This window comes from Coturnix japonica, chromosome 5 (assembly GCF_001577835.2).
Source record: "Coturnix japonica isolate 7356 chromosome 5, Coturnix japonica 2.1, whole genome shotgun sequence".
NCBI lineage: Eukaryota > Metazoa > Chordata > Aves > Galliformes > Phasianidae > Coturnix > Coturnix japonica.
The window spans coordinates 46,867,591-46,918,974 of NC_029520.1; the positions used below are offsets into that span (position 1 = coordinate 46,867,591).

The 51,384-nt window shown below is 40.8% G+C and overlaps 3 protein-coding genes across 4 annotated transcripts; all 3 read left to right on the forward strand.

The window, feature by feature from the left end:
- The first annotated feature begins 2,510 nt into the window (after nt 1-2,510).
- Nucleotides 2,511-17,527, forward strand: LOC107315292 (inverted formin-2-like). 2 transcript variants are annotated; one of them, XM_015865472.2, is made up of 13 exons: nt 2,511-4,068; nt 4,354-4,861; nt 5,830-5,966; nt 6,427-6,488; nt 7,494-7,596; nt 7,750-7,835; nt 8,850-8,950; nt 10,346-10,416; nt 10,516-10,623; nt 11,211-11,281; nt 12,765-12,885; nt 13,560-13,727; nt 16,231-17,527. In XM_015865472.2, exons 1-13 carry the CDS (start codon nt 4,036-4,038, stop codon nt 16,351-16,353), a joined length of 1,692 nt encoding a protein of 563 aa, XP_015720958.1. In that variant the 5' UTR covers nt 2,511-4,035; the 3' UTR covers nt 16,354-17,527. The 2 variants fall into 2 exon arrangements, with proteins under 2 accessions (XP_015720958.1, XP_015720960.1); XM_015865474.2 differs by having other exon boundaries at nt 2,516-4,068; nt 13,560-13,724.
- A 4,022-nt stretch (nt 17,528-21,549) lies between these two features.
- ADSS1 (adenylosuccinate synthase 1) lies at nt 21,550-43,413 on the forward strand. The gene is made up of 13 exons (XM_015865476.2): nt 21,550-21,811; nt 31,003-31,105; nt 32,211-32,273; nt 32,624-32,674; nt 32,999-33,065; nt 34,153-34,260; nt 34,641-34,722; nt 35,236-35,362; nt 36,444-36,598; nt 37,253-37,377; nt 38,885-38,982; nt 39,451-39,600; nt 40,386-43,413. Exons 1-13 carry the CDS (start codon nt 21,623-21,625, stop codon nt 40,436-40,438), a joined length of 1,371 nt encoding a protein of 456 aa, XP_015720962.1. The 5' UTR covers nt 21,550-21,622; the 3' UTR covers nt 40,439-43,413.
- Nucleotides 43,414-45,272: 1,859 nt separating this feature from the next.
- On the forward strand, nt 45,273-47,075 carry SIVA1 (SIVA1 apoptosis inducing factor). Its single transcript, XM_015865478.2, has 4 exons — nt 45,273-45,778; nt 45,855-46,046; nt 46,132-46,288; nt 46,838-47,075. The coding sequence occupies exons 1-4, from the start codon at nt 45,661-45,663 to the stop codon at nt 46,893-46,895; spliced, it is 525 nt and encodes a 174-aa protein (XP_015720964.1). The 5' UTR covers nt 45,273-45,660; the 3' UTR covers nt 46,896-47,075.
- Nucleotides 47,076-51,384: the final 4,309 nt, after the last annotated feature.

Below are 51,384 nucleotides of genomic sequence, written 5' to 3' on the forward strand. Positions count from 1 at the left end.
GTCAAAATAGATGGAGAGTAGAGGGGGAAAAAAGGCAGCACAGGCAAAAGGATGAAAAATCTGCATATGCTGCTGTAATCCTTCGAAATCCAGAAGTCTATTTTGTAATTAAAACCCAGTAAAGCACTCAATATTCAAGAGCCATCCTTTGTGGCCTTTCCTATATATACTACCACATCTCAATCTCCATTCTTCAAGGTTTATATGGCTCAGCCAGACAAAACTAGAGCTGAGCTGATCTCTAGTGGTGGTGGTGACAGTTGCTCTCTGAATGAGAGCTTGGACAAATGATGTCCAACGTACTTCCCAACAAATATTTGTAATTTTCCTGATTTATGAGTAGTTCAGAGGAAAAAAAGAAGAGACAGGATTCTAGAAACTCAGGTTTATACTTAATTCTCTTTGGTGAAACAGTATGATGATGTTCAAAAAGATATGCCCCTAAAATAACAGTATACTCATTGCATTGGCAGTGCTCAAATCCATCTGAATCTCAGATTCTATAGGTATAAATGCTTTGTTTCTCTAAAATATCACCTTAATAAGGACCCTAGGAAGAAAAGAATTGAAGAACTTTTTTGCCTCCAGGTACTTTCAGCTGCTCAATTTGCTTCCAGAGGTCTAGAGGATAGAAAAGATGTCCTGAGCTCCACAAGACAAATTCTACCTGAAATCTGCATAACCTCACCTAGATCAAATGACAGCTAATACAGTAACCTCTTCCAAACCATGACCTATCCCAAATCCAGCAAACTACTAAAGCTATTATTTCCTGCCAATAATCCCTTCACACGTATAAGCCCCAACTAAAGCAACTGTTGAAATTCCCTTTCATTTTGAGAAGTTCATCCCTACTTACCACCAAGTCCTCAGTTAGTCCTACAATACATCTTCTCCTACCTTCACAACTTTCACACCTTATTGCGTGGTTCCTTGGTTGAAATGCCTCACTGCTCTGTCCCAATGACCCATCTCACTCAGTGTTAGCCATCCACAGCTGCTGCTAGCCCAGGCTCCACCTACAGCAGAGCAGATCCCAAGGTTCCTATCTTTCTGCCAGCTGCCAAGAAGCACAGCCAGTTCTCATAAAGAAGTTTTTGTTAACTCCATCACTAGGATTGAGCCTACAAACATCAAGCACAGAGACTTGGCAGCCATGGCCACAGACAAGTCATCTCTCTACTACAGTTTCCCCATTTGTAAAACAGAAGCAATAATTGATTAACAATATAACAAAAGAAATAATTGTAATAATACATTAAAAAAAAAAATCAGTAACATCAGAACATGTTTGTAGTTACAACAAATTCAAAAGGAACAATATAATTGTAAGACCTGAAATGAAGTTGGAGAAGACAGAGGCAATGAACATCACTGTACTAGTGAAGGACCTCAGTCTTGCATTACTGAGTGATTAGTGCTATTCCTGGCTGAGATATAGCTCACTTTTAACTATTCAGCAAACAGCATTTCACACTACAATTATTTCACACTACACAAATTGACTCTGTGTGTATACTTTTGGTAGTTACCTTGAAAGCCCGTAGACATAGTCTTTTTAATCAACTTCAAATTACATTCAAATTGGGAATAAGTTACAAAGGGAAATACCGTGTTTTGTGAAGTGCTTCTTGGAATCTCCACTTCTACCATAACAGTGACTAATAAGAGAACTTCTAGCTAGAAAGAAAATTGACCCTTAGCTGATAACATAGCCCCATATCAGCTCATCAGCAACACTGAAAATGAAAAAAAATGAGAGCACTCACGTGGCCCAAGACAGAGGTTAAGTAAAGAGGTTAAGTTTGGATCAAACTTAAGAGCTTATATCCTAGACTATCAAAGCATAACTCATCTTTCCAGCCTAAATAAGAAGCATGCACGTTTTCAGTGCACCAGTAAGCAAACAGAAATGGGAGTCTATATTGTGGTAGTCCTCATACAAAGTACTGAAAACAACTTCAAAGTTAATTGTAAATTAATTGATTTCAACTGGATCATCAGAATTGAAACGGTGAATCAAATTTGTCTCCACTCCCTGCCTTGCCTAAATGGTATCTGGCAATCACCTTGCTTTCATAGCTTTCAGGAGAAAGCCAGTCCATAGCTGGTCACATTGATGTGTGTGCATATATTTGTGTGAGATGGTAAAATTTCTTTATACCTATGAGCTCATTTGAACAGTATTGGCAACATAAGATATAGCTGCCTTGAAGCTATACTAAAGCTCTGATCTTCCAAACAGTAGGAATTTCTCTAGCCTCAAAAACATAATCTTTTATTACACTATTATAAGCCTATTCATCATTCAAAGCATACTTCTTGTTTCTTGTGTAATATTTCTATTTTATAAAGCAAAACCTTCCTTTAAACAATGCCTGCCATGACTTAGAGGGGTCTAGTTATAAGGAAAAAAACCTTCCTAATTGGTGGTGTTTTACTGATTCTTCTAATGACTTAATATAAATAGGCAGCAGAATTTTAACTGCATTATTTCTAATCAGATTTTCTGTCAGCTCATTTTATTCTCAATATTTCTGGCAGAAAGCAGGTAGTTCCTCACTGGGTTCTTTCATAGCGCCAAATCTCTCCCTCATCCCACTAATGTTATAACGAACATCTGCACAAGTTCAGCAGAAAGATAGTGAGGCCATAAGGGGAATATATTAAGTCGTTTACATAAATTAAAAGTAATCCTGCTTTGCTTTTGGGAAAGTGTTAGTGCTTATTGGGGCAAAAAAAAAATAATAATTATGGATAGCAACTACAAATTATTTCAAGTTAATTCTCATTTTCTATTATACCTCTTTGGCTTAGCTATTTTATCAACCTCCCATTTCACACGTAAATCAAGGGTTATTTTCCAGTTAATATTTAATGCTTCTTAGTGTAAATAGTTTATCACCAAATTATGATTAAAAATTAAAAATGAAAGATTTGTATCTTCCTTATGAACTGGATTCAGTGGTTCACAGTTTTACCAAAGCTGTCATTAGGACCGGACACTATCACCAGTACAAATTGCTAGGTTTTCAAGACAAACTATTTCAAATCATGGGAGATGCTTCAGAGTAGCACTCTAGAATAGAGATGCTTCAATCGTAGGTTTTAATGCAGCTCCCTTAAAGAGTTTTGTCTGTAAAAGTCATTACTTAGAATTGCTGGGCCAGGAAGAAAAATGTTCATTCATAATTGTTAATCTAGTCCTTTGGGATTATAAACATGGTGTTTTCCCAATTGATCCTGTGCTAAACATAAAATTGGAAGTGTTTATCCAGCTGACTCTATCAGAATCATGGACACTGTTTTGTTAAAGACTTGCACAAGGACTGGGGTAACAGAGGACTCAGCTTCCTTCTATACACTGTCTCTCACTGTGTTGCTTCTGTAACACTGATGGTTTGCTTGTCACTCCCTTATCAACATGAGGTGTTTCTACCAACACTGATAGATATTACCACAGAAATTAAGAGAGAAATCACAAGGCAACTACAGCTACTTAAGTGTAAGTATCCTAGGACGCTATTTAGGCATAAAGGACACAACTGTTAGCAAAAGAAAGAATAATTCAGTCAAGAAAATAAGACCACGAACCAGGAAGTGTTCCTAGCAGGTCCAGTTCCATGTTTAAAAGCAGGCATTCACATAAGTAAAGACTTCTGTATAGACTTTTACAAGAAGCCTTGAGAGAAACTCTGTAACTTCAGGGTAAACATAAAAGTTATCCTAGGTTAAAATGTGGTTAAAGGGTAAAACAAGACAGTAGTATTTATTTCTACACTTACCAGTCATTTCCCTGAGAGGTCACAAGCCTCAAAGCAGCTCAGCCTGAGTTCTCCCCAGCTGCAGCTTGTTTAATTTATTAGGCTAATGTTTCTCTCAAAATCCCCACCCTTCTACAGTCTTTCTAAGCTGTGGTAATGTGGTTTCTTAGGAGTAAGTGACTGTGTCTCTGCTGTCTGAGAAGTCCCCTGTGTACAGCACAGCACCTGCAGGAGGAATTCATTTCCCTCTTTGAAAGAGAAACTCCATTGAATGGCCAAGCAACAGGGGCAAAAAAGCAATCAGGTAGGGATTTATACTGCTGATAGCACTTGCTCTTCCTATCTTTCTATGTCAGAACAAGAAAGCAGAAGGATCAAAAGATCCCAAAGAACCTTATGTTTGAATGTACTGTCTTGCTACTGACTAACAGAGCTGAAACAACTGTGAAATGCTGCTTGTGTTTAAAAAAATTGCTGTTTATCTTGATGGGAAGGTGACTGCTAATTCTCTGTCTTTCTGTAGGAATTTGCAATAACCAAGAGCTGTGGGGAACCTTGTTAATTATTGTATTTCCTCCTTGTCTCATAGGGCAGCAGTATGGAACCAAAGGACAGCGCGAAGAACCTGCTAACAAGCACACAGTGCCTGAATAACCACAAGTCACAACTCAGAAGATCTGTTGAGAAGGTGAACAAATGCATTCAGGTTGATGTGGACTTGGAAATGGAGAATCCCAGTGTAGACTTGATTCTTTCTCCAAAAATCAGCCTTTCCAAGAAGCCTCGACAATGTTCAGGGAACACATCGTCACCCAAGCAAGGTGTCTCCTCGCCCTCCCAAGGGCAGCCAGCTATGCCAGCTCTGCTACCATTGCTTCCACCACCTCCATCCCTTCCTCCTAGGTGTAAAATTCCTCCTGCACCCCTCCTCGTGCCTGGCATAAATGCACCATCACTTCCACCTCACCAGCTGTGCAGTAACCCCGAGTGCAGCCATTTCACTTGTGGATACATTGAGCAACCCTGCCCTAAGAAGACACCGAAGCTAAGGATGAAGGTGTTTCACTGGCAGAAGCTCCCCTCTGACGTGGTGAGACGTACGTGCCTATCTGTAACCACCAGGCTGATGTTAATGTTGGGCCTTGGCTCAGTAAGTCAGGTTGTACAAGTGGTCCTACTGGTCAACCTCAGTCCTTCCCCCCCTCGGTTTCCTATTATGCTGCAGCTTTTAGAACTTATAATACATCTTGTGAGAGTTCTCCATTGTGCCTATTGCAAAGAAAGGGGGAAATCAGAGCAGCAAGTTTTTACCTCTATGATAAAATACAGAAATGCACACGCTAAAAACAGTTTGGGCTCGAGGCTTCTTCCCTAGTTCATGATCCAAATTCAGGCTCAACTCTAATGTCTTCAGTTGCATTATTGCAATCTCTCCTGAAGAAAATGGAGGTGAGACCCTTTGTTCAAGATTCCAGCGCTGCAGATAAGTTTGTACTTTGAAGTGCTATGTGTTATTCAGGTGGCTTCTAATGATCCTGGTAATAACACAAGGTTTCAGAGTTTTTTTATTTTCTGTCCAGAGATATTTAATTTTATTTGTCTGGATGCAACATCCCCTGTTTGGCTCTCACGGTTCTGCATTGTGTAGTCCATCAGTAGTAGTAAGGAGAATTTAGAGCAGGCCATTGAGTTGAGCTGCTGCCTTCACTTTGGTGAATCACATGTGGAGATAGTCTTCCAGATTTAATTATCCTTCAAACATTTGGGAGGCTGTCTTTTGGTGTGTGCCACTCTTCAATAATTAACAGTAGATCAGGACTGACGAGTGTCATAGAATGATCTAGGTTGGAAAAGACCTTCAAGATCACCAAATCCATCCATCCATGACCTCCAAAGTCCCATCACAGAACTACATCCCTCAGTGCCATGTCCACTCATTGCTTAAATACCTTCAGGGTCACGTTTAGTTCACCTTTGGAAGTGTTTTATTTCTATGCTTATCACAGTGCCTTGGAAGCACTCCTTCCTCTCTGTTAGTCCATCTTGAATCCTTGATCTCTTTTAGAAAGCCGCTCCATGTGGGCTGTGGCACCAAGTGACAACAAGGAGCTTGTAGAACCTGACTATGCAAGCCTGGAGCTACTTTTCTGTGCCTCACCAACAAAACCAAAGCAGACAAGACCAACAAAGAAGTCAAAAGAGGTACCTGGACTGCTCATTTATTTGTACAGCTTGGCAAAAGTGAAAAGCTTATTCACCCTTTATTGTTGGCACTCTTCTATAACGAGATATACCAGAACATCCCAGCCTTTCTACTTTGCCTACAACTGCCTTGAAACAGAAACAGGAGAGGTCCAGATCACATATGTTGCAGTAACTCTGAGTACATTGCTTACCTTTAGAATGGAAGAACTTGGGAATTACAGTACTAATTCTTAACAAATGCATTATTCTAGACAGATCCGTTCCCTTCTCTATGCCTTTGCCTCTCTCAAATGTTACTGCATATACTTTTGTGATTTGTTAAATTGTTCAATTAATGATGAGTGATGATAATGTTATTGCTAGAGAATAGTTAACTCAGCCCAACAGACGAGAGAAGCTCTAAAGTTACTGTTAAAATTAAGGCAGATGACTGCATGTTTCTTTTATCTCTTGTCAGGTCACATTCATTAATCCAAGGAAGAGCCTCCTCCTGAATATATTTCTGAAGCAATTTAAGTGGTAAGGTTGGAGATAAGTGTATTTGTTTGACGTGTGTATGTATGTTTCTGATACTCCTGTTAAATTTATTTCAGTTAATATTTTATAAACACCATCTTTTCTTAGCAAGAAGTCAGGATCCCTGACTGGACATTAAAAATTAAGTAACTTGGAAAGAGACATCTTGAGAAGTTCAGGTCCAAAAATCATTCGCAATTTTTATTTAGTTTTTCTATTAATAGAAAAGAGTTTCTATAATAAAGCAAACGGAAATCTGGTGAGTCACAGGCTTCACACTGGAATGAAAAGAAGCAGAAGAAAGGAATCTGTGTTAGTTTCTAGCAAAATAGAATTACTTTCAGATGGCCTGAGATACTGCAGGATGAAGGCAATGGATGCTTGCCTTTTTGTGCAACAGCCCATGTTAGAAGTCCTTCTAAAATAAATTCAGCCTTTATGTTAAGAATAAACCACAGCTGGTCTGAGGGATTTTTTTTCAAATTCTTTTTCCATTACAAATCCTTCTTCCCAGTGGGGAAGAACTGTGAATAACCTAACCCAGTTGCTATTTCTTTTTTCTGCATGATTCCCTGGATAGTTGTGAAGCTCTCCTGAGGGCAGTTAGTGGCTGTGGGTTCAGCAAGCTGAGCCCTATCGTGACAGATGGGGCTGCCCTACAGCCAAAAGCTGAGCTCTCCTGAGCCCTGAGCAAAGTAGTCTGGACTCATTTGAAATACATGTTGTCTGCCAAAGTTACAGGCAAAGATTTGGAGTAAGGATCTCTGAGATATTCATAACTATCTTTCAGCAGGAGGAGAGATATCAGTTTTTAGCCTGGGCTTTGCTGGAAGCAGTGAAGGATTCAAGAGTAAATCTCTTCTCAGTGATATTGGATGCAGTAAGAGGAGAGCCCTCTGGGTTTGCTGCTTGAAGAAGAAGAAAGTTCAGAGAGCACATCTAAATGGTTAGAAAATTTCCTTCAGGCTTCGATGTCTCTTCTGCTCACAGCATCTCTCTTTTCCACAGCTCCAATGAAGAGATTGTTAGCATGATTCAGAAAGGGGACAGATCCAGGTTTGATGCTGGGATACTGAAACAGCTACTTAAACTGCTGCCTGAAAGCCATGAGGTATCTACTAAGTCTGCTATCATGACAGAGCTGGGTGTGCTTGATACTTAGCTTGAAATATTTTCACTGGTAGAGCAAGAAGTTGTGACTTTTGTTTTTGCATTAGGCACCAGAAATAACTCTGTGGTTTTTTGCTGTTTCATTCGTTGTTAGATAAACAAACTGAAATCTTGCAAAGAAGAAAGGTCAGAACTCGCAAACGCAGACCAGTTTTATCTCCATCTCTTGGAAGTTCCTAGGTAAGCAAAATTGTCTTTGTTTTCAGTACTTGAGTTTGACTTTTAAGAATCAACACCTCTCTTTCCTGTACTAGAGGGATGTTTCTAACAGTCAGTCCTCACAATAAATCACCTGACTGCCAACTCAACAGCTAGCTGTAGAAACTTTTCCTTCCCAAAGGCCAAACATTAGGCAAACTAGTGTTAAATTAACCTTGGTATTAATAAGCTACTGAGAAAACTCCTGACTGTTGTGCTATTAATGCCTGCAAACAAAGCTGCAAACGGAACACAGCCACCAGGCTCTTACTCACTCCATCTCTGTTCCAGAAACTCCAGTATACAAAAGGGATCCCACAAACCCAGGGGTGAATCACAGCATTGCTTGTGCTTTAACCACCTCCCAGAATTCCCTGATTTTAACGAAGACAGATGAGATGCATACAGAGAAATCTTTGTGCTCCTCTTAAAAACAGTGTGATTTGTTGTAAATCATAGGAATAGCCTCCATAAATATGAGAAGCTGCCTGTCCCATAGCCTGAGTTGTGTTTTTTGAAAACGTAGTGGTTAAAATGTGGCTTTTATTTTTTTCCAAAGTTACAGCTAGCTTTAAAATTACTTTAGAGAATGTCTTTATGGCTCTTCCACAACATTAATCCATGGCTAGGCATAAATATCATTAAAGGGCATCACTGAAATAGCATCGGAATTTCTATTTTGGAATTAAAAAGGATGAACAAAAATCCTAGCTAGTGTTGCCCAGGAATCATCAGAACTTATTGCCTTGTTATGCAAGGAAATGACTGCCAGATTCAGCACGACGCTGCTTTCTGAAAGAGGCATGTTTTGGAAATGCCTCAGTGTTTGGTTTATTTATAATGCAGTTCAGTGAGAAGTATGTTGTGTCAGAGCATTAAAGTGAACATAACAATGATGGTACTGCACTTTGCCTAAAATGGGTTTATTCTCTGCTGAATTTGATTCATTAGGTGCATAGCTTTTAACTTTTTTCTCCCCCTGCTGATCTCTTTTAGCTACCAGTTGCGAATTGAATGTATGCTGATTTGTGAGGAAACACAAATTCTTCTGCAGTGTCTGTGGCCAAAAGCACAAGCCATCAGGACAGCTTGTGAAAGTAAGTGTATCAGAGATGTGTATACGGTAGTTCTCAGTCATGGGAAGCTTATCTTCTATTTCTAATATTAATGCTATTAGAAATGGCTCCAATGATTCTATAGGCTATGATCTAATCAAATTTAACCTTTTAATTGCAGAAAACGTTGTGAACAATCAAAACAATTCAACAGATTCTTCCCCTTAGAATTCACTCAGTAGAATGGCAATTTGTGCTGCTCTACTTTAAGTGGAGCTTCTGTTAACATGAATAAAACACATTGCCTCTTCTCCATCAGTGACGCCAGTAAAGAAGAAGGAAATTTCCTATGCTTTAGTGCCAGATTTTGTTTGAACAGAGGTTGAATTTTTGTGCACAGCAATGATTTTTGTCCCACTTTTCTTTCCATACATTCTGGTTGCACGCTGGTTGATGCACCACAGCCAGTACTGGCTTCCAAAACAGTTGTCCCTGGTGATGTTCATCAGCATTTCAGAAACTCCCTTCATGCAAAATTAGCCTTGGTTTTTGTTTTAACACAGTTATGCCTTAAAGTAACTCTTAGATCTTGCCTGAAGCCAAGGGCATTGGACTTGGATGATCCCAAGTGGTCCCTTCCAACCTCAACCAATCTGTGATCCAGTTAACTGACCTCCAGTTCAACCACAACTCTCTAGTTAATGTTTGTATAGAAAAGTTGACTGTACTTGCCTGTTTAAAGCCAATGTTATGAGTGCTCTTTACTGCATAGCAACCTGCAGCTCCCTGTAGTCTCGCTCTGTCCCTGTGTGCTGTGAGAGATCAACATTTCTGTTCCAGTTCTGCCAAGAACTTAATTCTAACCCCAATTTCTGCTGCTTAGATGCACAGCTTCTAGTTATTGCTCTCACCAAGGATGGCATTGAGGCAAAAAAAAAAAAAAAAAAAAAAATGGTATTTATTAAAATGGCTTAGATCCAGAACTAGGTGCAAAATACACTTCAACCTCATCATGTTCTGAAATCAATCATCTTTCACTGAAAAGTGTACTTGTTTAAAAAATAAAAAAAAAAAAAAAAAAGTGCTATGCTTTTCTTAACCTAGAATAAATGTACTGAAAATGCAGGCTGTCAACCTTAGCCAATTTAAGCACTGTCTCATTTAGTGAATCTCCCTTACAAGCAGCCGCAGTGATCACGCATCCACACTTGATGGAAAAACTGGTTTCCCTTATACTTGTAGAGAAGAGACCAAACAGAAACTTTATTCATTCCACTTCCATTAAGTCCAGTTATTTCTGTACTGGTTGATTTCCAAATTCATAATAGTGGCTTTACACAATCTTGGATGAGACTTTTGTTAACCCACTGTCAGATTTAAGGAAAACTTCAGACAGCTCCATTTAATTTACTGAGAATGTGCTTTTTTATTCCTCAGCACTTCTTACCAGTCACCGACTGCCAGTTTTCTGTCAATTGATTCTTAAAGTTGGAAACTTTCTAAACTATGTAAGTAGGTTGATTTTATTTTATTTTAATTAATTGCTCTATTTCCAGATATAGCCTAAAATACAAACACAAGGAACTTTTTTTTTCTGTATCTTGTAGGGGCATCACACTGGAGATGCTGGAGGTTTTAAAATCAGCACCTTGCTCAAGCTAACAGAAACAAAAGCAAACCAAAGCCGCATTACTCTGCTTCACCACATTTTGGAGGTACCGCAAAACTGTGAAATGATTTCTGTATTTGTTACTCTCTACTGTTAATTCCCCAGAAACTAAGGGGCTGTAATTTCAGCAGTACTCTGAAGGGTGAGCCTCTGTATCTGAAATACAATGAAAACTTTGCCACCGCTACCTGGGCAAATAAAAAAGATAAAACCCATTAACATTTAGAAAACCTAGGGTTAGCTATCTTCCTCCGGTTTGCTTAACATGTCTGCTTTGTGTTTTCTCTCTCTTCTGCAACTGCTCTCTCATGGGGACATGCCTTCCAAATGCATCTGTCAGATGAGGTTAATTTTAGTGTTATGAAGACAAAATCTCAGGTCAGCTCGCATGCTGTAGCAGCACATGGTTGCAGCAGCAGCACTGAGCAGTTAAGAGCCCTTTTTTCCCATCTTCTTTCCTCCCTACGGCTGCCAACTGTGACAGAAAGAAATGAACAAGGCTAAACTTACCCCAGCACTTATAAGGAGGAAAACTGAAGCATTCATTATTCAATCCAGATACTGTCCAGCTTGAAAGACTTTCCTGCTCTTTGACAAACCGTGGAAGGTAATGATTTTTTACTTCAATTTTAGGAGGTTGAAAAAAACCACAAAGACCTGCTGCAGCTTCCCAGAGATCTTGACTTTGTTTCCAAGGCAGCAGGGTAGGACATTATTTGTTTTTGTCATGTATGAATTGCCTCTTTTAAGCTAACAACAAGCTGAGTCATTTTATGGTGGTGTAATAAGGTCACAGGACTTCTCTGGTGTGTGAGAGCGTTTCCCTTCTAAAATCAAACAGTTCTGAGATTTGTAAATCCATCTGGTTACAACTTTTTATGTAGTGCTTAGTGTGATTCTTCTTTTGGATGCTCCACCACTGCCTTAGGAATAAAACTAAGAAAATAGTGAACTTGATTTCAAGGATAATATCTTGTAGCCATAAGAACTACACTTGCAGAGCTGGAGTGAAAACAGAATGGGGCAGTTTACTAGCAAGCAGGGACTTCAGGAACCCCTGAGTTTAATATCAGCACTTATCTCCAGTAAAAGTGGGTGAAAAGAAAAAAGCCTGGATTTTTTGCACCTAGTACCAGCTCAATTTGTTAGCTCAAAAGAATCACATGAGGAACATGCTGAATTGCACTAATCAAAACACAGATTTATAGCAGCAGGATTAACAGTTCTAATCGCGTTATGAATTCATAGGAACCTCAAAGTGTTTTAATCTTCCTTGTAATTAGATGTAAAGTATAACTTGTAAATCTGGGGTGAACTGACATTAAGTCACTGCTAAATAATAAGTTAAAAGTATTTTGATTTGATAATGCAGGAAGTGCTAATACAGGAAGTATCAGGGGTTTTGCTTGTTATCTGTGCAGAATTTGTGTTGGATGTTGTTTTGAAGCACAAATTTCTTTTTTCTTTGTGCAATAATAGAGATACTTTTATTATCAGAATCCAAACCTTAGTGATACAATAAATGTGCTCTTTTTTGTAAAGTAATTGCTCTTAAATTTAGCCAAACCCACGAACTTATAAATTGTTTTATTAATCAACCTTGGGAGAAGGTGTTTACAGTGCAAATCCTGCACAGGGCTCTTCTATTGCTGTTCATATCTGGATGCACCTTGTTACATAATATCAGGTTTTGGTGAATCAGTGATATTCTTTTGGCAAATTTGGATATCTGAAGTATAGAACATGTTTGCACTGAAATATGTTTGGTCCTTCTCGTGAGGTAAATGAACTTTGAGGGGAGATACCACTTCAGACTATAAATAGATGATGGAGAAAAACAGCAAGGAAGGAAAAGAACCATTTAAGTATTGACAGTACTGGCACAAAAAATGAGTGTGTTGCCTATGAATAAAAATAGACTGGAAATTTTGGAGGCTTTTGAACACCATAACAGAGAGGTTCTTCCATGTGCTGCCCCAGGAGATGGTGTGGGTAGAAGCACAGCTGCCTTCTCAGATTTGAGCAGCAGAGAAAAGGATTTACATGGAGGAAAATTACCTGGTTAAGCAGGGTTTGACTAGACAGCTAATCCTACATTCTTCTGCAGAGGTGTTTTTATAATCATTTTTTAATGAAAACAAAAGACTCACCCCTTTATTTTCATTGTCCCTTTTGTGAGCCTTTCAGGTTCCACTTTGATACTATGCGGGCTGAGGCAGGTGATAATCTGAAGAAACTGCTGGAAATAGAGAAGCGTTTATTTTTGTCAACAGAGGATTTAAAAATACAGCACGCAAAATTTGTTCAAGTAGGTAAAGGGGGCACAGTGTTCTTTGCATCCTGCTTCCCAATTGCTTTAAATCTCTTCTCAAAGGCTCCAAAATTCAGCTTGCATTGGACACAGGGGTCAGTGGGCAGGGGTCCTAACAACCTCCCTCTGCACTGAGGTGGAGGAAGAGTCCTGTTTATTCTCCCATTCTGCAATGTGATACTGTGATAGGGGAACAGCTGGGGAGCAGTTAGCTATGCGTGTGGGCAAAAGAAAGGAAGATGCTAAAAATGAAATGTGTGATCCAACTATAAATATATATAGGACAGTAACATGTTTTGTCTCACTGCTCTTAGCGAAAAAAAAAGTGAGTGAACAGATTTACAGTGTGTTTTTATGTGTTTATTTCCGGACGTCCTAGCTTTGAAACTTCTCAAAACAGGCCTATGTAACTAAAACTAAAAGGTGGTAAATCCTGGTTCTTTGTATCCCTAGATAAGTCCCAGTTTGTGCCAAATTTCTGCCTGGTTACATGATAAAAGGGGCAGCATACAATGAGCTGCTCTGGTCCAAATGAAACTGGGGGAAATGCACATGCTCTGCATTAACTGGGTAGGGACTAGATGGTCTTTTCCAATGATTCTACAAATCTGGGCAACTCAGAATGTATTTCTTCATAATATGCATAACTTGTGTTGCAAACTGTGTCTCAGAGCAGTGTCAGCGCTTCAAAGGACCTGCAAGAGGAGTTGGCCAACATCGAAAAGAAGAAAGAAGAACTAGCTGACTATCTTTGTGAAGACCGAAAACAAATGTCCTTGGAAGATGTATTTAACACAATGAAAACCTTCAGGGAGCTCTTCCTCAAGGCCTTGCAGGTGGTTTGCATTTGTGACTGTTTAGAAATAGATGGAGAACTTTTCTTAGGTAGTATCTAACTGGATAATACGTTTACATGTTGGTATTTTACTGCATTAGCTTAAACCTACAAGCTATATATCCACTACAAAGCTGCAAATTCCTTAGGGGATTGTTTTGCACTTCATTGGCTCATAGGGTCTTGTTTCTTGCATTATGGGGTAAGAAAACAGCAGATTTACCATAAAGGTTTGCGTACCATACTCATTATGCAATATCTGAATTAATGCACTTCCTCTAAGGATTTATTAATGCCAGGTGACAGTGGCTTCATATATGTGTTTTACTGACTTCAGCAGAGCCCAGAGATGGATTTACCTTCAACAAGTCTGTTCTGGGCAAAGGAAGGGCAAGAGAGAGTGAGAGGTGCTTCAGGGCAAATCAGAGCTTCTGGTTAAAGTGAAAGAGCTTCTGAGTAGTGTCTGCAGGTAAAGGATGGAGAACGTATCCTTCGTGTTTCTACAACCTGCTCCTCCTATGAGACACTGGGCTTCAGTTTTGAAAGCAGTGCTGCCACCAGGCTCAGGAGTAATGTGATAGTGTCCCAGACAGTCTGGAAATTTTTTATTATTATTTTCAAACAATGTGCTACTTCTTTCCCTGAGAGCTCTTTGTTATCAGTCAGATAACAAAAACAGAGCAACATAAAGGAAATTGATAATATGAATCTATTTGCTTCATCTCCATGTACTTAAACGGGGGAGGAGGTAGGAGAAGTCTTTCAAACACCACAGTTGGCACAATGGAAAGGAGCAGGTCTTAAGGCAGGGCTGAATGTTCCCCTGCTACTCAAAAGATAAAAGGAGCAGATGGCAGGAAGAAGGAGATAGAATTAAAATAGTCTCCCTGCTCAAAGATAAAACCCAGAATTGAAGGTACACTGAGAAGCGAGTTGTAAAATTGTGGGGAGAATGAATCAGTCTGATTATGGAGGCCTGGGAAAAACATATTATTTCTCTTAGCACTTGCAGCTGTTCAAAGAAAGAAGCTGTTTAATTTCAGGAAAAGGTGAAGAAAATTTAAACTAAGCCTGCTCTAGGAAGTCCTCAAGTCATTACAAAGATCATACTGACAGCTCTGTGCAGGGATAGGTTCTGAGTGCTCCCAGATAACCGAGCCAAAACAGCTGCTCCTCAGTAGGGTGTTGGAACAGGATGTGCTTTAGATAGTGTGAGGATATAGAGTTGTCAATGGAGCATCTTCAAATTCAAAGATCAAATATGTATCTGACATCTCGTAAAGTGTAAATCCAAAGGGACGCCCTTTTTATTTAATCTCATCCACACAGCTGTCTTCAGTAATCCAGGAGATGGAGAAAGAATTGTGGATGTTCATTCCTCTGCCTTAGTGGACTTCCTTGTGTTGAAGTAACACTGGCAACAGATTGCTTGTCAGATTTCTATGGCTTTCTTTTTAATTTCTCTGTACGACTCAGTTTAGGCTTCCTCAATCCATAATTTTTATTTCCTAAAGTGTTTTGGTTTGTGTTCAGTACAGTGTGTGCTGTTCAAGTACTTAGACAATGTATCTATCCCTGAACTGGTCTCCTTTATTTCTTGTGGCATATTACATGCAGACCTTCTCCCAGGGCCCGTAGATCTCCAAGTGTCTCAGCTGCCATATCTCTAAGACATTATGCTAAGGCACAGCAGGAATTTATCAGGCAGGCACAGAGGAGGCGGCATACAAGAATGAAAGGCTTTTACCCTCACCCTAAAGCTTCATCAACTTCATCATTCTTTCAGAAGCACTTTCTTCTCAGGACAAATGTATCTGTCTATTTCTTTGCCAAGGAAACGCTGCTTTTTTTCCCCCTCCTTTTCTAGGCATCCAGAGAAGGTCCCCATAACCTTGTTTTTCCTATATTAATTATAACATGTTGGATCCAAAAGTTCTATGAAAACCATAGTCCAAACTGTCTGCAAAATCCCCAAAGATTTATACCATCCTGACAGTTGGATGTCTCTCAGTACCAGCCATACGGTTTGGATTCTGCTGCTGCTGAATACCACTGCATAAATATAGTGGGTAAATTTAAAGGGTGCCTGAAGCAAAACTGTGAATTACTGTTTAACACGGTTGGAATTTCTGGTAGAAGTTTCTGAGTATAAACAGTATAAAACCAAGGTTGCTATGGGATAAATATCTAGAATGCTAATTAAATTAAACAAATGTTGAGTCTTGTGGACAAAAAGACTCATGAAGAAGAATGCATTTCAGTCCGTAGATGAATTGTTGCAGTTAAAGCTAAGAACATTTGCTGGTAACATAAGGTGGAGAAGGCATTGACCAAGAAGCTCAGTTGTATTAATTACCCTCAAAATTCAGCAGCTGAGCAATGTCATAGTAAGTGTGTACAGTGCCTACTTAGCATAGCTTTTAATTGCAAACGTTGTATACTAGCTGGCTTTTCCTCTTGTAACCCTTCATATTTAATTTTCTATTTGTCATTCTATCTGAATGCAGGAAAACCAAGAAAGGAAGGAGCAAGCTGCAAAGTCTGAGAAAAGGAAGAAAGAACTTAAAGTTGAAGACACAAAGAGGCTAAAGGCGGAACATGGAAAGAGCAGTGTATTTAGGAAAAAATGATTCATTTTTTATTAGCCAGACTTTTATTATTTAGGAGCAGGTTACGTGTTTAGCTGTGGGTGGCCTAACAGAGTAAGAGTGATATAGCCACTGCTGATGCTGTTGTGAAACAGAAAGCTTAGTAAAACATCAATTTTCAGGGGCTCATGAATGAGCAGAAGAAATCATGACAGAAATGCTAGAGAACATATCACTCCCAATGAGCAAGTTGCTCCCATTTTTCTTAAAGTTGGGTAATATACTGGTATTGCTCTGAACAGCTGTTTGAAGGCTTTTAAGGAACACAAGGTAGCACAGACTTGAACTTCAAGCTACTACCTTGTTACTGAGCTAAACAAGCTGTGTCGTGTATTACTGTTACCTCAACCTTCCCTTTTTTCTGACTGAAGTTCTGATTCCTTTGAGTGGTTATGTCTGTACTTTAATAATATGGCTTGCTGAAAAATAGCAGTCTGATGTAAATCCAGAAAAGCTTTTGCTGAGCCAGGTATGAGGTATTTCTAGTGTAAATATTAGCAATATTAATGCTTCTTCCTGTTGTTGGCCTTCTTTTAGTTCCTCCATCAAAACTACTCATCTTTAGAAATGCATTTTAAAAATACATATAAATATATTGAAAACTGACCAAAAGAATGTTTCCCATATTGTCTTGACGAGCTGTACTGCATTTTATCTGCTTTGCATACCTAATGTACAGCTGCAGATTCAAACAATAAACCTTTTCTGATGTAACTACAGACAAGCAACTTAGTATGCGGTAAAACAGTATTATAAAGTAACATCAAAAAGTAAGAGTTAAAGGTATGTGTCCACCCTATGAAGAGCAAGAACACCAGACAAGAATACGTATTTTCACTGCACTGTTTAGATGGAAGTGTCATAGTTTTCAGTGTCTTGTGAAAAGTAGATTTCTTTGGATATAATTCTATACAGTACTTTAGAAAAATGTGCTGAGTACAGGGGATGATGAGAATCGGGCATTTTTTACAATCTTGTTTTATCTGCATCAGGATCAGATATGGCAGAGAACTGGAGATCAGATTCTTTAGCCTATGTGTAATTGTATTTTATTTAAATCACATACTTAACAAATGAGACAACTATTTTTTCTGAAGGAGGGACTGAAAAGAGATTAAATTTAGCGAAATAAAAGGCTTGGTACCATGTGAAATAACATGCACCTTTAACTTTGTAGTTATGTCCCTTGGAACCCTGTGCATAAATCGTTGAGGCCCCAATCCCACGCTCTCCTAATCTCTGACCTTAACTCCAGTCACATGCTCTGTTAGTGTCAATGTCTGGTTTATCCAGTTGTCTGAGGATCGTTTCTCTGCAGTTGACAGACATGCCAGGGGAAGCACACAGGAGCAAGGTCTCAGTGCAGGCCGTAATCTCTCTCTCTCTCTAGTTCAAAAAGAAGATAGGAAAGCAGAAGTAAATGTCACTGATGTATTATTAATAGGTTACAAGCAAAGGCTCGCAGCTGCTCAAAAGAGCCAGAAACCAGTCTGAATTGTTAGCAAAATTCCAGTGTATGGCACAACTGAGAGAACAGATCTCAGAACTACTTGACTGCACATATTAAAATCAGCTTTACTTTCTACAGCTTCTGTTGCAGAAGCCTCTGTCATTGGACACTTAAGTTCTTCAGAATTAGAACAGATACATGCAAGTACTGTTACTCTATATTATTTCCTCATAAAGCACTGGGCTTTTTAATTAACTGAGGAGAAAAAACAGCTGCTTCTAAGGCAAGTTTGGGGATGTGGCTATTGACGAGAACAAGAAACACAGTGGAAGCCCTTGGGGCCAAAACATGAAAACATGCAGAGAAGGTTATGTTAAATATCTGGTGAGAACTTATGTATGTAACTCTGACACTGTAACCACAGCAGAGAGGGAAATGTTATTAAAAGACAAAAAACAAGTAAGTTTTCATGAATGGTAGTGGAGTTTCACAATGTAATTATCACCTTTACATTTAGAAATCAGCTGCAGATGCAGACCCTGAGCACAATTTCTTATGTTCTTATGTGCAGGGCTAAATATAAGAGCTTTTCTCTGGCAAACCTCTTATTGTCTTTACTTACGCAGGACTTGATCATTTGGCTGTAACTATCCAATATATGATCAAAAGCTACCATCGTTAATTGGTCTTGCAATAGTAAAAGCATCCACTCTTAGGAGTAGTTTTTGAGTGGGCAAAAGACTTCAGAAAGGACCCACAGCACTGAGATTGAGCACGTTACTAAAGTTAGTTTAACTCAAAGGGGTTCACGTTGAAATATTTTTGCCAAATCTGTTCTTAAAAAGTGCCCAAGGACAAAGGGACTCCACAGTCCAGACAAAGTGTTGCTGTATAAGACTGTGAGCCAGCTCTAGTGTTAGCAATATTGGAGCAAAGCCGGCCTTTTTTCACAGCTTCGAGCTTATTATAACCTCCCGTGCTTTAAAATCTGTGCATGTTTATCAGATCAAACAGGATAATAAACAAGACAAGCCCTTTTCGTTTCATCCTGTCCAGCACAGAGCATACACTTTGCTGCTCCTTTTCTATCTGCAACAACCTTTTACATATTTGGTAGCTGTTATCACAGCACCTCTGGTCTTCTTTTTCCTAGACTAAACAACCTCAGCCCTTAAGATTTTCATCCTAGAGCTTGTTTTCCAATGCTGTATAATGTACTTGTGAATCTCTTCTCGATTTTCTTCATCTCAGCCTCCAGCTGAATGGTTCAGCAGGGCAAAGGACATCTTCCTCTATTTTATAGGCTGTTCTTCCATCTCGGTGTGATGTTTGCCTCCTTTTGCAAACACACAATATTTTGACTCCTGTGCAAAGAAGCATCTTGGTCTCCAGTGTGATCTTATGGAATCCCAGACTTATAGGGGTAGGAAGGGATCTCTGAGTTCAACCTCTGCTAAAGCAGGTCTCCTACAATAGGGTGCACAGGTAGGTTTCCAGATGGGTCTTGTGTATCTCCAGAGGGGGAGACTCCTTAATCTTTCTGGGCAGCCTGTTTCAGTGCTTCACCAAGCTGACAGTGAAGATGTTCTTCCTTGTGTTATCATAGAACTTCCAGTGTTCTGGTGTCTCCCCATTGCCCCTTGTTCTCTTGCTGCAATCTCACAGCTTCCAGCTTTGTACCAGCTGCAGATTCAATGAGGGCACTCTCTATTGCACACTCTAAGTCTTCCATGAAAAGACAGAAGAAAATCTGAACCACATGTAAAGCCTTTGCTCTTTGATCTGCACTTGAATCAGATAAATTATTCACTACTCTCAAAGTATGCTTCCTCACGTGCTTTTGCACCATCATGCTACTTTTATCAGGGCAAGAAAACAAGTGTTTGATAAAAACAGTATGATTTTGATTAATTTACACTGTTGTAAATATTAAGTGCATTGCTTTAATCATGGGCACATTCAGGTAGCGTTAGTTACTGTGAAGTTAAAAGCATTATGTTTTTTATCTGAGTAGGCAGAACTTTGGAAGATTTTCTTATGAAATCCCAGTGTGAAGTGTTGTCAGGTGGGTTGGCCCTAATGGATGAGACAGCTCCTCTGAAATCCTGAGACCGATTCCTGAGCTAATGGTTCACTACCTTCTTCATTAAGACCCAGCACCAGTCACCGACTGCTTCATACTTCTATGCAACAATGGCAATATTAAATGACACAATAATAAATATAACTGGGATCCTGTCTGACTCTGTAGTGTAGCTCTGTACAGGTTCTCATGCAGAGGAACGGCACCAGCAATATGTATTTCTTGCAGCAAATGGGTATTTTTGTATTCTAGATGTGTGGAGCTGACTAGCAAGCCATCAGTTTCCAAGAGAATAAGAGTATGTGACAAACGACTGACAGCACTGCTGTGGTTTTGCTGTCCTCGGTGCTCACGTTTACAATCACACAAACAAGAATGAATGTAATGCCTGTCTAATCTGACAAATAATTATTCCTCGGTGAGCTGACACTCAAAAGAAAAGAAAAAAAGGACTGGAGGGGAATGAAACTGGGATAAAGCATAAAAAGGATATCGTGCAGGCAATACTTCTTTTGCTATCTATTGAGACAGAACAAATGCAGGTAGTCATATACTTCACTAAGCTACTCAATGATGAAGAGGGTTATGGCATTAAGAAAAGAGAAGCTTAAGTCAGTAAGAAGAATTCCTGTTGCACTGCAGGAACAGACCATATGTGAAACGTCAAGTAGCTTTACCTCGCACGTGAAGTGCAAATAGCAGAATGAGGTAGCAGTATTTCAGTGCGGAGAAGGGTGGAAGAGGAGCCAACTTTCATCACGTCTATGAAACCTGACATGTCCAGGAATGAGGGAAATTAGACCCAAACGTCATGGGATAGCTCTCAGTCTCTTCTGTATTTATCACCTTCAGTGATCAATGCCAAGTGCTCAGCTGGACCATCCAGTGTCACATCTTCCCCTCTTCCTTTTCCTTGAGAAAATACTGCAAAAGAAATGAAGCAGAGCAGAAGCTTGCTCTGTTCGCCACTTTCCTCACAAAGTGCTGGAGGCTGCAATATATTCTCACCCTTTCTATACATAAATTCACACACGCACATTTAGGCCGTATATACACACCCACAGAGCACACATAGGAATGTTTGAAATGGGTTACATGTATATTTTCAGCATTTGGTTGCTCCCAGTATTTTTACCTTTATCCATATAGTCTGTTGGTCTCACAGTGACAGCCTTGTGTTCTTTTAGGTCGGTGTGAGAGTGTGTGTGGCTGCATGTCACTTGAGATCACAAAATCACACAGAATCACAGGATTGTAGGGGTTGGAAGGGACCTCTAGAGCTCATCGAGTCCAACCCCGCTGCCAAAGCAGGCTCCCTACACCACATCACACAGGTAGGCGTCCAGGCGGCTCTTAAATATCTCCAGAGAAGGAAACAGCTCAGTGCCCGCTCCCGTGATACCGGGATCACAACCTCACGTGATGCCGGCCAAAGTCCGTCTGACAGCCGTAGATCTGTGTGTGTAGAGGCGGGCAGGCCTACGGTCATACAGCGGAGCGGCTCAGCGCTCGGTGCGTGCACGGGGAGGGACAAGGGAGACTGAGGGAGCGAGGGCTCGGCGGGGCCGGGGCTGGCGGGGCGGCTGGGCCCGCACGTCAGCGCGCCGCGCGGGGAGGGCGGGCGGCGGCGGCGCCGTTAAAGGCCGGAGGCGGCGGCGCGGCGCTGGCAGCGCGTAGGGGCCGGGCTCGGCGACGGCTGCGGCCACATCGCCAGCACCATGTCGGGCACACGGGCGTCCAACGACCGCACCGGCCACCCCGGTGCCGGCGGTGGGTTGAAGCGGGCTCGCAGCGAGCCGGGAGGTAACAAAGTGACGGTGGTGCTCGGGGCGCAGTGGGGGGACGAAGGCAAGGGGAAGGTGGTGGACCTGCTGGCCACCGAGTCGGACATCGTGTGCCGCTGCCAGGTGGGTGGCTTTGCCCGCCGCTTCCCCGTGCGCTCCTCTCACCCTTGGCTCCCCGCTGCTTTCCTCGTTCCCCCCGTGCCGCTTCCCGCTGTTGTTTTGCTTCCTGGCCCGCTCCCATTCCCCTCCCCGCTCCTTACCCCCTCCCCGTCCCCTCTCCCGCAGGGTGGGCAGCGCCGTGCCCCACTCTTTTCCCCCCCTCAACCTCCCCCCCCCCGCCCCCACCTCGCTCCCGGGCGGCGCATGGAAATGCCAGTCGGAAAGAAAAAGCCCGGCTCTATAAATAAAAACAGCTGACCCTCGGCGATAAGCGACACAAGATCCCCCGGCGCCGGGAGCTGCCTGCCCGAGTGTCGGGTGGCTGTTACGGAGCTGCCCCCTCACGGAGCTGCCCCCGGGTCCGGCTCTTGGGACCCGGGTTCGCGGCTCCTCTCGGTCCGTTCCTCTCAGTGTCATGGGGTCGGTATTTCTGCAGCGTTGTTTACCCGGAGAACAGCGTTGTTTAACCGGTTCGGAGAGCAGCTGGGTAGCGCAAGTCCTCACGGATGGGGTTTAGTGTGTTACTGCAGGGGCTGGTGGAGTTTAAGTCCGTTACCTCTTGTCCTGTTGCTGTTATCTTGCAGCTGAGGCCACAAGCTCCTTTCAGGTTATGGTGGAGAATGACAAGGTCTCCCCTGAGCATCCTGCAGACTGAATAACCTCAGGTTCCTCAGCTGCTCCTCGTAAGACTTGTATTCCAGACCCTTCACAGCTTCATTGCCCTTCTTTGCACATGCTCCATAATGCAAGGAATCTTAAAAGCTTAATCTGGTGACCAATTAGACACTAAGGCGGTCACTAATAATTGAAATAACTTTTTAAAGGAATGCTTTCAAGCATTAATCATGAACTGTGGGTGCTGCCCCATCCGTGGAGGTGCTCAAGGCCTGGTTGGATGGGGCTCTGGGCAGCCTGAACTGTTATGGGGCATCCAGCTCTCACAGCAGGGATCTGGATCTACGTGGGCTTTAAGGTCCCTTCTAAGCCATTTTGTGGTTCTGGCATATTGAATCAATAGAGCTGCTAATGCTTATAACTGTCATGCTAAAGATATTAGTAAATTGTGTGACTACAGGAATAAACCAGCATCTTCAGTTCAGTTGCTATATACCACAACGCTTAGTTTCAGGATGCGTTACAGCTAGTGAGACATTACAGATGTTTTTGGGGTCTCAGATTTGAGGATGTTTCTCCATTTAAGCATGTTGTATTAAGAGATACTGCCATGGGAGTGAAGCATTTTGAAGGTGGAGGAACTATTTTCAGTGGAAATGTGGAGCTCCCAAGGTTTTGAATCACCTTGAAGAGATGTTTCCCTGCAAAATTCAGCTGATGAATATGCATTAGAAGGGCTGCAGTCTTTTATGTCTTTTTTCCTTTTATTTATTTTTTTTTTCTTCCTTTTTTTCTCCTGTTCTGTTTTCTTTTTAACTTGTTGCTAGGAATTTAAGCACAGGCCTCATCATTGCTTTGGGAAGGAAACAATTTAGAAGTTAGAGCTGAGAAGAAGTATTTCCCATAGGCCAGCCACATTTTTAGCATTATTACTGCAAGAAGCCATACTGGTTTCCTCTGGACAGTCTTCACTGTGATGCCCTGAGGTTGCTTTCAAGATGATTCCACGTCCATCCAGAGAGCTGATGGATGCACAGACACGGCCCCAGGTGCAGCTGCAGAACAGCTGGGAGGATGCAAGATTCAGTATGTGTGTGCCAGAAGGGTTTAGTGTGCTAACAACGGGCTGGATGGCTTAGTGTGCTGCAGGGCACGTCTAGATCCACTTTCTGTTGCATGCTGATGAGACCTGGGTGGGTGGATGGATGGAAGGCAAGTGGATCCAGGAGGGCTCTGGACCCAGAATGGTGTTTGCTGACAGAAGTGTATGCGCATGTATGAGATTTAATAGAACTGGCATCAGAATTAGAGCTTAAGGGCAAATATGAGACACTTGAATAGAAAATATGAGTATTTATTTACTGTAGCGTAGCAAAAATTATACAACTCCTCTCATATTTATGTGCTTTTTTACATATCTGAAAACATGGAATTTTTTTTTATTTTTTATTTTTTTTAATGTGGTGTTTTAATAATATTTGATGCTTTCAAAGTTAGTCATGCAAGTAGATAACTGTCTACTTTGACCCTTAAGCTTTATTCAGGATATACTTGTGAACAGCACTAATTAGTGGGGTTCCAGTAATGGTAAGTGATGAATCTGTAGGAGTAATCAATTTGAGAGGGATTTATTAGTGGCTTATACTGATGTAAAAACACCTCAGCTTTTGGACCAGAATCTTGGTATTTCCCATCCCTTCTGGAAACTGAAGAACCTTTCAGTACATTGCGTAAATTAGACATGGTGAAGATCTTCTGAAGTCTATGAAGAGACTATAGAAAAAAAAGTTTCTTCCGGAAATGTTTGTGTTTTAGAACTGGATGATTCACTGGGTTATTTCCTGATGTCCCGTCTGCTCCATGTTTTGAGACATTGATTTAAACAGCGTGCTTTAGTCCTCAGTGAAATGAAGGTAGCGAGATTAAAAAGCGGATAACTGAAGGGGGGATGTTTCTTTTAAAGCAATGTCTCAACAGGGTAATTCTTCATTACGTACTATTTGATTTAATGCTTTAAAAAAGCTTTTCCTTCCTGAATAGAATTTAGGCTCAGGGCCAAATGGGGGTTGAAAGATCTTTCTCAGAATGGTATTACCCTAATAGTTCTACCAAAGGAAGCGTAATTTGCATTAAACTTTTCTCATGTATTTTTAGTTTGTTGCTTTAATGAAGAAAATATTTGGTAGTTGGTTTGCACACAGGAAATGATGTGTTTCCTGGGATGCTGGAGGAGAGGCAGCCTGGTGCATGGGAGTCAGTCCTTCACAGTCACAAGTGAAACTTGAAACTGTGTTAAATAAAGAAAATTCCCCATTAAAACCTTGGCATCTTTAGTTGTCCTGAGTTTTCAGAACTGGATTTTACTTGAATGGAAGATTCTCAATTTGATCGTGTTGTTTCAGCTCAGTATTTAGGCTGCTTACAGCCCAAGCGTGAACAGATTTTGGTGCACAGCCTACTTCATTTTTAACATGCCTTCAGATAGTGATTTCCCAGAGTGATAGAGTTTGGAAAGGAGCCCCTTGATTGTACAGTCCAGCCTGCCTTGCTCCAGGCAGAGCCAGCTCGAGCACCTTGCCCAGGGTCACAGCAAGACAGGCTTTCTATGTCTCCATAGAAGACTCCATCTTCCCTCTGGGCAGCCTGTTCTGGGGCTCTGTTGCTCTCACAGTGAGGAATATTTTCTCATATGCTGATGAAACTGTGCTCAGCTTTAGACCACCACAGGAAACAGTGTCACTCCATCCTGTTGATGCTTTCTACAAAGGTTTTTGTACGTACTAATAAGGTCCCCTCTCAGGCTTCTCCAGGCTGGGTAGGCCCAGGTTTCTTCAGTCACAGCTCTCAGCCCAGCCACACTATGTCAGAAGCTTTTCATGTGTGGTTGCTCCCTGGGCTAAAGCTTGTGTGCAGGTTTTCTGTGTGTGGTTGGTTTTTTTTGGTTAGTTAATTTCACAGAGTTGGTTTAGAACAAGGCCAAGCAGTTGACTGTCACAGCTGCAGAGCTACAGATCCAGAGGCATCACTCAAATTAGATCTGTTCCTCAAAACAATCCTGCATTGAACTACTGTGATAAGGTCGCAGTTAAGTGAAGGCAGCCAGTCATCCATGCAGTTGTAGCTGTTTCCTTAAGGAAGATGAAATGATGCAAGGAACATTTGTAATAATAATTTTTCACTGGACGTATTTACTGCATGGGACTGTGTGGATGTGAATGGAAAAGGAAATAGCTTGCGTTGTCATAAAAAGGCATGCGGTGTGTTATGTCTCTGCCAGTAACAATAAAAGCTCATGAGACTCTTTCATTTTTATAACAAAGGTGTGTGCCAAGAATGTCTGAGTTCCCTCTGTAATGGAGAGTAAACAGTTTTGCCTTGTGTGGTGGAGTATTTGTGTGCAATGAATACTCCGAACAGCAGAATGTCCAAAGGCATTGGGGCAAAGCACTCCTGCATAAACTTGAAGGGAAGGAAAGAGAAAGCAGTTTTCCAAAAGCTCAGTGTGGAAGATACAAAAACTGCCACTAGTAAATACTGACGAGAGACCGTGTGATAATAAACATGATCAGTAGTGGGTTTGATCTCAGTTAACAAACATAAGCAAAATAGTGGCTGTACAATTGCACATTTTTCCTTCATTTCATACTGGAAGCAGTAACAGTGAATCAACAGCACAGAGCAGCCCAAGTGTTTTTAAGGTTCTTCAAGCAGTTGTTTGGCACCTGGTGTGCACCAGACTGGCTGTGTCAGACCCGTGACTCCTACAGCTTCAGGAAGCCTGGAAACAATTTGCTTGATGTTATCAACACTCCCTTCAGAACAGCCATTAAAGATGCACCAAATTGTAAAAATGTTGCCATAAGAAGAGCTGTTAGTAAATGTGCTGAACTTCTTGTATCAATGTGCTTCTAAACGTGTAGTCGCTGTTTAATACACGTCATGTGTCCAACTTGGTGTGCTTTTACAGTGAGTGTATTGAGTATTAAAAAGAGGATCATCGATCATTTGAGACAGAGGTAACAAAAGGTGTAATTGATACTTATACTAAAGAAGGGCAGAGGCAGTTGAGATGTGGATACAAACCTTTTCTGTTAAGGTCACTTGTGGTCGAGCAGTTTGTGGCTAACCACATCTTTGTGCGAGGGCAAGTGATTGGTTTTCTCAATGCAGTGAGTGTAAAGTAACGTTGAGAAGGGCAAAAGCAGTAAGGAAAGGCTAAGGAAGGTTTGAGGTTGAGATGGTTACAAAATCAAAGAAGAGCTAAAAGGATGTATCCAAACAACATCTGTTGCTTATTTCTAAGTTTCCTGATTTCCTTGCTCTAGTGCTCTGGTGATGAATGTAAGTACCGTGCATGCTAGAAATGGCACTATGAGGAACACAAAGGAATATACTATGGGCAAGTGGTCAAATAATGAAAACCAAGCGCAATAGAAATGCCAGACAATGAGTTTTTTTCAGTGGTTGATGTTTGTGACAGGAGTGCTTCCTCTCTTTCTCTGTTGAGCTGCTGACAGAGGGCAAAACAGCCACATGCCCTGACTGTCCCCATTGATCCTGGGCTGCTGGAATGGTTTGATAAGGGTTTAAATTAGGTCAGCTTTATGTGATGAATGTGTGCAGTTGCAGTGCTTGTTGTCTGCTGTTTTGCTCTGTGTTTGTGTGCCTGTATTGTGTCGCACTCCTTTTGGTGAGATTTAATCGTGACATTTAGCATAACTTCTTCATAGAGGATAAAGCAGCATGCAAAGACTTTAATCTCTTGATCATTCAGTGCTTAATGATCATCAGCAAAGAAATTGACCTTGGAGTCTTGAGTGTGACTACAGAACTATTGCTTTTTAGTTTGGTTTGTGAAGGTTGATAGTCCCACTGACAGGCACACATACATTTATAGTAAAGAAGTCCACCCTTCAAAGCTTGATATTCTTTTGTAGCAAATTTGTAAGTCACTTAATCCAAATTCTGTATTTCATTTTACTTACACTCGATTACCTGCTGCGCTGTATCATTTTAGGATTTAGAACAACGTGATGACACGGCTATTTTAAACCAGCCGCTCCTCTGGGTAGCAGCGAGATCATCTCAGGACCACCAGGATTATAAATACTGATGAGAAGGTCAGGTTTAATGTTTCCCAATCTCCATAAGAAAGCTAGCTTAATTTCCAATCCCTTCATAAAACCTGATCAATTTATTATCCTCTACAAGCATCAAAGAAAGCAGATGAAAATTAAGATGAAATGACATCTGGTCTGTTTCATTCCTGTTGTAAGTCACTGGCTGTCGCTAACTTGTTTACAGATGTAAGCGAAGTTATGTTCATATTCTTGGATCGTGTTACTTCCCACGAGGACATGACTACACTTCTTCAAAAGAGAGAACTGAAGAACAGCAGACGTGTCTAGATTGTTCCTGTTCCTTCATTTTAGCATTCTGCTAACAGGAGTCAGAATGCTTTTTCCACTAATGCTTTCAGTCAATATACCTCGAGTTAATCATTTTCTTTACAGCTTCTGCTGGAGCTCAGTTTGTTTTGCTGTAGTGCTGGTCTGTCACAGTAGTTTTGGCTTCTCTACGTGGTTTTTGTGGTTTGACAACAATTTCATTTCAGTTAGAAAATACCTTAAGGTTAAGAGTCTCTAGTTACTCTACACTGACTGTTTTTCCAAGCAGAGTTGGGTTAGACCTGAGTTTTCCAGTTGCGTTTTTCAGATGCTTAGGAAGACCAAGGTCTCTGCAGAAGTTGGGGTGAGTTTTTATTAGTAATAAAGGAAAAATACAACATTCCTGCTGTGAAATATGATATGAGCTTCAGAGATTTACATTAGAAATATTTCATATATTTCCTTAAAAGGTCAAAAGTTTTGTTCAGAGCTGTCAAGGGTGTTTCTGCCTGTGGTCATACTGATGCTCTTCTAGGAACTGACTTAGAGATTATCAAGGTTGTACAGGCGGGTCTTGGTTTAAAAACAGGCAAAAAAGAAGCCAGGTTCATTGTGTGATGAAGAGAGTTTGGCCTCCAGCTGTAGCTGTATGCCAGCACTGTTGTAGCTCAATAGCAGATGGAATTAGTAGAGCTGGGATGCTTATAGAAAGTGGTAGCCAGGAATCTCCTCTACTCCCAGATGCAGACATGACAGGCTCTTGGTTTAGAGTAGGCAATCCAATTCATGGGTTATAAATTCATGGATTAGAATGCCAGAAGAGATCATTTTGTAATGCTGCCCAACTACTAAGAACACGGTATTCCAATTGCAATTGCACCATTGCCAAAAGGAAAGGTAATACAGTCTCTCTGCTTCTACCTGCTATTCCCATTTATACGCACAAGGATCGCACTAGCCATAGCAACCAGTGGACTGAAACTGTTTTCAAGCACTTTCACCTGGTTTCTAGCATAGATATCTCCCATCCAAGACTTCTCTTGCACACTGGCCACCTGGTAAGAGCAGGCAGACATGTATATGGGCATCAGGACATATTCCATCCCTATTCAAACATGTATTATGAATCTAAGTGCAAGAAAAGAGTTCCTGCTGCAGATACTAAGCAGCCTCATAACTGCATGAGCGTTATGATGTTTGCATCTTGGGATATTTCAGCTTTTAGAAGAGAGAAGCCTTGAAATGGCTGAGCACTTTGGAAGATGAATTTATTTCTTAATTTTGTTTGTAAGTTCTACTAAAAATGACAAAGACTGTCTGCTCTCTTCTGCCATGTACCTTCATAGTTTGATCATTCGAAGTCTGCCTAGTATGGTTCCTGATGCTCTTAGAAGAAGTGTTACTGTTCTTTCCTTGTCTTACATCAAAGTTTGTTTCCAGCTGGGAATTACAGGCATTTTAGGTTGCTGTGTTTGTGGTTTAAACCACATTGCTGGTGGTCTTGACTATTTTAGAAGAAAAGAGGTAGAACTTAAAGCAGCACGAGGTAACAAAGCATTCCTTAGCAAAATGCAGTGAAGTGATGCATATTTAATACTGTTAATAAAGCCTCAACTTAGAGAGCTTTCAAAGTTAATAAAAATGGGTTTGTTAAGCTTGAAAGCAGGTGCTTTCATAAGACTGAATACTAATTTTCCACTGCAGGCTACAAATGACTTCAGTCAAAGTTGTTTTTTCTCAGTACTTGCTTTGAATGTGGAGGCCTTTAACACCTACCAAGTACTGTTAAAAATGAGCCCCTATCAGTTCTGAAATACAGCTGACATGAAGAGCATCAGCTATGGCCGTGCACACAAATAGTGTTGGTGGGTCTAGGCAGTGCTTGCAAAGAAAGGGTTTTTGAGAAGGGTCTGGAAAAGAGCTTCCTAAATGGTATTTAAGTCTTTCTATGACTGCTGTCTTTGTTTGGCATGCTGATCAATTTGTAGTTCTCAAATCCCACTTCATTGCTGGTGTTTGCTGCTGGAAGTTTGAAGTGGATGCTGATGTTGCAGATGTTGATGCCATCCCAGCTGCAGTCATAACTTTTTGGAGCCTCAGCAGCTCCCTATGTCTCTCCTTCTTGGGTACAGAACTTCCCACACCAGGGTAGTTGAATGGGAATGCTTATGCTTCCCATATTTTAGAAATCAATGCAAAGTTATTTCTGGTCATAACATCACTCACAGTACAGATGATGTCAAAGTAGCACTGGTGATTAACCTCTAAGTAGTTGTTACCTTAACATTCCCATTGTTACATTAACATTATGTTGTTATATTGTTATCTTAACATTATAATGTAACATTAACAATGTTACATTAACATTCCCATCTATAGAGAAGGCTTTTTATGACCGTGGCAGAAAGCAGATATGACTTGGAAAGGTGCTAACTGTGAAAGGTGTAAAAAGTTCCTGTGGGATTTTTGGGCAGTACAGTGATTCAGAACAGGGATTCTGTGAGCTGAGGCTGGATATTAAATACAGACTCTGCTCTCAGGTCTGGCAGATGATCACCTAAGACAGGAATTGCAGCAGACTCTGTTGAGAGGTGGTGGTGTAAAGTGGGATGATCATCTTTTGACCGAGATACTGTGTGAAGCTGCAAAGATGACGTGTTCCTAACTTTATAGCAGCATCTGCTTTGTGGGTGGGAAAGGAGTGCTTCCATTCAAAAGGAAATAATTGGAGTTGTAGCCTTAACCCCATAGAACTGCCTGAACACAGATTGTGCTCCAAGATTGTGAATTTGCATTGGTAGGTCAGAGCCAGGACCCTGTGGGTATGTGTTAAATTCAGTTTTGTTCATGGAAAGTATAGGTTTTTTTTTTCCTGCCATCACTCTTCCATTCACTCTTGCTGTGTTCCATTTCTGCCTTGACTCCATCCATGGTGTAATTATACTTTCCAAACCTGTGTAGACCTTTCGAAATCTCATAGTGGTCCTGTCTGAGCCATTTCCCACAATACCACAGTAGTTCAAGTCACTGTAAGGTGGAGAAAATTATGACCATTCATTCAAATAAATAAAAATGATTATATTACCGTATTATTTGCTGAGAGTTTAGAGTGAAGATATCGGGCAGTTAACCCTTTGTTTCTTTCTGTTTCAGGGTGGGAACAATGCAGGTCATACTGTGGTTGTTGATGGGAAAGAATATGATTTCCACCTGTTCCCTAGTGGCATCATTAATCCAAAGGCAATTTCTTTTATCGGTAAGACCAATATGGAACTTGTTTTAACAAGCAGAGCTACTCGGTAGGTAGCTGCAACCATAGTTTATAGTAACAAGCAGAGAAAAACATAGGTGGCTGCTCATAGAATTTGTTTTAGCTTCAGCTGTTTGACTTCTTGTTTACATTATAAACTCAAAATTGCTTAAGCTGACGCTGTATTTCACTGTAATGATATTCGATGCAAATAGCATCATAAAAAGCTTAGTTACTGGGCATTAAACTCATATTTATGTGATAGGCAAGTTGAAACCTTACTCTGGTCCAAAATTATAGTTCTTTCTGAAAGAAAAACTGCATGCAATTTGTGCAAGAAATGAGTGCGTTCTAGTGAGTGACAGATCTGTAGGTTCAATTTTGCTGCATTTGGTCATTTCTGAATGCATGTTTGAACTATACGAAGCTTCTTGGTTTTCATTTCTTTTGCTTTCCAGTGTATTCTCTTGTAAAACAGTGAAGAGTTGAACTGAGTTATCCTAAATTTAGGCAGAGAGAGACTATTGCAGATATTTCCAATGTTCCCAAGAAGGAAGCAGCAGCTGTTTCCAGCCCACTAAATCATTAATCCACATCACATCAGTAATGTTCTGTACTGCTTGTGGATTTTGAACTGTAGCTCAATAGCAGGGAGAAGGCATTGCTAATGCATTACGGTGCTAGTTTCAGTGAGTTTAAGATAAATTCATGAATGCTGAAGAAAATACAAATGCTGCCAGACAGGCTTGTCGGTGTTGTAAGGCAACAGTCCCATTTGAGCTTTCATGCGAGAACAATTGAGACTAAATTCCTGGTGCAAAGTCTACCACAAACAAAGGAAAGAATCTGCTTAACTCAGCTGGCTCTGCAGCAGGCCATATGCTCACATCTGCAATAAGCAAGTAGTTTTGTCTGATTTTAGCAGACTTACAGCTGCTTATCCAAAATGGAGATTTATCCCCCAAAACCTCAAGATCACATAGTGAGAAATGAGAGAAACCTTGTCTTCCTCTTTAAACAAAATTTCAGACAGCAAGCGTTTGTGTGCTTCACACCCTGAGAATGAGTATTTTATGCCTTGCTTTAAAACAAATCATTTATCTTCCCGTAGGTAATGGAGTGGTTATACATTTACCAGGCCTGTTTGAAGAAGCTGAAAAGAATGAAAAGAAAGGTTTGTATCATTTCTTTATGCTGGCAGCTGGTGTGTGGGGGTTTTTAAGCCTTGGTATATTCAGTGCAGTAACCTCCTGAATTTTGAGTAATGGAGAGGACAGTATTAAACATGTTGAATTGTGTTGTATCTTAAAACAGATTTTTCAGAAATAATTTTTCATGGGATTTTATGCCTTTTGAAACTATATAGGCTAGAAAATGAAATCCATACTAAAGTGAGAAAGGTGACAATAAAAATCATGTTGAGAAACCATATAAAAAAAGAAGAGAAACTCAAATCTCAAAGTGTGACCGATCAGAGCAGCTGGTATCCTCGTTTTTAAACTACATTTTTATTTTCTTGAACAGGTTTAAAAGATTGGGAGAAAAGACTGATCATATCAGATAGAGCACATATAGGTAAGTGATCTTTGAAGGGTGGGGAAGACTCAAATCAATGCTTAACTTATGGTGCTGAACTGCATTATCATTCTACAGTGCAGTCATGTATTTCATCTAATATTTCTTTTCTGTGTTGTGTGTCTGCAACAGAATTTGTACCTGCTAAAGAATGATGCTTTACATGTTTTCATGGTTTTAAAGCAGTACTAGCTCTGTTTTCGCATGGGAAGTTCTTAGGCTAATAACAAACATGCTTTGTTTTCAAATTAGAGATGTCTGTGACTTAAAGAAGAATGTTTCTCTCCTTTGCTCTGTCATCATGTCTTTGGTTTTCCATTGCAGTGTTTGACTTTCACCAGGCAGTAGATGGGCTCCAAGAAGTGCAACGTCAAGCCCAAGAAGGAAAAAAGTAAACCTTTAGCTCTTTCATTTCAATAATAATTATGGAAATTTGAAAAACTAGCCTGATGTTGGAAAGCAGAAATACAATATATCTGTAAAGAGCCTTGCTGATTTAATAGCTCTGTGTCTCTGTTCTACTCCTATTTTAGCGTACAAATTATGCTGAATTGGGATATTACCAAGGATATGAATTCTTTGTAATTCTATTTTCCAGTTCTCTGCAGCACATAAAGGCTCTTTGAAATTCCTAACAAATCTTTAAATCTTATTTGTGTTGAAGTGATGCTTCCATTCCTCCCACGTATCAGATTAGTAATGATTTTTTGACTTGGGTTGGAAGTGCTGACAGGATTAGGTTACATGCTGATATTTGTTTATTGTATATTCAGTTAAACTTCATGGGAATAATGGTCTCTTAATTTTAACAGTACACAGTAACAATATATAGTTATTCATACTTCACGGTTCTGAACACGCTGTTATTCTGTCAGTTAATCTTCTATTGATCTTCATAGAGATCCCAATAACAGTTTTTCTAAAATGCACATGAAAATGGGCATGCAGGTAGGGAAGCAGCTCCATTTTTCTCCTTTTATCCAAGGTAAATGCTCCAGCAGGAGTTCTTTGGCTGTAGTTTTATTCAAACAGATTCAGCTACTGGATTCGAAACCATAGGAGACCAGTTTGATAGCTCACCAAACTGGTTGTTTACAACCATGGGCAGTGCTGCAACTATGAAAATGAGAAAAATATGTTTATTTGCTTTTGTTTTCAATAAGTATGACAAGATAGTAGAGTAACTGTAATTTATATATAAAATACATATATACACACATACTCCTACTCAGCTTGTTTCAGTTGGATCCAAGGCTTAATACTTTAATGCACACTGTGCATATTACCAATATTATGCAAGTCCACTGAAGCATGAAATTTGCTATACACTTATTGTTATGGAACATTAATGCTTATTTTTCTTGTCTCAGAGCTCCTGCACAGCATGTAGCATAGCAGAGAGCTGTAACAAACTACTTAAAGCATGAGGGATATTTTTGCATATGTTAATAGACATCTGGGGGGTTCTTTTCAATTAGTATTGGCACGACGAAGAAAGGGATCGGACCAACGTACTCCTCCAAAGCTGCACGAACAGGTCTACGAATCTGTGACCTCCTTTCTGACTTTGATGAATTTTCTTCAAGGTACAACAAGTTTCATTTCTAAATATTATGTTAAAGAGCAATGTAGTTTGGCTGGCAGGTTTATGTTTAAGGAGATGATTTTCAAAACATTTCTGGTCTGAATTTTGTATATAAATTATACAGGAGAAGAAAAGTGGAAAGAATGTATGTGTATTTCATTTACTTACAGAGTGCTGTCATTTAATATCTAACTATATACAATAGGAAACGTGCTGGTTAAGATATTAAAGTTCTGTGTATTTTCTTGTATGCAGTGTGTATATATATATATATATGTATATATATGTATATATATATATATATAATCTCACCTCTTGTCAAAGGTTCTGTGAGCAGTAACTCAGCGTGTTCTTCATAGATATGATTTACATATCTTACAGATTTAAAAATCTGGCACAACAATACAAGTCAATGTTTCCAACATTGGAAATAGATATAGAGGGACAACTGAAAAAGCTCAAGGTAAGGAAGTAGTCTGATTTGTAATAGAATGTTCTTCTTATGGGCATTAAATAGATTCTGTAATTGATAGAATTATTTCTCGTTAAGAAAAAAATACTTCGTTGTGTTAAAGCAGTCGAGAGACTTCAGAGTGATGCATGCAGTTAGTAAGCTCTGGAGCTTGCATTGTTTCTAAGTCTTAGTCTCATCTATATGTTCCTCAGTGTGTCTGGGCTATAGGCTATCAACAAAACAAGGTAGGTGTGCATCATCTCTGTGAATAGAAATGCTGCAGAAATGCCAACATTCCAACACCATAACAATTTGTGCACTCTAATTAGCAGTTGATTGTATTATATTTGTTTTCAGTGGAATATGAGCTAATTGTTGTGTCTTTTTCAGATAAAGTGCAACTAGGAAAGCTGATGCATTAGGGTTTATCTGTATGTTTTGTTCTTCAAAAGTGATCACCGTTCTTCTAGCAATTCAGCTACTGTTGTTTGGGAAGGCTGATGTTTACACTCATGTTTGCAGGGATATGCTGAAAAAATAAGACCCATGGTTCGAGACGGTGTGTATTTTATGTATGAAGCTCTTCATGGCTCCCCAAAGAAGATTCTTGTTGAAGGAGCCAATGCGGCATTACTTGATATTGACTTTGGTATGTTGGACTGTAATCTTGAATGAAGTCCCAAGAGACTCGTTTTATTTTGATTTGCATTTATAATTGCTATGCAAAGAATGGGAAAATAATAACTAATAATAAACTAAAGTTTATTCCAGTGGGGCTGATATCTCAGTCCTAGATATTCTTTTATTACTTTTGAATGTTTGTACCTTGCCATACAGACTAGGCACCCATTGTGGTGCTGCTGAGAGTATTTCCTCTGCAGTGGAGAGAGGATTAAACCAGTGCAGATAACTTAGAAGCTTAACTTCTTCAGTTGATCTCTGCTCTGCTCTATAACCAAAAGTCCAATTAAACCACTTAACTCTCCTTGAAGATGAAACAAAGAATGAGAAAGATGCTGCAGTCCAAAGTCACAGTGTAGTGAGTAACTTCTGAAGGCTCAGAAAATATTCAGCAGATACTCAGAGCTCCCTGTGTAAGGCACTGGAAATGTCACACTGTGACCTTTATGTGAGACTCTGTGGATGCTGCAGAAATACTTTATGTGATACATAGGACAATGAAAAAAGCTTTACACAGTGGCAGCGTCCTTTAATAGATCAAGTGCCTGATGGAAGTAATACTGAGATGCTTTTAAATTTCTCCCTTGTGAGCAATCCTCAGTGAAAGTTACAAAGGATGGATGCAGGAAAACTTGCACAATGAAACAGGTCATGCATAGTTGATAAAGCAGGACGCTTTCTTATTTGGCTATGTGAAATCGTTGATCAGTAACAGTAGGCTTATACAAAATGCTGGGATAAATTGGGTGCTTGAGCAGAAAAAGCCATTCATTTGATGGGGGTGGGGGTTATCTCTGGAGCTTTGGAAATCTGAATGTGCATCATTCACTATAGGAGGAAGCAATTTGGGGAAGAACAACTGAATTTGTTCTCTTAAAGGCAAAAAGGGGGCAAGCAGTAAAGAAAACTTACCCTCTTCAACTGCTACTTTTGTTCAGCTTTAAAGGCAAACGCACTAGAGGAAAACTTCCTTTCAACTAATAAATAATGTCATTCTTTGCTTTTTGTCATTGCTGAAGCAGAGCTGTGTTGTTTTGTTTTTCTGACAGGCACATACCCCTTTGTGACTTCATCAAACTGCACAGTTGGTGGAGTTTGCACTGGACTTGGTGTTCCTCCCCAGCACGTTGGCGATGTGTATGGTGTTGTGAAGGCATATACCACTCGGGTGGGAATCGGAGCCTTCCCCACTGAGCAGATTAACGTAGGTTGAATATTACAAAATATACATGATTGCCAAGAAATAGGTTCAAGTGGCAAGGGTATATTACAAATTAATAAGTTCTGTAGCAGAACCGGGTTGTTGCACTCCTGAAGACAGGAGTGATGTGATAAATTTCAGTCATTTTTCTTCAGAGGAAAGAAACAGAGGTGAGATGCTATTAGGTTACCATGACAGTTCTGCTGTAATGAATGATGTCAAAAACAGATTGCGTAATTTTAATGGCTGCAAATGAATTGGTGATGTCCTCTAATTATATTAATCACAAGTGTAAAGCTTTAGCTTCATCTTTTTCAAGAAAAAAACCCCAATAAATATTGCCAGCCTCAAAGGGAACAGTTGACATCCTCATACTGTTGTAGGACCTGCCAGCCCTGAACACGGGCAAGCCTTTTGTTATCCTACACATCACACAAGTATTGGCCTGCCCCAAACATGGACAGTAGATGCCAAAAGACCAAATGAAGAAATTAAAAGCAAGTGTTAAAGTGTTAAAATTAACACTTAGAAGAAAAGAGAGACACGTTTAATAAGCATTTTGCAGATGCTATTGATAGTGATATAAGAATCTTGTTCACGAGGGGCTTTTCTTTCCACCTAAGTCACATTTGAATTATTCTTTCTATCTTATTTTAGGAAATTGGAGATCTTTTACAGTCCCGTGGCCACGAATGGGGAGTAACTACAGGCAGAAAGAGGCGCTGTGGCTGGTTAGATCTTGTCATTTTGAAATATGCTCATATGATCAACGGATTCACTGCGTAAGCATCACAGATTTTGAGCTACATTTGGAAGTGATTATTTTGTGCTTCGCAGAATAAATATGTAGGTAACATTAATATAAGTCAGTAAAGTGTTACATTTTAAGCACAAATGCTTTGAACTGTTTGAGCTTTTATTTTAATTGGGAGTGAGTGATGTGTTTGGTTAGTAAGTTGTTTTATAATTGAAAACGTACTTCAAATCAATGTTTTAAAGGAACTAGTCAAGGCTGTAAAGGCCAGTTTGTGTCATACTGTAACACTGGTAACTATAGATGAAGCCAGTAATTTAAAATTACAATCCATATTTTCAGAAAGCTGCACAAGTTTCATAACAGTTGTGTTTGTATGAGGGGTAGGTTTTGCATTCAGGTGTACTCTTTGCATTCAGGCACGTTATTTATATATACAGACACGTGACTGAGGGCATTTTGATATCCTAGAAACCAAGACTTAATGGTATTGTTTATGCCAGTAGTGCTAGAATGGAACAATATCTAGAATGATCTCTGTTCATTAAGTTATCGGAAGGGTTTTTAAAATACTTGGTTTTATATTTTGCTTCCTCTTAAAACAGCTCATGTTAATGTGGAAATATTAGTTAGGAAAGCATTACATTTCCTTCCATTTCAGTGCTATGCAGTTGCTATATTTCCATCAGCAAAGCTGTGTCATCTCTGGTAACTCTGACAGTTAAAACACAGGGGAGATATAAACTGAAAACAAAAAGCTGAAGAACTGGTTTTGAAAATTCTTTCCCAGAAGGTGGTCTCATGCAATTGTTATTGAGCACATACAGCATGGACTATATGTGCATTTATCTGGCCAAATCCTTATCTGTTCATGAACCTAGGAATCAAGGTCTGACATATTGCATCCAGAGAATTTGACTAGTTTTAAGATGCAGTTTAATTCTGATTGATGATTGTTTAATTTTTCCTGAGGTTCCATTTTTTGTTTAATTCAAAAGAAGGAAAAGGTTCGATAAACTGATGACGCTTTTAGCTCAGCAAAGTGCTGAATGTCAGACTGAGATCTTCCCTGCTCTACTGTATGAACCAGATTATTGTTGTCATGTCTGTTTTAAGTAGTAAATAAAGTTGTTTTATAGCTGTTGTGAATAAGAGAATTGTTAGTAGTGGTGATGTGAGGTGCCATGCCAACATATACACACTCAAACTAAGTGCGGTAAGTTTTGCTTTGTGTTGTCAGTTTGCATTTTAATGCACTGAACTGAATGAACACTGTGCACCTGTATGAGCAGCCAAGCGTTTGGAAATGTGGCCTAGTAACTCAGTCACGTATTCGTCCCAGAGGCATGAATTCAATTAACAGTGTTCATAGTTCAATACATTTGTGTATTTCTGCTACTGAATTGCTTGAGTTGGATTTCTGAATAGAGAACTAGTGGGAAAAAAAACCCTAGTATTAAAGGTGGAAGAGATTGAAGAGGAAAATAATGAAGATCAATCATGTGTGTGACTCTGACCAATGTTGTTCTGTGCAGCTTGGCATTAACAAAGCTGGATATTCTTGATGTCCTTGATGAGATTAAAATCGGTGTTGCTTACAAATTGGGTGGAAAAAGGATTCCGTATTTTCCAGGTATGTTATTCAATGTAGATTTTCGTATTTCTGTGTGTTGGGAAAGACACTATTTTATTTTATTTTTAATCAGGATTAATTTCTTTATAACTGGATCTTGTGTAGGAGTTTTACTATGTGCAAATCTGAGCCCAAAAACGGAACTACTGTAAACTTCAAATAATCTCATTCCTAAAAAATACTGCTGTAGTATTCTGGCAACAGAAAGTACATTCCAAGGTTTTAACAAGGAAATTGATTTACTGGGTCCTTGGATCAAAGTTATCTTCCTAAGTAACATAAATTAATCTAAATTAAGAATGAACTAATTATCCCATCGTTAGACATACTGTGGCTTTCTACATTTTTTCCCCCCTCATTCATTAGATTTTTAAATGCTAACATAATTTCTTGGGCAGGAACTATAGTTGTATTCTTTTAAGGTGGAACAGCTAAACTCAACTGTTATTAAACATTGTTCTCCCGCAGCTAATCAGGAGATACTACAGAAGGTGGAAGTGGAGTATGAAACGATGCCTGGGTGGAAAACTGACACAACTGGTGCACGAAAATGGGAGGACCTTCCACCCAAGGCCCAGAATTACATTCGATGTGTGGAAAATCATGTTGGAGTGCCAGGTAAATCATAGGCAGATGCAGCTGTGACAGTGCAACAGTACCCAGAAGAAGCTATGTAGAGGTGCTCACTTCTTTAGCCAGAGATTGGCCTGATTTTGGCAGGAGACGATGAAAGCATCTGTGATTTGGTTGGCGATGGTAAAGAAACCTTGCCAAGAACTGTAAAAGGTGGTATTCTGCACCATGCTTCAGTCTAATGTCCTCCCCTAACTGATCTCATTTCACTTCATGCACTGCATCTCTGTTTTGAACACAGACTTCTCTCGTTTGTTTGTTTGTTTTTTGACCCTCTTTCACACTTCTCCAGCCAAAGGGATCCGTATGTAATGGATACATGGCTTCTGAAACCAATTCTTCCACTTAAGAAACTGAGAATCTTAACATGATTGATCTCCAAAGATTAATTAATTTAACAGCATTATAGTGTATGCACATCGTCTCCTGATGGGCTTCCTACTCTGACAGAGCTCTTGCTTCCTGTAGGTGTGTGTTTAGCTAGGCATTCTGTTACTGAAGATAATGAGAGTTAAACCTACAATAAAAGTGCTTGACCTTCTGTTAGGTCTTCCATCATCAATGCTTTGTGTTCATGATATAGTTTTGTGCTTCCAAACTTCAGTATGTTGCTGTAGGGTGTTCTAATGCAGCAGGAGTAAAGCGATTTTGGGTACTGAAACTTCCTAGCAGTGCATTTCAGCACAGAGTGGGTTAATTTGTATCAAAGCAGAATAAAACACTGCAATGCAGTAATTGTTCTAATCAGTTTGTTTGTTTTTCTTCCATAGTCAAATGGGTCGGAGTTGGAAAATCAAGAGAGTCCATGATCCAGCTGTTTTAATCAAAGGAAGAAGCTCAGTGATCCGAAGCACAATTCAGTGTTTGCTTGTTCCTTACTGTTTCCTCTCTAAATGGAAATGCTATTTAAAACCAACATGTTCTTCTAGGAATTGAATAGAAACAAAATACCTATTCTATATTGTAACATTTTATTTATCTTGTATGTCTTGGTAATTTCAATGTAAAACATGTTGTGGTGGCCATCGTCAGAAAGACAAATCAAAAAAAGTGCATAACAATATAAGGAAAACAAAATCCATATATTTTTTTAAATTTAACACATTACTATTTGAAAGTATTTTACGTCAAAATAGAGTTATTTCTTCTTGGTGCAACTGGTATGAAGCTTTTTCCAGTAATGACTGGGTGACTTTAGAGTTGTGAAGGTTGGATTTCTTTTTCTTCCGCTTCAAGTGTTAAAATGTCTTTGGGTTGGCAGCAATAAGACGTACACAGTGCTCTTGGAGTGGTGGGGTTATATAGGTTTTCAGTTTGTAAGACATGGTGAAGTCAGGTATTTTCGACTGAGCAAAGCAAACACGATTATCTCTAATTTTGATAGAACTATTTTTTTACAGCCCACTGAAATGAATGGAGAGAAGCTAAAATATTTTTTTAACACAGAGCTTATTCTAGTAGCTGAAATAACATCTGCAGAGGGGCCAGACTGGAGAAAGTTGTCTAATAACTCTTCTAAGCAACGCAATCCTTGAAGAGGCTGTCAGGTACGCAGTCTTTATTTTAGGCAGTAGGGAAGGTATGAATGACAGTGGAAGGAAGAGAGTCTTCAGGGTACAGAACATGTAAGGAGGGTGCAGCCAAAACAACATGCAGCAGTTTAGTGAACCTGAGACGTTTCTTCCTGTTCATGCAGCGATTGTGATTTCCAGAGTTTGACTGTCGTTGTCTTTTGAGGAGCCTGGGACTTGCAGCTCTGTGTGGCACACTCGCTTCCACAGCTCCAGTGTTTCCAAGAATAAATCAATGCATGACTTAACGATGACTGCTGCGGTATTTACACCCCTCGCGCATTCTGACCTTCCTCAGCAAAATGTAATACCTAATTATAGAAGGGGATGACATGTGGCAGCCAGGGATGTGACATGTAGAAGCCATGGAGAGGTCCTCAGAACCTTCAAGTACACACTCGGATTTCTTTGTGGGTCTTCTAATTTTTAACAGTTCTGCAGCAGGTGCTCTCAATAAAGGCCTGCCTCTTGTAGAGGAAGAATACACCAGAAGCCAACTTATTCTATAACTGAAATCTTCAGAGTAGATGTTTCTTTTCTATGTATGTCTTGGAGAAGTATAACAGTATTTTTATATCATTCCCGGAGGCTGTGGAAAAATGGCACCACAACCTCAGTAATGCCATTGTGCCAAGTGTGAAAATACCCTTTTTTCTGAGGTAATAACTCAAAGGGTACAAAAGGAAAACATTCTTTGCATCGGAGAATTCACAGCCCAATACTGTGAGTCCTGAATTCAGACAGAACTCCTCTGCTTCTCTCTGGAAAGTCACTTAATTTCCCTGTTTTGCAATTTGTAGAACATCAAATAGTAAAAGTTCCTCACCTGTTTTCCAGTGTTTTTGGGCAGCTCTGTGGCTCAAATTCGCAGTCCTCATTCTGGCATAGATGAGGCAGCTCTACCCTTCATATCGATGAGAGTTAAAACGAAAGAGATTTCTGACCTTATTTAATGGTCACGAAGCACTTCTGAAAGGTGTTCGGTAAGTGCTAATTAGTACAAGCACTGCAAAATGTACCTCGTTTATATGAGGTAATTTAAGCATAAAGGTTTCAGGAGATACAGCAATAGTTCTGTTTTCACGTAGCGTTACCATGTGACATTTGCCTACCAGATGAACCTGACGTATTCCTTGGCCCCATCTTCATGGGTGCATTCGTGGTAGGGATGGCCACTGTATTTAAGCTTTAGTTGATTTATAGGCTAAATCCACAATGACTGCAAGCCACACTGTATTCTGAATAACTGGATTAAATGACCAACTCTGGATGATGTATTTGGCATATAAAAATGAGGATTTATAGCTTAATTTTCACAGGATTACTGTCTCTTGTTCACCTAATCTCTTATTTTCCACTAAGTATTTTTTCCATTAAGTGTCGATTAGATCCACGTTGCTTGTATTTGCTTTCAAGGATTCATTGAAAACCCAGTAATGTTGTCAATGGACTTGATGCCGTAGACAATTATCCCGTGACTTACTTTATTACAATGAAGTGATACTGTGCATTTCATTTCACAGCATGGATTTCCTAAAATGAAATCTACTCCTATTAAATTTTGCTGGTATTATCGTTGAGTTAAATGTGAGCGCGTTCAGGTTTTTATCAAAAAGCTATTTAATCTACTGAGTGACATAAGCGTTGATGAGAACATTTACATGTAAATTTGCATTCAGTTTGGCTGTTTCCCATTATCTTATAGACTGTGTTGTTTGGAATTTGATATTATTAACAGTCACTGTGATGAATTTGGGCTCTTCTTCCTTCCCAGCCAAGTGCAATAATAATGAGTGAAATAGGTTGATGTGTCATCCCCTATAATATCCTGATGGAAGGCTAAGGGTAAATGTCTGCCAAAGCAACATAATTCATTGTAAAATCTATGGTATAGTTTTTTAAGGTAGCAATTACTGATTCACTCATGCACATGAATGTGTTTGACATAGGTACTCTCACTTCTCCTCGGTAACGTGGCCTTCATAGTCAGATGTGTGTGACTTAATACAGTGTAGGATTTGGAAGCTCTTGTTCTTTTTGATTTGGCTGTATATGGTCTTACAGTTCTGGCATGATGCACTTTATGAAAGGAAAGAAAACCAAGCATTTCCGTAGTAACGTGCAATCTATGCTCACATCTTTCCCTCTATGCAGATATTTCAAGTGAATTTTGGATCCACACCTGTTATTTTGTCCTGAAAAATGCATTAAAATGAATTTAAAGTAACACTGCTTGCTCCCTATTTCTTTCTCTTTTTCTTAGCAAAACCAACTTCACACAAAAACCTTTCTCCATGTTACATGGATTGAAAACTACATGGATAAAAACTAACAGGCGGTATTACAGAAAGAATCGATATTTTCTTTCAGTCTCTGAGAAGAAGGTTCTTAGTGTTTGGACTTTGTCATGTATTCTTTAAGCTTTATCAGACTCCTGTTTTTTTCCATAACAGATGGCTTGGAATAACTAATCTCCTGTACTAGAAAAGAATGGTAGACCCTGACTCAGATACCATTATTATCGCCTCCACAACGTGGACTAGCTTCAAACAACTTCTGTTAGGGCTTTTCAAAAGCCTTGATAGAAATTACTCTTTCTCTCATCCGTTTTAGAAGGGAACAGCAGGTAAACAGCCTGACCAGTGAGCAAGAGCAGGTTAGTACACAACTTACAGCAGTGCTGAGGAGTTGTATAAGAACTGTGCTGCTTATTGACTAATGCTTCTTCATTTCTTTTGGATCGGTTATATATAAACTCAGATAGAATGATCTTTCATTGGTAGCTGGAGTGTCTGAAGCAGTTTGATTGAACTCCATGTGACACTAACATTGCTCAAGGCAGAAGGAAAAAAAACCAGCAACAACCAAGTAAGTATCTCTGCTGAAATTACCCAGTGGGAAAACACTCTGTTTAGTTGCTGGTCCATCTGTTGTATGTCAGCTGGAGAGCAGAGTCTTTAGGCTGAGAGGGAGGAAAGAATGTGGGTAGGGTGTTAAAAACAGGAAGAAAGGCAAGATTGACATTGACATCTTGCCTTTCTAGTGCTGCAATTAATACATTGCTTCCTTATTCATACTCACTTCTAGTAGTTCATGTGGGGTCAAGCCGTAGCCCACTCCTTGTACCTCATGGAAGTTCGTTCTTATCCAGACAACAAGTCTGTGGAAAAGAAAGGCAGGGAACAACTGGCAGAAATTCCTTTCTGCTGCTTTTACTCCTGTGTGGGCCTGAACTCTTGTTTGTCAAAAGTGAAGTATTGTCCATGTGGATATCAGTCATTGTGAGGTATTAAAACCTGCAGAGTAGTTCCAAGACTTTGCCATTTAATCTACGTATTCTCACAAGAGATTAATTGTTGAAGCACCTTTGTGCGTTATTAATATCTGTTCATTTCTGCAGCTGTGTTTGCATTCAATATTGGCTCATCAGCTCTGAGACTGTCCAGGAGATGGGGAAAGATAAAAACAAGGGGACACAAACTGTTTATAACCTCCTTTAATGCATCAGGTTTTGGCCAGCAGCAGGAGGTAGTACACACTTTAACACTGTGCATGAATGTCTTTGGCAAGGAGATGCCTTTTCCAGGATAAAGCACTCATGTATTTGAATGTTTTCGAAGTGTTGAGATACTGTAGTCCTCATTTGGCAGGCACATATAATAACATCTATTAGTTGGCACCCTGGGTGGTAGGCCTAGTACTGAACATCACTTTTATAGCCTATATCACAACACTAGTGCAGGCTGCTCAGCAGAGAGCACAGAGATACAATGAGTGCCTTGGTGTCTCTCCCATAGAGATCCAGGCTGAGGAGCAGAATAGCACTTTCTGAACACAGAGTTCTTGGAACGATCACTTCGAATTAAATGAACAACGCTGTTTACAGTCCTGAGAGTGCCCTCTAGTGTAAGTGGGACCTTCGAGGATTCTGATCTATAGAGCAGAGCTGTTGTGTCTCTTACGAGAACCACGTCGTGCTAACTTAAGTGAAGGCACTGGCTGCTGTGCCAGGGTGGCAAACCCTTGTTTCAGCATTAATCCTGCACCTTGCTGGCTTATCATACAAGTTTTGGTGCCTGAAACAACTCATCAAGATGAGGCCATGAACTCAGTTACTAGTCATAGGAACATGACGTGGAGCTGTGTGCTGGCACTCATAGCAGTAATATATAATAGCACCTTTGATATGAGGTGTACACATGTTGTTGAGGAGTAAAGGCCGCAGGTTGGCTGTACGTGCAAAAAAGCCCAACGTGGCGGTGTGTCAGACGGGAACATCCCACCAACGACTCTCCATATCCCGGCATTTCGGCCGCATTACGGAGCCTGCGAGCACCGAAGCTCCGCCTCAGCGCTCGGTCGGAGCCACCCGCCGCCCCTCATCGCTTCCCGCCCCGCTGCTCCATTGGTGCCCGTGGCGGTGACGCGGTCGCTGCGCCGTCGCAGCCGGTTCCCGGTGCCTTTGGCGGAGGCGATGCCGAAGCGCTCGTGTCCCTTCGGGGACGCGGCCCCGCTGCAGCTGAAGACCCGCGTGGGGCTGAAGGAGCTGAGCCGCGGGGTGCGGGGCGACGAGTATCGCCGGGAGATCTACGGTGAGACGGGGAGGGGAGGAAAGGGCGGGTGAAGGGCCGCGGCCGCCCGTAACCCGCCTCTCGTGTCCGCCGGCAGAGCGCACCCGGCGGCTGCTGTTCAGGGCCGCTCAGAGCTGCACGGAGCCCGCCTGGCCCGCAGCGCCACGAGCCGCCAGCCGCTCCACGGAGCCGGAGTCGGGAGGGGGAAGCGTGGGACGGAGCCGGAGCGAGCAGCTGAGGATCGGGCCCAACGGGAAACTGCTGCGATGCACGGCCAACACGGAGAGCGGTGAGATGCGGTACCAAGCGGAGCTGACCAGCTCCTGCTGTTCTCTCTGTTTTCCTAGTTTCTTGATTGTATCTTTTCTAAGCAGTTCCTCCGGTGGGAGTTTCCAAAGCTTGCTCCTCATGTGTAAGAGCTGCTGATGTGAAGGAAGCGTGTGCACAGTGCGACCGGTTCGTGTGCCAGAGCTGCAGCAGGGTGTGCAGCTGCTGTAATGCCGTGACCTGCTCCCTGTGCTCCATCACTGAGTAAGTGCCTTTGGACTTCTTGGATTCTTGTCACTCCGTGCACCCTGACGACCTGCTGTAGTTTATGAAGCCTCAGCAGTCATCTAACTCATACATCCAATTGACTGAAACTCCTTGGATATTGAATTAGGAGCAATAAAACTGCGTGAAACGTGGGAAATGAAATGCCTGTGTGAAGCAGCTTAATCGATCTTAATGAAAGCCTAGTTCAGCTTTTCATTTATGTGCTCAAGGTGGCAATTATTCCTCTTGCTATTTCAACAGCAGTGTCCTATTCTGGCCAGTGACGAACAAATGCACTCCCAAGGAGTGACGTTAAGAGCTCCATGTTGTCATTAAGGGTGCTGTGATATAAAGAAGGTGTTGTGCTCGGAGTCATATGGAGGGTTATTAGAGTTAGGGTACTATGGTTGGGCTGCGGTTGGACTTGATGATCTTCAAGGTCTTTTCCAACCTGGGTAATTCTATGATTCTATGATTTGTGTTCCAAGAAAGGTGAATGCACTCTGACTTCTTGTTTTTCTTTCTTCTTTTTTCCCCCCCCTCCAGCTACGCTGATGTTGGTGAGCAAATTCTCTGCAATGGCTGTTCAATATTTCAAGTCTGAAAGCAGATGAAATAGCCTTTAGTGCTAAACTGCCTGTAAATTCCATGAAGGCTCCTCCTTACAGCTGGCCAGTTAATGCCTTTAACCCCTGAACCAATGATGGGATTTCTATGTTTTATATCTTTATATTGTACTTTTTAATATTGTAGTTAAATAAACTTTTATATTTTGAGGATTTCTGCGTTGTTTTGAGTTAGCTCTTGCTTTGCTCACGTTTGTGACACGTTTGGAATGGGCTGCTTTGTGCTCTTACCTGCTATTCCTTGTGCCACACAGAAGTCAGTCTCTCTCATTGCTCATATCAAGACACTCTTTGTGTGGATCGGAATAGAAATGGCGTGTTCCTTATGTGCTTCCAGGTGAGTGTAATCTATCCTGAACACAAAACATGCAGTGAACTAGTTAAGAGTAGTCAGCCATGCCTGAACTGACCTGCTCAGGACTGGCCTATGCATAGTTTGTGTGCTACGTTTGCTAGTCAGGAGATACCAAGAAACAGCATCACTGTAGGAATGTTTTAAGCCTGCTGGATTTGTGATGTACAGGTGATGCAGCCCAGTGTTGGCCCCCTGGTTTGGGAGGTGTGAATGTACCTGAGGCCTTTGGGTTAAAGGCTTGGACAACACTTTTCTCTCAGCTGTCCCGAAGTTGTTTTGTGTTACGTCCACACGGTGGCAGCATTAGCAAGAGCAGAGCCAGCATGATCGCCATAGCGCATGAGATGCAGAGATAATGCTGCTACACACAGAGACTTGGTCGTCCTGAGGATCACACGGTGCAGGGAGGTGCTGCTGACAGGCAGGAAGCCTGGCCCTCCCCACTTTACAGATAGGGCACGTCTGTGGCCTTATGTCACAAGCACGAGTATGTTGGGATTGTACATCTGAATCTGCACAGGCTGCTTTTGAAGACTGAAGAATTTATGGTACCACTGAAACTCTTTGACCTGTTCCGTTCTCCTGCTGTTCTGTGCACTGACTACTGATAACCCCCAGAAATGAGGAACTGGTAGAAGGATGTGTGGTCTGAACGTGTCCACTCTTGCATCCTGTTTACTTTGCTACAACCACTTGTATGATGAAACTTACTCATATCCTTTGCGTTTTGACGGGTTGTGCTATAGAGTGCAGGGCTCTGCAGAGTACATGCTTAGGAACCTATAGAGATAGTTCAGTTTTCAAACAAGTATCTTGCATACATAGAAGTGCATTCATTTTTTTTTTTATCTCGGTCCCAAAGAGTTTCATTTCAGATGCTTGATTCTCCCACGCTTTCTTGCACTGAGTAATATCTTGCTAAATGAGTAATCTAATTGTTCTTATATCTCTTTCCATAATAGCAGCGTTATTTACTGTCACAAACTAGATTGGAAAATAGCTTTAAAGCCAGTGAAAGAAATAAAGGTAGAAAGCTGGGCTGGTCTTTTGGAGGAGCACTGCTTAGAGGCACATCCACCTTCATGCAAACACATCTTCCCTTTGCTGCTGTGGTTCTGTCTGTCTCTCCTGTAGAGTTCAGCTGAGCTCATGATGCCATCCCTTCCTTGTTGATGGTGTTTGTAAGCTGCTGTAAAATGACGTCGTTTCTGTTTCTTTCACCTTTTCCTTAGTTCCAGATATTGCTTCCAGTTGTGCTTTACGGTGCACACACAGCTGATATGCAGGAGGTGTGACTTCGGACTTTATCCGAAGCTTCCGTAGTGTTCATATAACAGGTAGTGTCTTCTGTCCAAGTTAAACGATAGCTTTCATAGTGGTTTTAGTGGCATACATCACTTGCACATGAAAACTAGTTCAAACTTCAACATTTGCTCTCTGTATTTTCTTAAGAATTCCAGTTCTTGCAAAGCTTTTAACTTTATATTCCTATATTCCTCCACTCCGAATCTTTTCATCGTTTGCTTAACTCATGCTACCATCTGTTGTTCGGTAACTGCTCGGAGCCAAGAGGGCTGACAGAGATCTGAGTTCTCTTAGATCAGCACTTGGCACTGTGGGTTTTTTCACAACCCAACAAGCAGTTCCAACAGCTGCATGGATGAATCACTGAAGTTATGGTACCCTGCAGCACTCCCTAAGAATGGGTTCTGGCAGCCTGGTCAGATGCCACAAGTGAGAGTGCTGTGAACTGAGCTTCTTGTAAGGTGTGACATCAATTTAATGTACCTATTTTGATCCTTACTTTAATACAGCGTGGTTCCATTGTTGTTCAGAATGCTTGTGAAACACCTCCATTACATTCAATAATTTAGCCCAGTGTCACTGAGCAAACAGAGCGACGCTGCTGAGGATCTGGTCCTGCATAGAAGTAGTTACGCGTTGGTGCTGTCAGTGTTTAATGATAACCATTGCTTTGGCTCAGTACTTCGCATAAAGCCATTTACAGAAGAATTTATGGACTCCATATGTTTGTATTTCACTTAGCTGCCTAAATAAGGTGTGTGTGGTGGGACGATATATACAATATTTTGTCTTGGTTTTATTGTGAAGCTGCGTTTGCAGACTGGCTGGAGCCAAGCAGGGTAAGGGTAGGATAGGACTGTATCATCCAGGAATAGGGGGCTGTCTTCCCTTCCCTCCGTGGGCAATTTCCACTGTTCCTCTTAGAAACTGAGATCAGTGTGTACCCAGGGGATGATGAGGGTGACCTGAAGGTCAGAGCACTGCCCAAGAGAAATTAATTACTGAAACTGACATAGGATCTCTTACTTTATACATCTCATAGAAGGGACTGCGGAAGGTCTGAAATAGGCTAAGCAGGCACAAGAAAGACTAAGCGAAGACAGGGAAAGAGAAAGGAAACCATTTCTTCTTGCATGCTGCCAAGAGATGGGAAGGAGGAAGGTATCATAAGGAAAACACCAGAAGACAAAATGAAGAGCATTGGTACTCAGATAAAACTTACTGACTTAAAAGTAGGCAAATGGGGAGAGGGGACAGGATAGAGAAAACTGGTCTTGGTGTGGTGGGGAAGTGAGAGCCCACCTCCATGTGCCAGCTTTTTTCTGCTCCCAAGAGAGATGTGCTGTGCAGCAGACAGACAGATGGCACCACCATTGCCTGTGCCCCTGTGGGGGATTTTTCCAGATGGGGAGCTGGAAGCTTCTTTGTGCTGTTACAGCTTTCCTCTCTAGCAGCTTTTGGCCGCTCAGGGCCTCTACCAGTTTGCGCACTCGGATCATATGTTCCTTATACACGCACACGCGCGTCTTGCTACTGCATGAATTTCAGCTGAACCTGTTGGAAAATTGGGTCTCTTTGTATCCAGGGTGTTCTTCACACTTGAAAACTATCCTTGTTGCGTTTTCTTTTTATAATGTGTTTTGTCACAATGAAGAGATTGCTAACAAAAACTGAGCTACCAGCGCTGATCTTAAGGAAAAGCTGGCAGGACTGTTTTGCACTGAGGAACTTTGGGTGACCGAGGAAGGAGGAGAAACCCAAGGAAGGCCATTCTAAATACCAGGCTGGCACCTCTGGTCTGCCCTCCCTTAACACTTAGAAATGAGCACAGGAAGTAAAACTTTGGATAGGGAACGTGATCTCAAGTTTTACAATCAGCTGCAGAGAGGGACTGAGTTTGATCCCTTTCTCTTAGTTATTCATTACATTTATGAACATCTCACTTGTGTACATAAGCGCATCTTTTTGGCTTGGTTTTATACTGCCTTTCCTCTGCAACTTTTCATTTGCAACAAGTGACCTTGCTCTTCCTGCTCCATTTCCATCCAGTTTCATTCTGTGCTCATTACTGTTTGGCACCTGATGTTGCAGCCTTCCTGGTTAGTTTCCTTTCCTCAGGAACAAGGAGAAGAAAGCAGATTAAAATATATGGAAGGCAACTGCATGCAGCAACTGTCCTTAACGACAGCGTCGCTCTGATGTCATTATTGAAATTCATGAAGGGGTTCATTCTGATCTTTCTGCACATCCACACGTTCTTTACAATCATCAACTCAGCAAATAAAGTTTGCTGTTGTTTAAAGGGGAAAAAAAAGCAACAGGATTGGGGACATGAATGAAAAACTGCAAACAATCAGACAAATGGAATGACTGGGCTTACATTTAATACAGGAAGGTGTTGATAGAGTCTATCTCCATGGGAGCCGATGCTGACCTGTAGCACAGACATGAAACAAGCCTTCTGTGAGGGGAAATGCCATCACAAAGTCCTTCATCTGGCCCCTAAGGGACAACACCACGATGGGGACCAGAGTAAATAACCACCCAAATAAAGAAAATGAGAGGGAAAAAACACACGGGGACTACTGTAATGAAATGGCTTCGTTTAAAATGATTTCAAACACAGAGCAACCAGTCATCACCTGATTAGAATGCGACATATGTTCCATTAGACAGAACTACGAAACGTCTGTACACTCAGCTGCATTTGGGATAATAAGCTCTCATTTGCTATAGGCACTGCATGTTCTTTTCGTTTTACTTCTAGTGGCAATTAACCTCCCTGTTATTAAGAAAATTGAGCTCAA

What these genes read in the sequence shown, in the direction of transcription:
- LOC107315292 (XM_015865472.2), top strand. Translation starts at nt 4,036, where the DNA reads ATGGCCAAGCAACAGGGGCAAAAAAGCAATCAG. An exon ending in AGGGGCAAAAAAGCAATCAG is followed by an intron (nt 4,069 to 4,353) that starts GTAGGGATTTAT and finishes CTTGTCTCATAG; the next exon opens with GGCAGCAGTATGGAACCAAA. An exon ending in AGCACGCAAAATTTGTTCAA is followed by an intron (nt 12,886 to 13,559) that starts GTAGGTAAAGGG and finishes ACTGTGTCTCAG; the next exon opens with AGCAGTGTCAGCGCTTCAAA.
- SIVA1 (XM_015865478.2), top strand. Translation starts at nt 45,661, where the DNA reads ATGCCGAAGCGCTCGTGTCCCTTCGGGGACGCGGCCCCGCTGCAGCTG. An exon ending in GTATCGCCGGGAGATCTACG is followed by an intron (nt 45,779 to 45,854) that starts GTGAGACGGGGA and finishes GTCCGCCGGCAG; the next exon opens with AGCGCACCCGGCGGCTGCTG. An exon ending in TCCCTGTGCTCCATCACTGA is followed by an intron (nt 46,289 to 46,837) that starts GTAAGTGCCTTT and finishes CCCCCCCTCCAG; the next exon opens with CTACGCTGATGTTGGTGAGC.
- ADSS1 (XM_015865476.2), top strand. Translation starts at nt 21,623, where the DNA reads ATGTCGGGCACACGGGCGTCCAACGACCGCACCGGCCACCCCGGTGCC. An exon ending in ATCAGATAGAGCACATATAG is followed by an intron (nt 32,675 to 32,998) that starts GTAAGTGATCTT and finishes TTTCCATTGCAG; the next exon opens with TGTTTGACTTTCACCAGGCA. An exon ending in TCCCCACTGAGCAGATTAAC is followed by an intron (nt 36,599 to 37,252) that starts GTAGGTTGAATA and finishes ATCTTATTTTAG; the next exon opens with GAAATTGGAGATCTTTTACA.